At 32.0% G+C, this 72089-nt stretch overlaps 6 protein-coding genes and 2 long non-coding RNA genes across 13 annotated transcripts in view; 6 read left to right on the forward strand and 2 right to left on the reverse strand.

The window, feature by feature from the left end:
- Positions 1-435: 435 nt before the first annotated feature.
- LOC140864651 (protein XRI1-like) lies at positions 436-3982 on the reverse strand. Of its 3 annotated transcripts, none has more exons than XM_073268942.1 (9): positions 3855-3982; positions 2877-2932; positions 2659-2781; positions 1955-2088; positions 1800-1863; positions 1597-1651; positions 1482-1525; positions 1273-1356; positions 437-1040 (listed from the first exon to the last, which is right to left on the reverse strand). In XM_073268942.1, exons 1-9 carry the CDS (start codon positions 3872-3874, stop codon positions 766-768), a joined length of 855 nt encoding a protein of 284 aa, XP_073125043.1. In that variant the 5' UTR covers positions 3875-3982; the 3' UTR covers positions 437-765. The 3 variants fall into 3 exon arrangements, with proteins under 3 accessions (XP_073125044.1, XP_073125043.1, XP_073125042.1); XM_073268941.1 differs by having other exon boundaries at positions 439-1040; positions 1597-1699; XM_073268943.1 differs by lacking the exon at positions 3855-3982 and adding an exon at positions 3153-3828 and having other exon boundaries at positions 436-1040; positions 1597-1699; positions 1955-2781.
- A 17148-nt stretch (positions 3983-21130) lies between these two features.
- LOC140864975 (protein tesmin/TSO1-like CXC 2) lies at positions 21131-25480 on the forward strand. The gene is made up of 10 exons (XM_073269437.1): positions 21131-21680; positions 22062-22222; positions 22314-22929; positions 23207-23685; positions 23787-23861; positions 24155-24335; positions 24420-24515; positions 24593-24659; positions 24747-24882; positions 24958-25480. Exons 1-10 carry the CDS (start codon positions 21564-21566, stop codon positions 25313-25315), a joined length of 2286 nt encoding a protein of 761 aa, XP_073125538.1. The 5' UTR covers positions 21131-21563; the 3' UTR covers positions 25316-25480.
- A 2277-nt stretch (positions 25481-27757) lies between these two features.
- Positions 27758-30229, reverse strand: LOC140864040 (small ribosomal subunit protein eS1). The gene is made up of 7 exons (XM_073267930.1): positions 30123-30229; positions 29963-30010; positions 29781-29886; positions 28978-29115; positions 28711-28896; positions 28363-28563; positions 27758-28063 (listed from the first exon to the last, which is right to left on the reverse strand). Exons 1-7 carry the CDS (start codon positions 30131-30133, stop codon positions 27971-27973), a joined length of 783 nt encoding a protein of 260 aa, XP_073124031.1. The 5' UTR covers positions 30134-30229; the 3' UTR covers positions 27758-27970.
- Positions 30230-32722: 2493 nt separating this feature from the next.
- On the forward strand, positions 32723-34112 carry LOC140866808 (uncharacterized). The gene is made up of 2 exons (XR_012144977.1): positions 32723-32868; positions 33258-34112. It is a non-coding gene; the product is annotated as an uncharacterized lncRNA (long non-coding RNA).
- A 9474-nt stretch (positions 34113-43586) lies between these two features.
- On the forward strand, positions 43587-46001 carry LOC140865158 (uncharacterized). 2 transcript variants are annotated; one of them, XR_012144493.1, is made up of 3 exons: positions 43587-43791; positions 44287-45119; positions 45791-46001. It is a non-coding gene; the product is annotated as an uncharacterized lncRNA (long non-coding RNA). The 2 variants fall into 2 exon arrangements; XR_012144492.1 differs by having other exon boundaries at positions 43587-43787.
- Positions 46002-48218: 2217 nt separating this feature from the next.
- LOC140865757 (uncharacterized) lies at positions 48219-52828 on the forward strand. Its single transcript, XM_073270514.1, has 8 exons — positions 48219-48470; positions 49311-49404; positions 49481-49531; positions 49620-49793; positions 50710-50877; positions 51093-51212; positions 51886-52019; positions 52310-52828. The coding sequence occupies exons 1-8, from the start codon at positions 48328-48330 to the stop codon at positions 52365-52367; spliced, it is 942 nt and encodes a 313-aa protein (XP_073126615.1). The 5' UTR covers positions 48219-48327; the 3' UTR covers positions 52368-52828.
- Positions 52829-55138: 2310 nt separating this feature from the next.
- On the forward strand, positions 55139-57125 carry LOC140867304 (uncharacterized). Of its 2 annotated transcripts, none has more exons than XM_073272378.1 (6): positions 55139-55335; positions 55449-55619; positions 56050-56130; positions 56233-56358; positions 56472-56564; positions 56815-57125. In XM_073272378.1, the coding sequence occupies exons 1-6, from the start codon at positions 55248-55250 to the stop codon at positions 56901-56903; spliced, it is 648 nt and encodes a 215-aa protein (XP_073128479.1). In that variant the 5' UTR covers positions 55139-55247; the 3' UTR covers positions 56904-57125. The 2 variants fall into 2 exon arrangements, with proteins under 2 accessions (XP_073128479.1, XP_073128480.1); XM_073272379.1 differs by having other exon boundaries at positions 55458-55619.
- An 11885-nt stretch (positions 57126-69010) lies between these two features.
- LOC140864341 (VAN3-binding protein-like) overlaps positions 69011-72089 on the forward strand; it is a 4232-nt gene continuing 1153 nt past the window's right edge. Inside the window, exons 1-4 of one of the 2 annotated variants that reach the window (XM_073268474.1) lie at positions 69011-69383; positions 70123-70248; positions 71540-71960; positions 72044-72089. The exon at positions 72044-72089 is cut by the window's right edge and continues 179 nt beyond it. In XM_073268474.1, coding sequence (XP_073124575.1) covers positions 69078-69383; positions 70123-70248; positions 71540-71960; positions 72044-72089 — 899 coding nt within the window. In that variant the 5' untranslated portion in view covers positions 69011-69077. The remainder of the gene's footprint in view (positions 69384-70122; positions 70249-71539; positions 71961-72043) is intronic. The other variant, XM_073268475.1, reaches the window with a different exon arrangement.

The raw sequence follows: 72089 nt of genomic DNA on the forward strand, positions 1-72089 counted from the left end.
TTAGTCAAACACCCTCATAAAATGTATTACACATATGTGACATAATATCAGGGATTGCACTTTTTGCCACTGATTCTGAGTCACAGGAGAAAACTGAAACGGGACAAGTTCGGAAAGACTTTTAGCATGAATCAAACAGAATATATTTTAGATATTGTCTTGTAGGTTTCTCCCAATTTTTTTTATGGACGGTTTAAGGAATTTGAGCTTTAGAATAGCACACGATACAAAGGATGAATTTACTTGTTAGAATTTAGAGTTTACTCGGCTGAAAAACCGCACACGCACAACATTTACAATTAAACATCAAATATAGTATGTGTAACGCTGATAAATTGGGTGTATTTACATTCTTAACGGAAAAGAAATTGAAATATTTGATTGCCTATAATCTTTGGTCTCCAAAGATTGAGATACCAAGTTAAAAACTATTAAAGTAATTCGTTATACGACTCAACTCATGATGGTCTGTGCACATAAGATGGAAGCTCGATCGAGAAAATAGAAAATTAGAAGAGGGGTCCAAATTAAATGGACTAGTAAAGATCTCTAGTCCCACCACAAGTACAAAATCACATTGGCGAGGGATGCCTTTTAATCAACCAGGAACATCCCGCTAGACAATGATAATCATAGGACTAATGCTAGGTTTCAACCTTAAATACTGCTAAATCATTCTGAAATCAAGAAAATACTGGATATTTCATCCCGTGAACTCTGAGAATGATACCGACAATAAAGTTATGGGAAAAGTGCCACTCCTTTTTAGCCTTTGGTTCTCATAATGGTAATGCTCCCTTCCCCGCCTTCTGTTTGAATCTTCGTTTTTCCCACCACAGGTTTCCCTGAAAACGCTGATGTGGGAAAAGAAACAGACCGATCGTCTTCTTGGTCTTGCTTTGATTTTGGTGGAGCGTGTAACTTTTGGTTTATGTCCTCCAAAGTCATGTCTCCATGAGCACCACAGGGTTTGATGAAGGCAAATGGATAGACAACAGATGATGATGGTTTAGGTAGTGTACGCATGTACGATTTTCTACCTGAATTCCAGGGTAAAATTCAACATCCAAAATATGGCTTATTTAGTCTAAGGAACAAGATTGTCATATTGAAATCCAAATATAAAATAATATTAAGATGATATTCATAGGTTCATAACACCATAATTCTTACCACCAAATTAACAGAAGAAACCGGATACTCCACAGATCAAGCTTTGGCAAACTAAGTTTTCCAAAGTCACCGTGAAAATGAAGAGAGTGAACAAATTACCTTTGAAAGCACCACTTCGACGACTATTGATGGGGTGATTTGTTACTGCACTAGCATTATATTCTGGAGGCATTTTACAAAGCTCTGCAATATCAAGTCATGGATTAGGCAGTGGAGACATGGGAGGGAAACCAATGAAACAACAAAATAATGCTATAATTTAACAATAATTAACCACTGATAACCAACACTATATATTCATGAATGACCTGTAATGTTGATTTGAACATCGGATGCTCCAGATAGATCACAACTATTCAAACAAAAATCTGTTCAGAAACTTGTTTTCAATAAACTGATAATGCGAAGACTACACAAACATACATATCTTCAGCACTGCAATGTATCTCGGCTTCATTAAAGTAATCAGCGATCCACCCTTCAAACGATGGATCCAAGCACTCATTACTGGATGCCGATGCACCATCTAAGAAATTAAAAATATATATATATATATATCACTAAATACAATGTTTGTAGATTTGATGTTCATATATCTCACATAAATTTTTTGAGAGAAACAAAACCTGCAAATCCAGCAACCCACTCTGACATATCATGCATATTAGCTTCAAGCGAATCCTGTGTCTCCTAAACAAAGAACAGCAACAGATTATTGACTATCTAGGAGGTAGGAACCATCAGATGGTGCTGCAATTACTCTTTTACCGAAAAAATATACCTTAGACCTTAAAAATATGCCATCATTGTAAAGAGGTGCATTCAAAACTTCAGACTCAAACTGAAGCATCCTGCGCCTTTTTGCTTGAAAGGACGGCTCCCTGCATTGCTCTGACTCTTCTTTCCCTGTAACTTCTGCAGTAGTTAAACAAAATGCATTTACACAGTGACAGTACCAATATCCATTAATTGTTGTTTCCAGATACTGTTGCCAGATGGGCATCTGCGGGCATCTCTTCAGATTCGACAAAGTACAAGAAGCAAATTGTTGTGTGAAGGAATCAATATAGAAGACTAATTTGCAATCAAAAAGTGTGCATTTTTATGAGACGCGTAACCATATATGCAACTTCTCCATGCATTTGAAACATGTGGAATAATGAATAAACCATTCTGCTATATTTGTGCAATGCTTAGTTTCTTAAACCAAGAATGTTAAAAAAGAAGCATAATACGAATGAATGAATAATTGTGTCATCACTTTTTCCTCGCCCATCACATAAATTCATATTTTAATGCTAACATGGCTACCCGGATAGGGATACACCAGTACCTCTGTCTTTGCATTGTAAGTTCATCTAATAAGGATGATAGCTGATTTGATGAAAGTTGAATCGTTCAAAACAAAGAACACAAGCGCAATAGAAAAGGATAAGAAATAGTGATACTAGTATGAGTACAGGATGAGTAAGGCCCCATCCCCACCATTTTTTACTACATGGCAAGTTAAATCCCCACATTCCTTGACTGGAGTAGTTCCATCATCTAATGTAACAGAGAAATGGTCTTCATTTTGCTTCACTCCACCCAGATGCCATTTAGATATTTCTGATCATCGTAGAATACAAGCCAAAATCATCACCCAAGTTCAAATGAGCAGTTTACTTGAGGGTTGGGGGATTAAAAATGACAATTTGACTAACCTATGTCGGTAGCATCCTCAAAATCACACTCCTGACACTGCCAATCCCACGAGTCACTGTCATCAATTAAAAGAAAATTTTAAATCTCATACAGCAACATGAGATGCTAAAGATTAAGATAATAATGTAGCAAAGAAATCATGAAAAAATTAACCACGAAGATCACGATGTGGTAGAATCAAGAAAGTGAACCACAGGGTTTGAACTGATGAACAAAGTAGAATTGTAAGGGACATCTATGTACATTAATAATAACCAAAATGCTCAACATCTCACCACCCAGTTAGCCTATGGCATATCAGTACATATCTCGGAATTCCAGTTCATATGTAATGTAGTAACTTGGTCCGGGGTTTGAGTCTAGGTGAGCATGAGTAAAAAGATGCACCACATTCATCGATGCGACAAAGTTTCGAGTGGGGAATATAAGGAAGACAACAAAAGGCAGCTCCATATCCCTTATTCCTGACCTATAAATCCAACAACTGACGATGTTTCACTTAGGCATTTCCCTCGTCAAATCCTCCACAGACATTTCAAGCAGAATTATCAGCATGCTCTTTTAGATTTTATTTTTAAACAAAGAAATTAAAACTATACCCGCAAAATTCTATTGTATGAAACTAAAATTGTAAGAACCACCCCCACCCCCAAAAAAAAAAACAAAAAAAACAGAGAGAGAGGGAGATTAAGCCCCAAAAAAAAAAAAAAAAAAACATCGAAATCCACACCATCGTCACAATTTTCTCACATGTCTGAAGCAAAATAAAACCCAAACCCACCGAAGATCACACAGAATCAAACTTAACAAGTACCAAGAACAAGCATTTCCAATATTTTTAACAGCCCACAGAAAGGAGGCATTCGGAGAAATAATAATTAAAAAAAAATCGTCAAAAAAAGCAAAACCGAAACACAACCCGGTGATCTACAACAAAGGAAAAATCAGCTTGCAAACAAACAAACAAACGAACGCACTTTTCGTTAACATTGCTCATTAGGATGGATGGATGAACTTCTTTACAAGGGAGTTTAGGTCTCGTCCAATATAACTTTAAATATCTATGGCATGAAAAGAAACGAAAGTCAAATGGAGAATCCTTTTTTTAAATAAATTTGCCCAAATAATCTGGAGGGAGCAAAGTGGTTGCTACTTAAGTCACTTGTTTTGTTTTTGTTTTTGTTTTTTTTCCAAAAAAAAAATGTTCAATTTATCATCTAGTCTAATCTATTTTTATGTTGAACTAAGACGAAATCATGACATTAGACTATAGTTTTTCTCTCTTGTGCAAAAAAACAATAATAAAATACTCATCTTAAATATTTAATTTTGAAACGAGCAAACTATGCTAGTCAGTTAAACCGCAATATACAAGTCTTGTTCGACAGGGTAATCCAAAAAGATGTTGACAAAAGAAATCGATCTACAGACATCTGGCCTAACGTTCACATATTCCACCAATTTGGACACCCCCTTGAAGGCTAGGATACTATTTATTTGAGTTAGTTTTTGGTATGAAGTTATATTCAATTCCATAATCATAAGAACTTAAACTCACAGTTATGGGTTGAATTGCAGTTGATATCTTGTCAACTTTACGGTCCATCTGTTCTTTCCGAGTCTGTTAGAATAAGTTCTTGATAATTATATATATAACTTGTATAATCCTCTTCTTAAATTAGCTTTTAGAATGAAATTAGACTCAAATTCATTATCTTAACGAAGTAGAGACACAGTGGTCACATCCTTGAATAACTTTTAATGTTTTTTTTTCTGAAGCACGGGGCTTGTATTGGGTGCATCATTTGGTAGTTGGGCATTGAATTGTGCATTGTGTGTGGGCTGTTTCAATGGAAGAATTAATAAACGTTAATAAATTATAATCGACGCAAAACTAGAAGTCTAAAATATTTATGCTCAGTCCAGTAGTTATCACATTTAAAGAGTGATGGAGGCAAGATATCATCAAATTTTACGTGTATGTATAAATTCTATTATATATATGCTAGTGCAGTTTTATTTAAAATAATAATAATAAATTCATTGGATTAGCCTCACACTGTCTTGTCAAATGGAATTTACTTGACTAGTGTTGTTTGCAAGTCATTGCGTTAGTTCACAGACTTAGTAAGTATGCATCGAAAAATAATGGCTATGAATTCCCACATCGTAACAAATAAAAAAGGAAAAAATTATAATTTATAATTATATTGAAGTAATATTTTCCAGTTTACTTGTGTATTTGAACGTGAATTTTGTAATGTTCTTCTTTTCTTAAAAAAATTTCCACAAAAATAATTGAGTCGTATTGTATGATAACCGACTTGGTTCGTTAATATGATGTCAAACTAATTTATATTTACAACTCTCCTATTTGACTAAACTAATGCAAATATTAAAAATACGTAAATGAGGAAAACTAACAAACCATTGTATAAGTAAGGTTAGTCTATGCTATATCGGGAGTGTTTTTTCCTATATTTCAATACCATTAGATCATGTGAGACTCTCATATTTTTATGAAAATTGACATGTGTGTTGATGATCCAATGATTAACATTTAACCACATCATGGAGAAGAAGTATTTCAGGTGTAGCATAAAATAATCCGTATAAGTTTAAAAAATCATTTATCTAAATACCAATAATTATATATCACACTTGATGCATGTGCCAATCACCAACTATTCATCATTCACCCAACTCATGTACGTCCAGCTACTAGTGTAATCTAAAGCAACGAACAGTTAAATGAAAGCAGTTAAGTGCACTCAATGAAGTACACAATTAATAATATCGACCGATTTCAATGTACACTTGCTTTTGGTGGCATAAATTTATGGTGATTTTTTCAATAAAGGATGAAGTTGAGAATAATCACTCACTTTAATGGAACCCGAGAAAATTATCCAAACCCAAAACGAGTTCATCAGTGAGATATAAAAGCTCTTGTAAGATGGTCTTACCAATCAATTTTGTAAAATAATCTTCTATTTGAGTTATCTATTAAGAAATACTACTTGTTATGTCAAAACTCAAAAGTATTATTTTTTGTTGTAAATATAAATAGGATTGACCCATCTTATGAATAAAAATACGTGAGATCATTTCAGAAAAGATCTACTCGTTGTGAGAGTAGTGAATCTCAATTCCCAATGGTCGAACATTTTATAATTAACCAAAATAAATATCCTATATAATAAATACTAAAACCAGGGGCGGCCCTAAGGTAGCGCGGGCCGGCCGACCGCCCAGGGTTCCACCTTGAGAAGGGCCCTCGATTATTTAAAAAAAATTAATATTTAAATTAATATCTAAATAAATTTAATTAATAGATATAACAAAATAAAAAAAATCGTAGATAAGTTTTTGTAACAAAAATATTGCTCCAAATGAGTTAAATCACCACAAACTCTCATGGTTTACTAATTCTGTTCAACTTCTATCTCCTTTCCGCATGCGGCCCTCCAACCAATTTAATTCATGCACAAAAATTTCTCGCAGACCTCCGTTGTATTATAGGTAGACATACCGTCAAATTTTTATTTACTTATTATTCAATTAAATCATGTTGATTACTCAAATTGCATGTTATGAAATCGAATAATTTTACAAAAGGTATAAATTTTTTTTCATTTTTTTTCATTTACTAATGGATTGTTGCATCATTATTTTATTAATTTATAGCACACTAATTTATTATCTTTCTCATATATATATATATATATATATATATATATATATAGAGTTTCTTTCAAGTGCCCACCTACCATGCCCACCTATCATGCCCACAAATGATGTGGCACTATTCTATTGGATGTGATAAAGATATGATAAATTGTAGATCCAATAGAATAGTGTCACGTCATTGGTGGGCATGGTAGGTGGGCACTTGAAAAAAACTATATATATATATATATATATATATATTCTATTGGATGTGATAAAGATATGATAAATTGTAGATCCAATAGAATAGTGTCACGTCATTGGTGGGCATGGTAGGTGTATATATATATATATATATATATATATATATATATATATATATATATATATATATATATATATATTCTATTGGATGTGATAAAGATATGATAAATTGTAGATCCAATAGAATAGTGTCACGTCATTGGTGGGCATGGTAGGTGGGCACTTGAAAAAAACTATATATATATATATATATATATATATATATATATATATGTATATATATATGTATGTATATATATAGAGTTTTGCAATCCTGCCCACCTACCGTGCCCACCTAATGTGCCTACCATGAGGTGACACTCAACTATTGGACGCACAATTCATCACATCCAATAGTTGAGTGCCACCTCATGGTGGGCACATTAGGTGGGCACGGTGAGTGGGCAGGATAGCAAAATTGTATATATATATATATATATATATTGTTCGTATTTGACTTCATTATTTAGTATTATTTTACAATGTTTATGAATTTAGTTAAATAGTTTCATTCTTGCACAAATATTCATCATAAAATGTCAACAAATGATGACTTTGTTTTTTAAAATGCAATAAGAGTGAATTTTGTTGAAAAATATTATTATTATTAATATTATGTTGAATATTGAATGTTGAATGTTGAATATTGAGTTGTAAAATGTGGAAAATTAATGTGTGATGATGTAGATGATGATGTATTTATTTTTAGACTAATCTCAAATGTGGATCTATAAATAGGTCTTCATTTGTGATGAAAAATACAATTGAATTGAGAGAAAAATATTATAAAGTGTAGAGTTTGATATATTTTGAGTTTTGGAGTTTTTATTTTTTACCATAAATTTTTACTTTTTCACAACACGTTATCAGCACGATCGCTCGAAGGTTCTTTATATTTCCCGACGCTCCAAAATACAAGAAGAAGTCAAAAATATTCAACAAGTAAGAATTTTTATTTTACTGTTTATATATTTTTATTGTGTATATATTAATATATAATATCATGTTATGAAAAAAAATAAGTTTTTTTTCAAAACTTGTTATAAATCCTGGGAGGATGTTAAGACGACATCCCACACTCCCGGTAAGGGATACGACAAGTATAAAAGTCTCTAAGATTTTTAAACAATAACGTGATATATATTTATTATGTATATATATTAACTATATTAATATATAATTTCATGTTATTATATAAAAGGTTGTCTATGACACTGAACTTATAATAACGTGATATGATATATATTATTGTGTATTTATATACTAACCATATTTGTATAATCTCATGTTATTATATAAAAGGTTGTCTACGGCACCGATCTTATAATAATGTGATATGATATACTATACCTGACTTTATACTAACTATATTAGTATAATTTCACAATATTATATAAAAGGTTGTCTACGACACCGACCTTATAATAATGTGATATGATATACATAATTATTTAATTATGATTATCATTAATATGCATTGCATCATTATCACGAATTTTTATTCAACACATACTCGATTTTTTCTTACCCCCAACGGTCACAAACGGTCACAAACGGCTAGTTTTTGGCCTATAAATATGTTCACTCAAACTCATTTTCAATCACACCAAAATTCACTCTTTCTCTCAAAATATTTTCTCCTCGGTTTTTTCGAAGATGAAGATGATGACATTTCTAAGGCTATTTTTCATAACGATTATGATCATCATGCTCACGAGTCTTGTACTCACCAGCGATTTTCCACCACATACTTTTTCTCTATTTGTACACGTACTTGTACTCATCGTTTATCCATTATTTTGTATTGTCATATTAATGAAAATTAACTTATAAAATGCATTATTATTTTTCTAGTACCACCATGTCAAATTTGGCAAAGTTTAAATTCGTTGCTCTCGATATCACTAAAAAAGAGCAAAAAAATGTTAATGAGAAATCATCAATCCCGACTCAATGTATCTACGGCATTTCCAGAAGCAAATGTCGTAAGTAAAAAATGAAAACCAAAATCAAAGGCATAAACTAGATTTTGGTTGAGGTCGAGGATGTGGTCATGAACGTGGACGTAGAAATGATCGTGGTCGTGGTTATGGCCATGAATATGAAAATAATCGAGATAGTTACTTCAATAACTAATCTCAAAAGAACGTCACGAACCACCCAAAAAGGCAGCATGAAAATATGAGTGAAAATAAAAATCACTCAAAAAGATATGAGAGTGTTTGTTATAAATGTGGCACTCCAAGACATTGGTCATATACCCCTGAGCACTTATGTAAGCTCTTTAAAATATCGATAAAGGGGAAAGAAAAAGAGACCAATTTTGTTGAAAACAGTAACCATTTAAGTGGTTCAACATATTTCAATGCTGCCGATTTTTTCAAATGATTTCGAGAACATTGATTAATATATTGGTGGGACTGAAATGTAACATGCTATATTTTTCATGCATTCTTATGAAACATGCTATATTTTGCATATATATATTATCCTTGATTTTCTTTATTGCATTTTTTTGAAGTATGGAAAATGCTATGAGCAAATATGGAAATAATATCATGAAAATTTGCATACCAGATAGTGGTACAACACACATTATTCTGCGAGATGAAAGATATTTCTTGGAAATAAAACCAACAAAAACAATGGTGAATACCATATCAGGTCCTGTAGACTTGATTGAAGGTTGTGGAAAAGCACATTTTTTTGTTACCTAATGGCACAAAATTTATGATAAATGATGCTTTATATTCACCACAATCGAAAAGAAATTTGTTGAGTTTTAATGACATATACTCTCATGGGTATGATACTGAGACGATAACTGATGGAAATCAGAAATATATGTGTCTTACCACATATAAATCAGGAAAAAAATATGTGGTTGAAAAATTATCAATGCTCCCTACTGGATTGCATTATACACATATAAGGCCAATCGAATCAAATATGGTGGTTAATAGTTCTTCAATATTAACAAATTGGCATGATCGATTGGGACATCATGGTTCAATAATGATGCGAAAAATTATTGAAAATACGCATGATCATCCATTGAAAGACCAGAAGATCTTTCAGAATAATAAGTTTCAATGTAAAGCATGTTCTCTTGGAAAACTTATTATAAGACCATCGCCAGCTAAAATCCAAACTGAATCACCCATATTTCTTGAACATATTCAGGGTGATATTTGTGGGCCAATTCATCCACCATGTGGACCATTTCGATATTTTATGGTATTGATCGATGTCTCTAGCAGATGGTCACATGTATGCTTATTGTCAACTCGGAATGTGGCATTTTCAAGATTGATGACTCAAATAATAAAATTACGAAATCAATTTTCCGATTATACAATCAAAAAAAATAAGACTTGATAATGCTGGAGAATTTACATCCCAGACTTTCAATGATTATTGTATGTCAATGGGAATCACTGTTGAACATCCTGTAGCTCATGTTCATACGCAAAATGGATTAGCTGAATCATTGATTAAACGTCTACAACTGATTGCTAGACCAATGATTATGAAAACAAAACTCCCTATTTCTATATGGGGACATGTAATTTTACATGCTGCGGTATTAATTCGCATTAGACCAAGTGCATATCATAAATTCTCCCCATTGCAACTTGCATTTGGTAAAGAACCAAATATCTCTCATCTGAGAATTTTTGGATGTATGGTGTATGTGCCTATTGCACCACCTCAACGATCAAAAATGGGTCCACAAAGAAAAATTAGTATTTATATCGGTTATGATAGTCCATCAATCATTCGATATCTTGAGCCTCAGACAGGCGATGTGTTTACAGCATGCTTTGCTGATTGTCATTTTAATGAAGAAATCTTCCCAGTGTTAGGGGGAGAAAAGAAACACATCGAAAAATAAATCACATGGTATGTACCATCATTGTTACATTTGGATCCAAGGATCAAATAATGTGAGAAAGATGTACAGCAAATTGTGCACATGCAAAGAATTGCAAATCAAATGCCAGATGCATTTGCAGACACAAAAGGGGTAACAAAATCATATATACATGCTGTAAATGCCCCTGCTCGAATTGAAATTCCAAAGAAACAAATTGAAGACACTCATGATGTCATAAAACGCTTGAAGCGTGGAAGACCAGTCGGTTCCAAGGATAAAAATCCTCGGAAAAGAAAAGGCATAGAGAAACACGACGATCATAAAATAGAAAATGGTGTTCCATAAGAATCACCTGATGATGAAAATATTCTGTCAGAACCACAAACTGACGAGAATCGTGAAATCTCTATCAATTATATTAATACTGGAAAAATATGGAACCGAAAAGACATAGAAGATATTGATGAGATATTTTCTTATAATATGGCTTGTGACATCGTAAATGAAAATGAGGATCATGAACCAAAATCTTTAGGTGAATGTAAAACTTGTCATGATTGGGTCAAATGGAAAGATGCCATCCAGGTTGAATTGGATTCGCTGAATAAATGAAATGTTTTTGGACCTATAGTCCTCACACCTGAAGGTGTAAAACCTGTTGGATACAAATGGGTTTTTATTCGAAAGCGAAATGAGAAAAATGAAATAGTCAGATATAAAGCTAGACTTGTTGCACAAGGTTTTTCTCAAAGGCCTAGAATTGATTATGAAGAAACGTATTCTCCTGTTATGGATGCAATTACATTTCGATATTTGATTAGTTTGGCAGTGTCTGAAAATTTGGAAATGTGTCTTATGGATGTTGTTACAGCTTACTTATACGGATCACTTGATAGTGATATATACATGAAAATCCCTGAAGGATTTAAGATGCATGAAGCACAAAGTTCAAAACCCAGAGAATTTTATTCTGTAAAATTGCAAATATCATTATATGGGTTAAAGCAATCTGGCCGAATGTGGTATAATCGGCTAAGTAAGCACTTGATGAAAAAGGGATATATAAATGATCCAATATGCCCTTGTGTTTTCATCAAGAAAACAACATCCGGATGTGTAATTATTGTTGTATATGTTGATAATTTAAACATCATTGGAACGAATAAAGAAATTCAAGAAGTTATGATGTACTTGAAGGAAGAATTCGAAATGAAGGATCTTGGAAAAACCAAGTATTATCTGGGTTTGCAAATCGAACAAAAAGAATGTGGAATTTTTGTTCACCAGGCAAATTATACAGAAAAGATCCTTAAACGTTTTAATATGGATAAATCAAATCCATTAAGTACTCCAATGGTTGTAAGATCATTAAACATAGAAAAGGATCCATTCCGTCCATGTGGAGATGATGAAGTTATTCTTGGTCCAGAAGTACCATATCTAAGTGTCATTGGTGCCCTTATGTATCTTGCAAATTGCACTAGACCTGATATATCTTTTGCTGTAAATTTATTGGCAAGATTCTGTTCATATCCAACAAAGAGACACTGGAACGGAATTAAACATATATTTTGTTATCTACGAGGAACAACAGATTTGGAACTTTTGTATTCAAAAGACACCAATCAAAGTATCATTGGTTATGCTGATGCTGGATATTTATCTGATCCACATAAGGCACGTTCTCAAACCAGATATGTATTTACTCGTGGAGGCACCGTAATTTCTTGGCGTTCACAGAAACAAACACTCGTAACAACTTCATCAAATCACGCTGAGATTATTGCGCTACATGAAGCAAGTCGTGAATGTGTTTGGCTAAAATCAATGACACAACATATCCAAACTTCTTGTGGATTATCAGTAGACAAAAAGCCTGTGACGTTGTATAAAGACAATGCTGCATGTATTGCTCAAATGAAAGAAGGATACATCAAAATTGACAGAACAAAACATATACCCCCAAAGTTTTTTGCCTACACTCAAGAGCTTGAGAAGAATAAAGATATTGATATCTGTTATATTCAATCAAGTGAGAACTCATCAGATCTCTTCACAAAGGCACTTTCCACGACGATATTCAGAAAGCATATATACAACATTGGGATGCGCAATCTGCGGAATATGTGAAGAATCACTCATGTTAACATGAAGGGGAGTTTACGTGGCTGCACACTTTTTTTCTTACTATGGTTTTTATCCCACTGGGTTTTTTCTAGTAAGGTTTTTAACGAGGCAGTATAAAACACGTAATGAAGACAATCATCATATCACGATCATCATCACAAGGGGGAGTATTGAAAAATATTATTATTATTAATATTATGTTGAATATTGAATGTTGAATGTTGAATATTGAGTTGTAAAATGTGAAAAATTAGTGTGTGATGATGTAGATGATGATGTATTTATTTTTGGACTAATCTCAAATGTGGATCTATAAATAGGTCTTCATTTGTGATGAAAAATACAATTGAATTGAGAGAAAAATATTATAAAGTGTAGAGTTTGATATATTTTGAGTTTTGGAGTTTTTACTTTTTACCATAAATTTTTACTTTTTCACAATAAATTTTAAATAATATTGGTTGTTGAATAATTTATTTTGATAAATATATGTGTAAAATGCTTTCTAATGTGTTTGTTCTTAAATATTATATCTATATCTATATTATCTATAAATATGTGAGTTTGATTTGTGAATAGTCTTAATTGTCCTTGTTTAAATTATTGTTTCATTTGTAATATGAAAAGCCAAGGGGGTATTTTAAGTCATTTTCCACAATTTAATAAAGCTAATTTATGAGTAACACTCTTGTGAGACGGCGTCATCCGTGAAACGGGTCAATTCTACCCATATTTATAATAATAAGTAATACTTTTGACATAAATTATAATATTTTTTAATGGATAACTCATATAAAAGATCCGTTTCATAAATATAACCCTTGAGACCGTCTCATAGAATTTTTTGCCCTAATTTAATTGTTCATTGTTGCATTGATTATATTCTTACTATTACTATTATTACTTAAAAAATACACATTTTAAACCATATTATCGATCTACACTATATTAATAATAACTATTACTATTGGTTAACATATTATTATTACAATTTGTTAAATTGTATTTTTAAAATATTTTAATATTTAGAATTAATATTATTACGAAGAAACATGATTTGCATAAAATATAGATATTTTTTCTCGGATGAAGATTGTTTCAAATATATTTTTCTCTTATCTAAAAATGTCATCCCTAATTACAAAATATTTGTGTTAATCTATTAACTTCTTTTGTATTGTAATATATCTTCGATTAATTAATTTTTATATTGAGTAATTATATTAACTTAAAATTTTCACATAAAAAATTGAAGAGCGTTATTTTTCTCTTAAAAGTAAATTTTAAACACTTATTATTTTTTAGGAAATTGCATTTTTTATTCTATAATTATGTTATTTTTGTAAACACTTCACACCGTATAATTCTCACTTGATTTGATATGCTTGATGTGTGTGCTGGTGTTTTTCGGCTCCTGATAATCTTCAATGTGAGCTTTGAACTCTTATACTGAAATTGTATACTGTAAGTGTTTGCAAGTTCTTGATTTTGCCAGATTATTCTTTTTTTTGCAGCCAATGGTCTCTATTTATAGGAGTAAGACAATAGTTATGTTGATTCAAATATGTATCCGTTGGATTGTAGTCGTTGTCTTGTCTCTGACATGAAAGTACACTATAATGCAGTTTCTCAGTCCGAGTGTAGCATGGTTCGAAAGTCTTTTTCCAAAGGTTAAAGACTTCGACTGGTTACTTGGTGAGCAACTTTTGATCTCCTCTCTCTTCTGCTTCTGCTATTCTACTCTTGTCCTCACTTATATTTTTTGCTTTCTCTCTTGCTTCTGCTCTTGTTCTGCTACGCTGTTTCTACTCTTGTTCTGCTTTCCAATTTGTTGATATGCAAAGTTGTTTGTCAAACGCCGAAACTCATATATTTGATTTCCTAACAGCGTGCATCAAATGATTATTACGTGTCAGAGTAATTTTTTTTTTCAAGGAGAAATTACACTTATTTTATTGAACTTTCTCAATTATAAATTCTTTGAATATTATTGTCTACTCTCAGTTAATGCCTATCTACTTCATTTTATCACAATAGTTTTTTTAATATATTAATTAACCGATTTTGAATTGTCATTTAGATTCACTTAATTTTTGTGTCAAACACTTATATACATAATTTTGAAATTATTATCTACATTTATTTTAATTACATTATTTTTTCAAGTGTTTTAATTAAAATAAATTTTTTTGGCATTATCTACGTTATATAATTAAAATGGATCAAGAAATTTAGATTAGAGAGTACATTTTTTTAAAAAAAATTATTATTATCCTACATATTTATTATATTAGCATAATATATTTTAGGGGAAAGTGTTATTTTCCTGTAAGTTGGATTGTTTTGATTTTTTTATATAACTTGTTAAAGTTTGAATTTCATCCTATAAGTTGTTTTTTTTTTTTTTTTTTGTTACTTGAAATCATTAAAAACATTAGAGAATGTTTATTTGACACCGATGTTATCTTACATTTATAATGTGATAAAAATAAAGCTTATGTTTCACATTAAAAAATTTAGAGAAAAGTATAATTTTAGTCCTTATACTTTCACATCAAAACATTTTTGGTCCATAAAAATTTCAAAGCAACACTTTTAGTCTTTAAACTTTACAAATTGCAACACAATTAGTTCTTATATTTTTTTATGGTTAAATATATTTTTGGGGACTAATTTATTATATTTTTAAATTATAGAGACCTAAATAAATAAAAAAACATGAAAAATAAAGATCATAATATCTACAACACAAACATTTTTTTTGAGTAACATATTTATTCTTTTTTATGATGTTATTATATGTAAATAAAATTTATTACGATTTTTTTATTAAACATAAAATATCTACTTTAGAATATAGATTTTTTCATAAAAATAATCGAATATGTTTTTAAAATTAAATATCTTATAAATATTTTAAGGAAAAATTGCAAATTTCGTCCTTTATGTTTGTCACTTTGCGATTTTGGTCCTCTATGTTTTCACATTTCAGTTTTAGTCCTACATGTTCTGATTTTTGGCAATTTCGGTCCTTTTTATTCAAAAATGCTTACGTGACATTGTACACGTCAACTCCACATCAACAATGAATTGGTGCCACGTCAGCGCCACGTCGGAAAAAGGACTAAAATTGCCAAAAAAATAAAGATAGCGGATTAAAACTAAAATCTGAAAATATAAAGGACTAAAATCGCAAAGTGACAAACATACAAGACCAAAAACGCAATTTTTCCATATTTTAATAAGCACATTTCTTAATGTATTTTCTAATAATTTTTTAAAATAAAATTTATTTAATATCTTTGATACTAAATAACTGATTTGATATCAAATTTAATTAAGTATTTATTTTTATTTAATAATAAGATACGAACTAGATAAATTTTAATTTTCTTAAAATATCAAATATAAATATGTAATATATATAATTATGTTTGTAAATATTAAACATCAATAATAAATTAAAACGAATAAAAAATACATATCTTATACAAATTAATCTTGAAAGTTGAAACTCTAATTTTAAATTTAGTTTTTAATTTTTTTAAAATTTTAAAATAAAGATAAAACATTTATTTAAAAAAAATATAGTTTCATTTACTATTTTTATGTTTTTTTTTCTTTTCACAATATTTTATTATTAATTTTATTCATTTTTAGACCCTAAAATTTAATAAAATCATAAATTAGTCCTCACAAATATATTTAACTATAAAATAAATGGCAGGGACTAATTTTGTTACCATTTTTAAAGTTTAAGGACTAAATGTGTTGTGTTAAAATGTTTAGGGACCAAAAGTGTTTTGATATGAAAGTATAAGGACTAAAAATGTATTTTTTCCAAAAATTTACCTAAAGTTAATTAATTTTGTTACTTTGTGATTTTGGTCCTTCATATTTTCATATTTCAGTTTTATTTTAGTATGCTAAGATTTTTAGCTATTTTAATTCATTTTCGTTGAAATGATGTTACATTGTATATGTTAGCATGCAATTTTCCCAAACAAAAATAAGGAAAACAACAAACTTTTCCCTCTTATTTTGATGTTTTGAGGATAATTTTGCTTTATTTTTTTTTCTTTTTTAATTTTGATGAATTTTAATGTGTAATATAAAATTTATTTCAACACACGTGCTATTAAAAAACCACCGATTTCAAATAAATCATATTCTATTTATTTAGATGTTTCAGACAAAAAAAGACAAAAAATTAGAAGTTATTTGATAAAAATCATATTTTTACAAGCAACATAACTAAAAGTCAAAATTAGCTAATTTATAAAACTAGAATTGTAAATTTTTCTTATCTTTAGTGTTTGAGTTTATTTACCTTATGTTTAATTTTGAAACTTAAATCTATAATGAACATTATGATTTTTCACCTATTGATTTTATATCTTTTTGTTTAGTTTGAAAATAATGTCTATGACCAACATCAAAATTTATTGGATGTTAATTCATAATCATATATATAATTCTAAGTTTATCACGTGCATCGCACGTGCACATTTCTAGTATATATATATATATATATATATATATATATATATTAATAATGAAAGAAAGTCACATTTTTAACTTCACTCCGGACCACATTGTCTTCAGGACCACCTCTGAATAAAACATTAGATATTTAAAGTTATGCTTTAATTTTAACAAAAATATTTTTCAAAGCTGTCACTGCCAAATCGCAATGTGTGTTGGGAATACAAACCCCTCAATAGGTAGAAGTAGTGAGTCACGTACATCTCAAATAAATCATAAAATTAGAGGTGTCAAAAAAAGCTACCAGAACAAGCAGGTCCATAACTCGTTGCAACTCATAATTAGACGGAATAGGCTGACTCACCTTTTAAGCGAGTTGAAAAAATATCAACTCAACCCATTTATTTTAGATGGCGGAGTGGGCCAACAATGCGCACTCGTGTAATTTGACGGGCGTGGCGGGCCGGTCCACCTCTTAGTCGAGTTGAGAAATTATCAACCAAACCAACTTACTTTATATGACGGGATGGATTAATCCGACAAATTTAACTCATTTTAATACATATGCATAAAATTAATTATTTGTCTCACATTGTACTGGTACGCATGCTTGGACATTATCATAGCACATGAACTTCTTCCAGCGGAGATTGTGGGAATTTGGGAAAGCAAACACTTCCAAGAATTTGATGCTAAATAAATATATATGACAGATACATTGATAGTTGATGCGGATACAATAAATTTTATTTTTTTTAAAGCGTATATGAAAAATGATACTTCAAATCGTGCGTATATATATATAATTAAATAAAAAAAAATTATCTCCAAATGTAGCTCGATTCTTTATTAAAACAGTATGGGGGAGTCACGTGATGGAAGGATATTTTAACAAAGGACCACGAACAAAAGCGACCACACCGTTGTTCACCCACATAGAAAGGGGGACCCTATTATTAAAAATAATTTGGCAAAGTAAAAGGAAGAAATAAATAGAAAAAGAAAAAGAATCGATATTTATTTAAACTGTTGTTTGGTTACAATTATTAATTATTATTGTTATTATTATTATTATTAATATCATTTTACACGTTTTGTTTGTTTTTATAATAATTTTTGTTATTTTCAAATTAATGAATTCTAACATTATTTTTTATATTAAAAGTTATATAACGATTTAAAATGTATACGTATAATTTATAAATATAAATTTAAAAAGCATTTAAATAATTTAAAATACTTTGAAAAGTAGATAATGTTACACCAAGAAGTCAACAATAGTTACTTTAAGGCACCATTTGATTTGAGATATGATATAAGTAATATATAGAGAAGTAGTATAATGTAATAAAAAATAAATAAGAAATGATAGTTAAAATTGTATTGGATTTGATTGATATATTATGGTTTATTTGATTTGATTGATTAAATTTTATATAAAAATGTTAAATGACTATTTTGTTCTTTTAACAATAAATAAAATAAAAATTATATTATTTATAAGGGTATATAGTAATTTGAATTCAATGATTTGATTAATGTGAGATAAATAATTAATGATTTCATTGATATAAAATAAATAGTTAATATATAGATAAATAATATGATGAGAAGAACGTGAGATGAGATGAGATGAGTTATACATATATTAGTAATACCGTGAATAGAACGGTGCCTAAGGGTCTAATTTTATAAATAGTATAGTTATTATTATTTGTCTGGTCAATTGTGTTTTAAATTTTTTTTTAAAAAAAACATGATAAGTATATTGTAAGACAGTTTCATAGATCTATTATATATGTGTAAATGGTCAACCCGATATTTATCTGCGATGAAAAAAAATGTTTTGACATAAAATAATAAGAATATTTTTCGTTTTCGGGTCAGATCGAAGATCCATCTCACAAAAATGACACATAAAACTGAATTTTTGTGATAACATTTTCATAATTCTCGGAAAATTTTAAAATTAAATCAGTATAACTCAATAAGTATATCACAAATTACATCCAACGTTCTTCTGTACAAAATGACATACGTACCGTTTGATACATTAGATGAAAGTGAGATGATCCATATTTTTTACTCATTTAAGAGATCCTACAATAATAGACACAATAATCTTACAAATTAAAAACATACAAAACAGCATATTGTTCATATCTATGTATTGCTTATTCATATTTCATCATGTTTTTATCACAATTTTATTTATCTCTCATACATCTCATTTATAAAATCAAACGGTATAATAGGATTTAGATTAATTTATTCGAAATAAATAATTTAAAATATATAAGTTAAAAACTAAATCAAAAATATTTTTTGTTTAATTGTAGGAGTTCGATCACAAAAAAAATCAATAAGACTAAAAAACTTAGCCGTTTAATGAAAAATAAAATAAAATTAGGAAGGGCCCACGACAAGGAGAACATAAGTAATGCGGGCTTAGTCCATGGGACTGGCCCACTATTTTAAATTCAGCGGCGCGCCAAAAATGGAGTTTCTATCGGGTCATACGTCACGACTCACGCCGGGTCCTTCACTACATAATTTCATCCTACATTTTTAGACATTATTCCGATAATATATTTAAAAATGGATATATATTTAATAAGACACATATATATTAATAAATCTCAACTCTTAAATCTGCATTAAAATCGTACATGTATAAATGTTGAGTGTATTTTCGGTTTAGTTGGTTCGTCTGTGAGACCGTTTCAAAATATTATTACTTTAGCATTTTGAAATCATGAAATAAATAGAGTATTTCAACTATACTTTTATTCGTTCATGCATGTTACAATATTAGTGTGTTCAGATTTATCGTTAGTCCAAAAACCATCTTACTACTTTCCACGAAAAAACAAAAAATGTTAGTTGACCAGATTGAAGTGAACATTTTTGGACTGAATTGGTTCTAAACCGGACAATGAAAACGTACTATATTTATATTGGATCAAATGTGTAACTCAATTGGAAACTGAATTGAATCCGAGTAGAACTGATTCAAATCATTTTTTTCATTTTTTCATTCCCACCACTATGTACCTAACGAAGTAATTCATGAAACAAAATAATCATAACAAACAAAAAAATCTGTTCAAAAAAACAAACAAACAAATATATAATCGCACCAAATTCAACCGTATCGATTAATTAAATGGTTCCATTACAAAATTTTCCCATGAATCTTTGTAGAACTGGATGTTAATTAAGTGACCGCATAAAAATATTAGCCTATATATTTTATTTTATTTTATTTATGAAATTGTGGTATAAATAACTAATAAAATTTCTGGTGGAATGTTTATAGTATAATATATGTATATTCTTTATTATATTTGCAGGTTTTAATGTAGTCCTAAGTCCTAACATCACGCAAGTTTCCCAAGTTTTCTTCATAATTAGTACAATGTATTGTGAGTGAATTATAAAATGATGGTTATTCGATGACTCACCCACAACTAAAAACTAAAAATTAAAATATCATCATATCTTTCAATGAGATTTTCACCAAGAATTGTTTCATTATTACCCAATAAAAAATGTTTTAATGACATAATTAAAAGTAATTATTACTTATTATTATGATTACTACCAATAAAGGCATTATTAAACCAAAATTTACCAGTAGTCAAAATATCAACAAAAAAACCTACAAAATCGCACAACCGAAACGTAAAACCAAATCTGATTCATAGAAATACAAGGAATCTGGATTGAATTCTCTTTGACAGATTCAAATCCCACATTAAATAGCAGAATTGCCGTGTGGTGATTCATAAAATCAAATCCAAGAAATAAATGGGTTGTTAAAAGAATATATCTTTGAAACGGAGGGACAAATATTACATGAAAATGTGTATGTTTTCATTAAATTATGGCAATTTTTTCAAGTGGGAGGTTTTACTTTGCATTAATTACACATCAACAACAACAGCTGTGTGTGTAGGTTGTTTTTTCTTTGTCCAGAACCTAAGAAATCCATTATTTTTTTTGTTTGCCTTTCACTCTAACTACACTCTGTTTCCCGCTTCTTCTCCAATTTCATACGCTTTCACAGTTTCCCTTGAGCCCTTTTGTTTCTTTAACTTTCCGTAGGGGAAATAATTGTTTCGTTCGTTTGTTTGTTTGTGCGTGTAGGTGGGTTTGGGTTGGATGTGTAATGGGGAGATAACAGGATAGAATAGATAGATACAGATATACTTACAAACAGAGAATGGAAGAGGGGTGTGAGAGTTTTGTAAAATGTAACTGTGAAGGTGAAAATGCGGCGATGGATACACCGGAAAGGAGCAATAACAACCAGATCGCGACAACTGTTTGCAAATTTGAGGTTTGGTTTGGTTTTTCTTGGAAGAAAAGTTTGAAATTTTGTTGTTCTTGGTGGGTTTTACTGTGGTCGATTCTTTTCGGGGTCTGTATTTTTGTGGTTTTCGATTGATGCTTTCGTGTTTTTTGACTGCTGGAATGGTTTTGACAATTGGGTTACTTGAGTGATTTTGTTGAATTGATTGACATTGGAATTGTCGAATGTTCTTACACTTGTAGTAGGAGGAGTCTCTTGTGTTCTTGTCGTGCTGCGTGTGCTTTTGGTTGTTGATGTTTGTAGACTTCAAATTGCGGGGATTATCTGTTGTAGTTTGATGTTCATTTACGCTGTGATTGATCCGTGGCATTGTTATATGAAGTAGTTATTTTTTCTCTTTGTTTGCAGGATTCCCCTGTGTTTACTTTCCTGAACAGCCTTTCTCCTATTAAGCCAGTTAAATCAACACACATCACCCAGGCGATCCATCCTCTCGGCTTCGTGTCTCCCCCTTCTCTTTTCAGTTCACCCCATGTTGATTCTTCTGGAGGATCTAGAGTTCTTCGAAGGTAATTATCAGGCTTTTTGACAATTAATAATGTCCTCTGATTTACAACAGTTTGTTATATGAGCATATTTTAACTTATTTTCCCCACTCAGGCAGCAGTTTCAAGATCCCTCACAACCCGAGTTTTCTTCCTACGATGAAAACAATGTTGATAAGAGTAAGGATATCGATGCCACTAAGAAATTGGATGACCAACAAGACGATTTGGATCCTCGGAATTCTCACGGTGAAGCAACAGGTCGGATGTTCGATGAATCATCGAAAATTGTCGATGACAATGCTGAAAACTTTAATTTTGATCGTAGTAGTCCTAACTCCCCCTTAAAACCTAGCTGTGGCCATAAAGCAAAGTATGCCTCTGCTTCTTCAGTTCTTGTCTATGGTAGTGAAGTGAATCTGGACGGAGTAGGGCCAGTAGACGAAACTGATCAAAACAAAGAAGCGACCTCGTGTGATTGGGACAGTTTGATTGTGATTGCTTCTGATATGTTAGATACAGGGTCTTACATTGCATGTACTAGGAATGACGTGCAGAACATGCACTTAATTGGTGCAGCTTGTTCTGGCCAACAAGTTGGAGAAGGAAGTGGGCTAGAATGCCTGTCTACTCAACCTGGGGAAGGATGTGAGATGATAGAAAATGCCGAGACACATGGTGTGACTGCCGGTTCTGTAAGGGAAAATCCCAGTGAAAAGATGGATTATGAGGTAAATATTGCATTCCAGTTATATCGAGTAGGTGTTTGGATCAAAGAAACAAATTCTTATAACAAGAACTCATCCTTCCATCCATCTCAAAATCGAGTTCTCACAAGCTCCAATTTGAACAACTGAATTCCTAGAATCCAAACACGAAATTAGCATACTTTTCCTTTTTTGGCATTGTATACGTGACAACGAAGAACCTGCATAAATGTCATTTATGCACAGAAATATCTATTTCATTTTCTTGCTGCCATCTAATTTATGTTATTCGTTTTTGTAGCATCTTTCTGGTTCGTACCATGGTATGAGAAGACGTCTGGTTTTTGAGATGACAGGAGCCCTCGGAAACAATTTGGGCAAGAATTCAGATCCCAATTCTTCTGTTTTTAGGCAATATGATTGCCATACTTCTTCCAACGACCCCCAACTAGTTCCAACAAAGACAATAAATGAGTCTCCACGATGTATTGTACCTAGCATGGGCTTGCATTTAAATGCTCTGGGAGCAACTCCTAAGGACTACAATATTGTCAACCATGAAGCTTCAGCTTCTGGAAGACTTTTGATTGGACCAAGCTCGTCTTTCACTTTTTATCCTCCTACTGGTTCAGAATTGTTAAACAATACTTTGTCTGTTACTTCAGCTGAAAGAGAGAATGAAAACATCAAAGAATTTGTTATGCCTGAAGAAGATGCTTTCCAGCCACGTGGATATGTTGCACCTAAAGAAATCCATCCTAGTAGTCCAAAGAAGAAGAGGTGCACTTTTGATTGTCTTTTATTGGTCCATTTAAGTTAGAGATCTAGTTTTCTTTAATTTATTAGACCTTCTCAACTTAAATTTGAATATGTGTTGCCAGGCATAGATCGGAACAAGGTGGGGAAAGTGAAGCCTGTAAGCGGTGCAACTGCAAGAAATCAAAATGCTTAAAACTGTAAGCTCTTTATTTTTTATAGCTTCCGTGAACTTTGGCAGTGCAGCAATTGAACTGTGTTTTTCGGGCTTTCCTACAGATTAAAATATTCAAGTTTGCTATCAGCTGTACTATTGGAATATTGGCACACATTTAGTCCTACAATTTATATACCTTTTTCTATCGCCGTTCAACTCTTCCCTTAATCCTTGACTTCAATGCTTGAGGTGGTCGAACTCCACTGACAAATATGTATTTGGATGTACATTTTTTGATGAAGTAATGTTTATAATACAAGTACGTTATGAATGCAGCTACTGTGAATGTTTTGCTGCGGGTGTGTACTGTGTAGAGCCATGTGCCTGTATAGATTGCTTCAACAAACCTGTCCATGTAGAGACCGTTCTTGCAACCCGCAGACAGATTGAATCAAGAAATCCTCTTGCTTTCGCACCTAAAGTGATTAGGGGCTCCGATCCAATTATTGAAACTGGGGTTAGTGGTTGAACTTTGGGAGTGCATATTTGGTCTTTAGGTGATCATAGGCATTTATAATTTTCGTTTTATCATTCCTCACAGGATGACTCCAGCAACACTCCTGCTTCTGCTCGGCATAAAAGAGGATGTAACTGCAAGAAATCTGGTTGCTTGAAGAAGTATTGTGAATGCTACCAGGTTTCTTTCCCGCTTTTGTGTGTTATATGCTTTTTCTCTAAGCTTGGCAGCTGATATTAAATTTGGTTCTTTTGAAGGGTGGTGTTGGATGCTCTGTAAACTGCAGATGCGAAGGATGCAAAAATGCATTTGGTAGAAAGGATGGTGAGCTTACATTTCAGGTTTTTGGATAATTAGGCAGTTTTAAATTTTCATAGCGAGTCTGAATCTTGGGATTGGTTGTAATAACAGGAATGGAAGCTGAATATGAAGATGAAACAGGTGCAACAGAGAAGAGTATCCTGGAAAAAGATTTCCAAGAAACTGCACACCATAATGAGCAGAATATGGATTCTGCGCCTCTTGCAACACCTTTGCTGACTGGAAGGTAATGTAACCAACAAAAATTATTGCATTGTAACCATCAACATAACGTATCTAAATTCCGTGGTTGCTTTATTAGGCTACCGGTTAAACATCTGTTCTCGGATAAAAAGCCGCCAAGATGTTCCTTTCCCTCCATCAGTTCCTCCTCGAGTTGTTACGAGCCAAGGTTCTTTCAACTTCAACCAAAGTTAGATAGACATTTGGAAACTGTCGAAGAGGATGAAATCCCCAAGTCTCTCCGAGAAGGGTCTCCAATCAGTGGCATCAAGTCAACTTCTCCTAACAGTAAAAGAGTTTCACCACCTCATAATCCCGGGGCATCTTCTGGTTCAAGGACCAGTAGAAAACTGATACTTCGATCTATTCCCTCTCATCCTTCATTCGCTCCAAACTGTGAGTTTTCGAGGATCACAGGCCGAGATATTCAAGAGTAAAAGTTTGCCATATGGTCAGAGTTTTGTAGGTTGAGTTTGCCTTCGGTTTTGCTTTTTGAAGTGCTTGTATAATATAGTGTTTCTGTCTTCATAATAGAACCCTATTTTTTTTATTGTTTATTGTTAAGACTGTGCTGCACCGAATATATTCAGAAGGCCAGTTTATACTTGAATTCATACAATGTTCAATATCTTTCAAACGAAAAAAAATTAGTTTTTTTTTTTAAATTACTGAATTTCGATCACAATTGCATTCATAACTTTACATTTCGTTTTTGTCGGAACAGTGCGAGTGAAACTTTGATTCCTAGCCATCTCCTGGGACTGTGAGTGCGTTTGGATTTGGATTAAGAAGCTATGAAGAAAAAATGTTTATTTATTTTATTTTATTTTTTGGGTTAAAAGTGCTTTTAATGTTCATATGCATTTGGGTAGAGTTTGTAGTATTTTTGAAAGAAATTAACTAACTTAAAATAAGTGTTTTTTTAAAATCCATATTTATATTCTTTCAAGTGTTTTTCTAATATAATTTAAATTTTAAAAAGTGTTTTTCATATGTTTATTTAAACATAAAATTATTTTAATTTTGTCTGAAAGTCAATTTTGTTTTAAAAACATATTTTTTAAAACAAAATGTTTTTTTTTAAATCTAAACGAGCTCTAAATCTCGTTTGATTTCATTAGATATTTGAAAATTAAATTTAGAAAAAAATTAAATACTGAATGATATAAGTTCTTTTAATTTTTGTCTTTATTGGACAATTATCCTAATTAACGTGGATATTATTTTGTAAAGAAAAAAGGGAAAATCATTTTTAACCAAAGTTATGCATTAAAACAATTCAAAATCTTAAAAGTAAGTTTGAATATAACCAACCTTTTCAAATTTTATTTGTTTTTAACTTTTATATTTACTAATCATTTAAAATTAATTTGGAAAATATAAATAAAAAGAGAATAGTTTTTTTTCAATATGTTTGTCTTTTTGAGATTTCAGTCATTTATGTCATCAAATTGTAAAAAATAATTTCCCCCAATTTTAGTCATTTTCTAACTTGAGTTGACATGAAACCAATGTTGATGTGTATAGTACCATATCAGGTCCATGTCGCTCGCGCACATCCTTCGATTTAACTCCTGCATGAACCAATGAACATCTGACTCATGTGGAATGGCCGGATGGGGTCCCCTTCTGGGTCAAACCCTTTTAAGTAACAAAATTGCAGGACAATAAAATATAGTTTTATATAGTTTTCCCAAATAAAAATACGGTAAATTTTTTTACAAAATAATTAACTAAGTTCATTAAGTATAATTCATACAAATAAATGAGTAAAAATTATTTTAATACATGAACTATTTATTAAAAGTTAAATTGGTAAATGAACTATTGACAATTATTTAATTAGGATATGATCAAACTCAAAAGTCAATGTTTCCCACCTTTGAACTTCGCTGATCGGAAGTTCCAATCATCATCGGAAGTTATGATCATCATTTTGGACGTTTCGATCTTCCACGTGTCTATATACTCTTGACACATCAAATTTGCATGCTTAATTCTTGATCGGATGTTTCGATCTTTGTTCGGAAGCTCCAAAATGTTGTTTGGAAGCTCCAATATGTCCCTGTGCTTTCGATCACTTTACCACTCAGTTCGGTGCTTCCGAACTGTGAACTTTGCTTCCGAAGTTTCGAACTGTTCGAAGGATCCGATTCTTATTTTCTTGGTTCCAAACTGTTTAATCACTTGTTTACTTCATTAATGGACCAAAGACAACCAAATGCTAGCTGTTTTAACTTCTTACTTTAAAAAATCATTTTTAAAAGACAACTAAAAAAACACTTTTTAAAACAAGCAACGAATGAGAAGCCGCTGTTTTCAGTTTAGAATTGTTTTTATTTACACGCATTCCCCTTGCAATTTAAGATCAAGAGCTCTAAAAATATATCAGGATGTTTCGATTTATTAAATTTCATATACCAGAACGACTTATGATTGTACTAGGGACATAAATTATATAATATCCTTCGAGATGAATATAACTCGAGTTTCATGGTTAACTAGTATGCTGTCGTTGATACCAAGTGCAATAGCAGTGTCCTGGTTAATGTTAATATGAGATAAGAATTGATTAGAGCACAATAATCTATCCAAATCTCGATTTGACCTCCCCCAGCCTCGTTGACATCTCCTTTGCTTTGAGAATACGTTGTTTTGACATAATATAAATCCATGTTAAACGTGAGTGTTTATCTTCTTCCATAATAGACTCGGTAAATGCATGCTCAAAAATTAGATATAAATCCAAGTTGTATGATATATGTTGCTACTCAATACATCCAGAAATGCAACGGATTTTTGAACCGAGAATCTGAGATGGCAATAGATTAAAAGAAATCCAGAAAATTCAACACAAATAAATCGGAAAGGAAACCAGATTAAATCTAAGGATCAAAATTAACATAAAATGTCAAAAAGTCAGCATTAGGCCGAAGCTTTTAACCAACACCATCTCAAAAGGAACAAAACCATTTCCAAATTCACTTTAAAAATTAAACAAGCAGTACATTTGTGATCCCCACTCTCAGGATAACTATAACCCAGCTGCAAGAAGGTACAAAAACAAACCAAGGTGGAACGGAATTACAAACCTAAGCACCGACAACTTCGGTTACCTCGGCCGTTGGCTCCTCAGCAGGCCTTTCCAACTTCACACCGACATCTTCGCTGTAATCCCCGTGAACCTATACCACAATCGAAGCAAATAACACAAAATCACAAAAAGATAGGTATTTTAAGACACTAGAAAAACATAATAATGGTGAGGTACTAAGAACCAATAGTAAAATTTGTTAAATGAGTTATGCTTCCAAATTTTGCACAGAAGATGACCAGGAACCGTTTGAGCAGTGCAAGATTCTCTCTTCGTTTTTTCTAATCCAGTTACACTTACCACGTTGGTTAGAAAAAAAAAAACGAGGTACAAAAAGAACCCATAATTTACTGTACTATGTCTTATGGGGAGAGGAATAGTAAAGTTTACCTCCATCAGCTTGCCAAGGTCAAATTTGGGGGCTTTCAAAATCTTAACCTTCCGAATGTACACATTCTGTAGGGGATAAATGCTTGAAGTTGCTTTCTCGATCTCTTTGCCAATTGATTCGGGAATGAACTTCTGAACCAAATCCTTCAGATCACAAGATTGTGCCTGGTTAACCATGATCTCTCGCATCTTCCTTCGAATCTATCCAGAAAAAGGCATGACAGGGTAAGAGAAGAAGTAAAATCCAAAATAGAAGATTAGCATTATTTGGATTTCTTCTCAGGTATTTACTCCATAGCATTGTATATTATACGGTTTTGTTGAAAAATATCAAAAGAAAGTACTTACTTGACGAATCTGGCTGGACTGGGCATAACATGTCCTCTTCTGTTGATTAACCCGCTTCTTGGTGAAGCCAATGCAAAACATCCTCAAAGTATAACTGTCAGTAGTCTTGACATCAACATGAGCCTCAATCAGTGATTGCCATTTCTTTACAAGTGACCTTAATTTATCGGTAGTAAAATCCATACCCTGAAATTTCAAATAAAACATTAAAATTAGAGACGCACCAAGTGCATACTGATAAAATCTGTCTTTCCCCTTTCTTCATACCCAAAAATTTGTGAGAACATTCTTTCCTTGAACATCCTCGGCTCTCAAGCGGATCTTTCTGAATGAATGATCTTCATCACCTTGGAGATCAGCCAAGGAGGTCTCAAACACACGGTGCTTGAGTCCTTCAGATGCAATCTAAGAAAAATAAATAATGTTGGTCATGTTCAGAGACTTGGGTCACTTTTGAGCATCCAATGCACCATTAGGTACAACAAACTACAGCAGTGAAGTGTCAAAGCAATAGAAAATCAATATTTAACCAACATCAATCTCCATCCAGGTATTAAAATAAATTCATATTCAACCAACAACAATGATCTTTACTCAGGTACCAAATTCTAGGTAGGAACGGTAAGATAAAAGGAAAATTGGGGAAGATTAAATTTAGTATCTTTAAGGCCCAAAGAGGAAACAAGCCTAGAAAGTGACTTATAACAGATTAACAATTGATGTTTATCAATGCTTTCTAATTTTCGTCAATCGCGAAACAAGCAGAAATGTTCCTTTATCAACACAATTTCTTCAGATCTATTTCCCAGTAAAATTACTTAGCTCTAAAATACGACAAAGTGAAAACAAAAACTAAGAAAATCCAACGAGATACAAATTCTGAAATTACAATCCACAGTTGGACAACGTCATTAGACATCAAAATGTGAATGAAAGTAGAAAGTACATCAGCAAAAACCATGAGATCGCTAGATAATATTCAGCTCAACAGTACATAGAAGCAGTATACATAAAAAAAAATATCAATTTCAGACAAAATAAGTAAAACTGCAAAACTCCTGAAATTATACCTTAGTACCCTGAGTACGAGTGACAAGGGTTTTGCCAACATTCCTAGTATTGAAGATGGACGGTGCCTTAACATCGTACCAATCCTTCTTAGCAAACGGGTCAGCCCTGTAATCAATCAAAAGAATTAGCAAATCAATGCGTTGGCTTACACTAAAACGCAAATGATAACAAAAACACTCACGCTTTCTTCTTGCCTCCCTTCTTCCCCTTCGAAATCCTCTTGTTCTTACTGCAAGTGGAAATAATGATGAAAATCCAATTCAATACAAAGAATTGTATGATCTTGGTCGCACAATATGAATTGCAACCGCAATAATTACGATATAAGCGACAAGGTTTACCCGACGGCCATGGCTGCTGAGCTCTGGTGGATGGAGAGACGGCTCCGAGGTAAGGAAACTCCTGCGTATTAAGTGCTCAGCAGTAAAACCCTAGGTTTTGTTTGCATTTTATATATCTGTGGATACATAATGGGCTTTCGTTATTGGGCTGATTATTTGGATGTACAAATTTCATTAGGCTTTTATTTTGAGCTGGACTATCAACTACTGTGAGTTCATGTCTTAATTAGAATAGAACCCCAATTACCTACCTACTCATCCGTTAATACGATGAAGGACAAAAAATATTTTACTATTTTAATATTTCACATAATGAACTCCATGTTTTCAAAATTTTAAATTTCAATTCAATTGTCTACTCGATAAATTAGGACATGGTTTCGTTAGATATTTTGTTGTCTTATGTATGCTTGTCAGGATCGGTTGGGGGCTCTTCCTCTTGATTGAGGGCACATCTACTATCAAATATGTTTAATTTAGTTCAGTTGAGGTTGGTCAACTGAATCATTTTCTTCTTGTATGTCGATGTTAATTTGTAAATAAATATATTGTGCGGAATAATGTAAACTAACATGTTGAACTTGTACTCAATGGACTGATTAAGGAAGTTAGTGCGTGTGAGTGATAAACTGAAAGAAAAATGTCACATGAGTTGTTTATGGATATTTCTAATACTCTTACGTCGCCCCTTCTTCCACTTCGGAAGGAAAAGACCCACTCTAGAATAATTTGACTATTACAATTGACTTGCAACAGCTCACTCCAAGACTAGAACTTACACACAAATTCCAATCCCAAAACTCTTAAAAAAACTCAAGAACTCGGTTCACGACTGATTTTTGTTACTGTGAGGTTTGCAGTGCCTCAACTAATATATTACTAATACAACGTTTGTTATTACTCAACACTTAACACTGATTAATCCTCATTGATTTACTATGCTTGAATGCTCTTGCTTGTATTCTTCGACCCTTCGATGATAAATTTCGAGATGCTTTCTGCTGGTTTTCTCGATTGAGTGGGTTCAGTTTACCTATGATAACTTGAATGTGGATGCGAGAATTCGTAATGAGTCGGATGATCTTCAAGTGCCCCCAAATGTGTGTATAAAATGTGGACAATGTCTCTTTTGAATTCAAATTAATACTGTTAACTTGTCTCATCCGCATTCATTCCTTGATATCATGGTACACTGATATGTTCTGTAAATACGGCGTATTGTCTGTACAGAAAATTTTATCCAAATGAGTTGCGTTGATTCAATCTTGGTTGCTCAGTCTCTTGTTGAGTTGGACATTAGTTGAGCTTAGAAAAACTCATTCATTTTAGCTCCCTAACCAAAAATGAAGTTTGTCATATGAAGTCATTTATCGTGCTCGATGCTTTTTGATAGCTTGATGGTTTCAATTAGGCTTTGTTTAATTGTCGCAATAACTTGAGTGAGATTTATTCTATCTCAACTGAATGCAGTTCATCTCTTTTGCTATGGTCAAAAATCAACTCAGTTGTTGTCTTCAGTTTAGCTCGTCGGTTTATGTCTATGCTCTACTTTACTTGATGTCAGTTGAAGAGTGCATTTTAACGAATTCGACTGATTAGTTTCGCAATATCAAAACTATGTAACATTCCAACAATGCTATACATGAAAGCTTAAGACAATTGATTTGTTTTGTCAATATAATACCAACATCAAATTACATATTTGCCGTATAAAAATACCATTCATTTGATAAAGATGAAAGCTCAAAATCAAAATTACACACTCTCTACTATTTAATATTTGATAAAATTCAATATCCTCTCCAATTTAAAGAGCTCAAATCAAAATTATACATTCTCTTCAATATAATATTTGATAAAATCCAATGCACCCTTCAGTAATTTATGCATTCATCGTGTCTAGCTCAAGCCCGTCGGTACCGAATATGCATGCGTATAATGTCGTGTATGTTTTAAAATCACTTCACTTTTTAATTGTGTTGTACACATTCTTAATTTTTGTGTATAGGACTTAGTATAAACTAGTCGTTGTGGCACACACTGTACGTGTGTAAAACATGAAAATGAAGAAAATTAGACATTTAAAAGTATCTATATTTATAATTATATATGTATGTGATAAAATATAATTAAGTGAATAAGAGATGTATTGTTATTTAAAAAGTGAATAAATCAAGAGGTTGAAACTTATAACTACACAAAAGAGAAATACAAATAAATTGAAAAAAATATAGTGTAAAAAAATATATGGAGTTGTTGCAGGACCTAAGTAGTGGAGGGAAAGTTTGGAGAATGATGTTGGAATAAATATATGAAAATTCACCATGACACCATAAACAGTTGGTATAGGGTACTTAGACTTAATAATATAATTTAATAATAATAATAATAATAATAATAATAATAATAAATATTTAGTCAATGTTTTTAATCCGATCTCTATTTACACCAAAATAATTAATGTTTGTGACATGATATTTTTTAATGAATATGATTCCTAAACCCATCAACCCCACTCCTTTTACTCCTTAGCCAATTTAATAATAATAATAATAATAATAATAATAATAATAATAAGCGGAGTAGACAAGTGAAACAGCGAAAAGCAAAAACATCTCAGGAACCCTAATATAAAAACCAAAATCCCAAATTAAAGCACAAAACACACTTCGAAGAACCGAAGAAATTACTTAGATAGAGCGATAGGTTGCGAAGCAGGACGCCTCCAATTTTCACCATTCAGTGGGTATGTGCAAGCATTTTTTTTAATGCAAGTTGATTTACCTTGTAAATATTTTTTATTTATTTAGGTATTCAACTGAAAATTTGTCAACACTGTTGCTCAAGAATGTTGAAGCTAATTTATGAATTATGCTGAGGGGCGATGTATGTAATTATATTGGGCAAAGTTGCTACTCGGTGGTGTCTGTTATTTTCTGAATGTTTTCCTTATATCTTTGCTCTGGGGCGGAACCGGTGATCGACTATTGAATGAAAAATAAAATAAACTGTTACTTGAGGTTCTTGTAAATTGAATCTATTTGAATTGCAAATCAGTCACCCGTGGAACGAAATTTTGCCAAAGTTTTTGGTGTTTGCTTTATGTACTCTATATGAATGTGTTCCATTTCTCAGTATGTCGGCCAGTAACAAAAACCAGGGCAGGAACTAAATATACCATGGAGGATTTAGCGATTGATTTTATGAAATTAGACCCGCCGAAATTTTCTGGGACAGGATCTCCAGAAGAAGCTGAATCATGGTTGTTAAGTATGGATCAAGAGTTCGAAGCTCTAGAATGTTCCGATGACGACTCTAAACTAAAACTAGCTGTTTTCCAACTGAGTGAGTGGGCTGTTTATTGGTGGTCGGGGAGAAAGGCTGATCTAGAGCGTCAATATGGTACGTTGTCGTGGGACAGGTTTAAAGCAGCATTTCAAAAAAATTATTTCCCAAGGCTGAAGCGAGATAAAGCACGGGAATTCTGGAATCTGAATCAGGAGAATATGACTGTCGAAGAGTATTCAAGAAAATTTTCATCCTTGCTGATGTATGTGCCATACATTGCATCCGACAATGAGGAGAAGATTCAACACTTTTTGGAAGGCCTCAGGCCGGACATCAGTCTAAGAGTTGGAATTGGACTCAATGGAGCGAAATCATTTGAGGACGTGTTGAACACCGCATATTTAGTAGAGGGGTCGTTGGAGAGATTGAACCAAGCTCAATATTCGGATTGACCGAATGAAAGTTGTCTCCTAGTTGGTTAGAGCTGCACACATTGTGGAGGTAGGCATCCAAAGGAGAGATGCTTTAAGTTAACCAGGTACGACGGCTGGATGGAAATTACCCTGGCAGGGAGCGGTAGGGCAACCTTTGTAGTTATGTAGCCGATTTCGAACGTACACAAGTGTTGGATTGCCGTAGTTTCTAGCTTGTTTACCTTTCTGGATTATTGTTCTAAAATGAATGCTCGATATGTTTCTCTCTTGTAGGCTCGTTGTCCATGTTTTTTCCATACAGGGGCAATAATTTATTTCAAGTATTTTCAAGCTTGTAAGCTATTAAGGTAGTGTTTGAGGAAGTATTTTTCAGTTTTTTTTTACAAACCCTAAAAGTTTTGTAAAAGATAAAGTGAGAAGTGCATCATAAAAAGTTCTCCCAAATACTACATAAATAGTTTGATCTTTATCCGTATATACGAGAGACGGTTCAAACACACTCATATTTACAATAAAGAGTTATATTTTTAGCCTAAAAAAAGAATTATACTTTTAGCCTAAAAAGTAACTCATTATCAAGAGTGACTTAATTAAGGGATCCGCCTCACAAAATTTACTCGTGAGAGTGAGATAGTTTTTGTGATATGATATTATACCCATTTTCGGTTCAAAATTTGAAATTCGATTGGTAATCAATATTTTTTAATTTCAGTTAATCTTTTGTATCCATGTATATGTGAATATTTTTCATAAATGTTATATATGATAATATACCAATCTTCGGTTGAAAATTTGAAATTTGACAAGATTTTATCACTATTTTTTATTTTAGTTTTTTTTGTTCATGTGAAATTTTTTATAAATGCTATATATTATAATGTACCAATTTTGTGTTCAATTTTTGAAATTTGATATGATGTTATTTTTATTTTTTAATTTTAGTTTTTTTTAGGGAATTGTATTTAAATTCTGATACGATGTGCAACTTGTATAAAAATGTTGATCCACGACATGACGTGGATATCTCTGAATTCTTAAATCTAATAAGTTGTTTTGGAGTAACGAATCATGAGTTAATCTTGAGGTTGGAACTCCGGTTCTATTATTGTGGAATATATCATCATTATCTTGAATTATCACTATTTTTTATTTTAGTTTTTTGTGTCCACGTATATGTGAAGTTTTTCATAAATGTTATATATTATAATGTACTCATTTTGTGTTTAATTTTTTAAATTTGATAGGATGTTATCTTTATTTTTTAATTTCAGTTAATTTTTTTGAGGAAATGTTGTATTTAAATTATGATACGATGTGCAACTTGAATAAAAATGTTGATCTACGACATGACGTAGATATCTCTGAATTCTTAAATCTAATAAGAAGTTTTGGAATAACGAATCATTAGTTAATATTGAAAGTTGAGACTCCGGTTCTATTATTGTGGAATATATTGGTCATAAAATGCTTATTTCAAAAAAGTTATTGACCTCTTATGATCCAATAGTTTTTTTAAAATTATAGAGAAACAATAACTTTTAATTGTACAACATGTAATGACAATCAACATAAGCTATAACCGATCGTTATATCCTGTAGGACTTCTTTTGAATAACTATGTTTTTAATCATGGTCACTTATATGTCCATGTATATAGAGTTATGGTTATAATAAATTTATATTATTTGAATCTGGAAAAAATAAGTGATAAATTATCAATCATCATGTAGTTTGCTAATGTGATAAGATTAGCATAATGTCTTCAACAATATCACAAAGAATACCAAAATAAGAGTCGATAAGTGCGATGGGCGACTTGAGTTTGATTGGCTCCACAAAACAGTCCTCGCAAGTCTCTGCATTTTCCAATGCCCACTATACATCATTTATCGCATCTACCAAGGAACCTGATTCCAAATCTTCTATTGCGAACGCCCACTATACATCATTTATTGCATCTATCAAGGAACCTGATTCCAAATCTTCTATTGCGAACGGTCGACGCTACCATGTAGCTACGAACATGAAATAAAAGAAAAAAACAATTGTAATTAAAAGAAATATGGCTTCAGAAAGAAGATGATAGTAATCAGATCATTCTATCTGATTGATTTTTTTTTCGATAACCTTTTGCAAATTACAATATATATGACATTTTGCCAACTTTGAACATTGTGACGTACTTGGATATAAGATAATGTGTTAGAAGGTAAAAAAAACTTATAACGAGGCGGTGTACGTTAGGTAAGGAAAAAAGAGCAAATATACATAATGATTAAGGTACAAGCAATTGTCATATATGTATTTTACAAACTACAGTCTAAAAATCTCCATCGGTTTATACACATATTTTACAACAAAGTATTTCTTATACTACAAAAGAACTATTTTGTTATTTATTTACTGTGCATATTGATTTTGATGCATATTGTTGGCAGCTAGCTCTGTCTCAATACTACTTGCACAATCTAACAAAAGCGAAAACTTTGCTTTCATATTAAATACTCTTCGTAAGATGACGACCTATACTGGAGAAAATTCTTCGTATCAATTATTCGACTTTTTTTTGAAATAAATAGTTGTATTGACATTGTTCATAATTAATACAAGTACAATAAACATTGTTTTCCATTGTATTTGATATATAAACCGAACTTGTATATGAGAATTCTTTTAGCCTATTATAATTTATCTTATATGTACTTGTACAATTAGTTACTTTCAGATTAACACACTCACTATAAGTTCGGTTTATACATCAAATACAATGGAAAAAAATGTTTACTGTACTTGTACTGACTGCGGACAATGTCAATACAACTATTTATTTCAAAAAGAAGTCGAAGAACTGATACAAACATTTTACTTCATCCCAGTATAAGCCGTTATCTTACAAAGAGTGCTTAATATGGAAGCAAAGCTTTCGTTCCTGCTATATTATGCAAGTAATAGTGAGACAGAGTTAGTTACCAACAATATGCATCAAAATCAACATGTACAGTAAATAAACAACAAAATAGTTTTTTTGCAGTATAAGAAATGCTTGGTTGTAAAATACTAGTAAATATATAGAGATCTTTAGACTGTACTTGTAAAATACATATATGACAATTGCTTGTACCTTAATTATTATGTATATTTGCTCTTTCTTACTTGAGGTACGTCCACCGCCTCGTTATAAGTTTTTTCTACTTCTAGCCTATTATCTTATATCAAAGTACGTCATGAGGTTTAAAGTTGATAAAATGACTTCTATATATTGTAATTTGCAAAAAGTTATCGTTAAAATAAAATCAACCAAATAAAATGACCCGATTATTATCATTTTCTTTTTGAAGTCATATTTCTTTCAATTACAATTGTGTTTTTTTTCCTTTTATTTCATATTCGTAGCTATGTGATTATTAGTTCAGGTTGGATTTGCACCTAATAAGAATGACGAAAGTGAAAGAAGCTTATGGAGATAAAAATAGCAAAGAAAAAAAAGTGTTGAAGGAAAAAACCATGGTTTATTTGCTTGTTTATGAAATGCCAAAAAATGCATTTTAAAATTTAAATTTATTATGGTTTATATTTTATGCTCAATTTTAGTATACATGCGTATAAAAAATTATTGGAAAATTTATTTATTTTTAAAAAAATACATGAAAAAAACGAAATATACAAAATTTTCTCAATTAATTATAAGAAAAAAATTATCAACTCTATTCAATTTATATAAATGTTCATGAAAATTTTATTTTCACAAAAGAAAATATTTTTTGGTTAGTAATCATATCTCTTTCACAAGATATTATTATTAATATGGTATTGGCTACTAAGACAAAATACATACTAAATTTTTATCCTTGTAACAAAAATGCAGGTTTTGTTCCTTTTTTGGCTTTAATTTCTGAAACATTTTATATAGCCTCTGTGAAAAAAGGAAAAACTCAAAAACTCACAGACGTAGACAATCAAATCTAAACGAAAGAAAGACCAACAGCATTGCGGCAACCCCAAAAAACAGTACAATGTTCGACAGTCAATGACGCTAAAAAATGAAAGAGAGTCAACAACCACCACATCACAAGTGAGTGCAGCAAAGCACATAGAAGAATTTAGGCAGCATATATAAAGAAAAAATGAAACAGAGGAAGTGAATGTACCCACTCAAGCTTTCCAATCCCTTTCAGCGATCAAGAGGCCAATAAACTATGAACAACTGAAACCTAATATGTAGAGACAACACGACAGAGGGAAAAATCAAGCAAAATATTGGTTAATCGAAGGAGAGACATTCTAATCCAACTTTCACACTGTAACAAGTATAATGAACCGAAGCAACATGAGTCTAAGTGAAACTTAGACACACGCAACCTCTATTAAAAAATCTTACTATCGCTGGGACAAACAACAAAGAAATCAGCAAATTCACAGACAAAAATTTCCAGATCTATGCGAAGCCAAAAACACCTACAATTTTATACGGCACAAATATAAGTGCAACACAAAATACACAACCTCTATCAAAACAGGCTTACAGCCTCTCTCAAAAAGCATATGAATCAGCTCAGCAAACCCACAGGCGAGACATTCCAGATATATCCAAAACCAAGAAGAACAACGATTTACCAGAAACAAGACTCTAAGTAAAACCAATAAGTTTACAGCCGTTATAAAAAATCTTAAAACCTCTGTCAAAAAGAAGAAGGATATATAGAACAACTAACAATTTCAGACCCATTGGAAACCAAAAATAACAACGTTCCATAATTCCGTAAATCCCGTCCAATGCTCGGGAATCAGTAACGCTTGTAAATAAAAAAAATCTCAGTCAAAGAGAAAGCAGATATGAGAACATGGATAACGTTGCATAGCATGTAGAAAAAACCAGGACCCAAAAAACACGAGGACGACGAATTCACGCTCAGAAAACGAGAACATTTTTTCTTGAAGAAAAAACTGAGAACGCTTCGCTCTACCAAACACTACCTTAGCAATTGGTCATTTTGACACCAAATATTTCTTACCATCCCGTCTTGTTAATCTTCTAGTTTTAACGATTCAAACATTTTTTTTTTTTGTGACATGGAACCCGCAACCGTTACCTTCGGTGCGCACTGGGTAAACTCCCGAACTAACGCAATAGCCTGCAAACTACGTTAGCCAGGTAAACCACACTAGGCAAGCCATGTGTGACAAACTAGTCCAATAAGGTGTTGGTAGGGAGAATCGAACTCCTGACCTCTAACTTTATTTACTTTACTTTTTTTTTTGTGACGTGAGAACTCACAGCCGCTACATTTCAGAGTAATTAATTTGTTTCTTTGATAATTCTAAAAAATACATTTTTAGACTTGAACTCTTACAGCATATTTATGTTTTCATCATCATATTTCAGTACTATTTCAATTTTAAAAATTACTAATATTTCATCCGTATCGCACGGAGTGTATGTCGTATATAATATGATTAAACATTAGATGATACATCTTTAACAACAAATAAATGTCCCAATTAATTTGAGATTAGTCTAAACTTGTCTACAACCTTATTCGTGATGGTCCCAGGAATGCCTAGAATAAGACTTATATAGAAAGTTTAGATGAATATTTCTAATGTTTTAGTAAGAAAGCAACAACTCATTAACTTTACATCTCGATCATGAAACGCACACTCTATGCTAAAATTTCGTTATTTTTGGACTTAGGTTCAAACCAATGAACAAAACGAAGCTTCAAATCACAAAATTTCATGGATGGTGAAACCTCACGGATTGCACTAAACATGGGTGTCAATCTTCGAAATCTCAACTAGTTCATGGAAAAGAGAACATGTTTGTATTTTTTTGGTGTTACTGCTTGTGTTCATTGTTAAAAACAAATGTTTAGATTAATATTATCTCGTAATATCATCTAACGAGGGATTATATTGATTAAAAAAATTTAAAAATTTAACACTATCTCATAAAAAGATTCAACTGTTTTTAAGCTATGTTGTTATGTATTTTTTGGTCTTATTACGTAACAATTTTTTAAATATTCCGTCGAATATATCATCTAAAAAGGGATTGGATTATGTTATTTTTTTAAATATGTTGTTATATTTTTTTGGGTCTTAAAGTAACATTTTTTTTAAATCTGTTAAATATATCATCTAAAAAGGTATTATACTGCTTAAAATATTTAACTTTAACATTATCTAGTCATGATAAAAGAGATTCTGTTGTTTTTTAAATACGTTATATATTTTTTGACGTTATTTGGTAACATTTTTTTAAATCTGCTGTTGATTAATATATTATTAATCATCGCAAAAACTAAATTTAATATTATCTCATAATATAATCCGAAAATCAATCCTTTTTAAATCCAAAATTTGAATTTATTATCATCTCGTAACTCTTTTTCTTCTTTTTAGATAGCCAAAATTTGAATTTATCGTTATCTTCTAATATATTATGCATTAATGACTAATCATATTTTCCTCACTAGATTATGCATTTTTCTATTTTTAGTAATGAGTTTTAGGCTTATTAGTTCTTCGACTTCTTTTTGAAATAGATAATTGTATAAATATTGTCCGCAGTCGATACAAGTACAATAAAAATTGTTTTTCATCGGATTAGATTTACAAACTAAACCTTATATAAAGTAAACATTATGTCCACTTCAATACCAATAGATTAGTCATCAATCAATAGGTGTTCGATTATAATTTAATAGTTTAAAAGAAATCTTATTCACCACATTGCTTGTTTGAATTTCGTCACATGTAACTTTCTGTAAATGTTACTCATCACTCGTACGTTCATGGTCTGAGCATACATATACCTAATTACAAGTTTAGAAGTTTTGGGATAAATAGAACTTGATGCACAAGACAAAGAGAGCATATCCTTAACTAGTTAATTCGATAGAGTAGCTCGTAAAACCTGGACAACAGCAAGATTTCAACAATAGTAAAACTGTAAAACTAAGAAACTTGTGTTCACAATTTCAGTTTATATTCAGATCACTATCTAAATGGAAACTTGAGATAATAAAATACGTGGAGCTACGAAACCGAAGACATTCCGGTTCACTCAGCAAACTTATAAATGCATTCCAGCAAAATAACAGTAATAAAGAAACACTGAAATTTAAAGTGTGTGAGAATGGTGAAACAACCACGAATGAGATATTAATAATTAACACTAATCTTAAGAAATTCTAAGCAAATAACAAGGTTTGCTTATTCAGTGTAAAAATCTTTTTTTTTTAAACAAGGTTTACGTATCCTCAAATTATGATGAAACAGAAAAATTCTAAACAAGATAACAAGGTTTACTTATTGTGGAGAACTACTTCTAAATTGGGGTGACATATCGTACCGTACCAAAAAACGCATACCGTATACCGTATCGAAAATTATGATATAAGAAAATTTTATGTCGATACCGTACCGAAAATTTTGATATCTATAACTAGCATACCGATTATACCGAAATTTTATGGTATACCGAGATTTCAAAACCGTATCGGTATATACCGTTTTATGCCGAAAAGAAACATTATATTTTTAAAATTTAAAAGATTATTGTTTAAAAATATTTATATATTTTTAAATTTTTATATAATATTTCGGTATATTGATATACCAGTATATACCGAAATTTTCAAATTGCATACGTTACCGTACCGAAAAATCCGGTATCGTTACCGTACCGAAATTTTCGATATACCGAAAAATCCGCAAATTCGGTATTTTTCCCTAACCTAATTCTAAATGCTCCGACTAAGTTTAATACAATATTTCATATAGAAGAAATTAGTGATTTTCGAAACAAAATATTTTTTTTTTGGAAAAAAACAAAACAAAAATGCCAAAGTAGTAGTTTTCAAAACCAATTTCATTCCAAGGCATATCCCTTGGTAACTTGTAAAATAGTAATCCCCGACCATAGGTTAAATTTCTTTAGCTCAAATTTGTTTTACAGGGCTCCCCAACGTACAAAGATGATCTACGGTTTGAAGGGGGAATTCATATATATATGGATATATAGAGGAATTTTCAGCTGTCCAACCATGTTTTTCACTTGGTCCGCGACCATTAAAACCCGATAGTGGGTTTTAGTGATGAAAAAAAAAAACCACTTGACGAAGTGAAAAAACATGATTGTGCAGCTGAACATTCCTCTGTATATATATATGAATGAATATATATGTACATCTTAATCCAAAAAATTAACTGAGAAAGTTTATATAAAAAGTTGAAAGGTCTAAACTAAGTGCTTGACTTAACTACAGTCAACTAATAACACGAATAAACATAAGTTAAGCTCTAATAACCAAGGCCCAAGACAATAAAACAAAGTGTCAGGTTCATAGAGGAGTAGCCAAACATCTACAAGAACATGACAAATTTTATGAGCTAATAGACATTTGGAAAAAAAAAAAAAAAAACCGAGACAAAAACAAAAACAAGAGAAGACAAGTAAGTAACGCAGTCCATTCGGTCTATGAAACAGAAAGCCCATACAAAACACAAAAGAAGACGACCGAAAATGTCGAGAAAAAACCGAAACAGAGATAAAAACAACAGAAGACAACAAACCCATTCGGAGCTTTCCAATTCCAACACGAGGGAACAATGCATAGAAGAATCGAGGTCGAACGAGTCACAGGGGCGGGAAACAATGGAACGAAAAGTCAGGAAAAACCGAGACAAAAACTAACCCAGTCGAAAGCTTTCCGATCCCAAGAGGAAAGAAAAACGAGCAGACGTGTAATCAAGTTAAGAGAACGGAGAAGAGGCGAAGACGGCTGAAGAAACAATGTCTAATTTTGAAGTGTTTCTTTTTCGATTCCACGCGGTGGGGAGAGAAACCCATAACACACGTGCACTTCTTTTCCATGCGGTGGAGTGATGTGAGTTCTACTAGTTTGTATGCTATTGTGTTAGTTTGGGAGATTTATTGAGAGTGCATCGAAAAGTATAAAATTGACATGTGTGTTGATTACGGGTTTTCACATCACAAAAAAAATTATAATTATAATTTTAATATTATCTATACCGTTAATTAAGATAGAGGGCAGAATAATAACTAATTTTTAGTTAGGTTTTTTTTAATATGTCAATATTATTTTTAATTAGATTTTTTTTTGTTTTTTAAATTTTTATTTACTTTTTTTTACAAATTTTTTTATTTTATAATTTAATTACGAATATTTAGAAAAAAATAAAATTGTACGATTACAGAACACGTGCTTCGAGACGCTAGCATATATTATATGATCATTTATGTCTGTCACATAATAAATTTTCGATAGAAACAACGTATCAAAATGAAAAAAATTGCAAATTAGATGATCTAAAAGTGAAAATTCACCTTTAATATTACTAAAAAATTAAATTAAAACATATGGAATTTATAGGACAAAAAAATGCAAATTTACTGTTAGCATGACTAAAAATAAATAAAAAAAATAAAATGCAAGTTAAATGACTAAAAATGTAAATTCAATGTTAACAGGACTTAAAATGAAAAAAATGCAAATTACATGACTAAATGTGAATTTAGTGTTAACATGACTAAAAATAAAAAAAAAATGCAAGTTAAGGACCCAACATGCAAATTTACTTTTTAATGGGATAAAAAATAGAAAATATGAAAATTACGAAACCAAAAATGTAATTCTCCCGTTCGAATTGCACAGATTCATAGCGTGTTTGGTTCTTCAGAGTATTATATAAGCAAAACGCGACTATACCACGGCAGCCCGAAGGAATCTCAAAAGCGCTTTTTCGGAACAAAGTGGGTTGCGTGGTGGAGAGCTGGTGGCCGAAAAAGGGGCGAAAAACAAAGCCGTGAACCCCAACCAGAGTCTGTCGATTGCTGGGTGAGCCGGTGAGGAGAGAAAAGGAGCGGAAACAAAGGTAGATCAGCAGAAAAGGCCGCAATTACTTTATTCAAGAATCGGCAAGTAATTGGCAACCTTTTTTTTTTTTAAGCTGGGAATTATCTCGAGTTACTTATCGTGTCATTTGTTTAATGGGTTTTCTTAATGCGGACTCGTAGCGCGTCACGGATGGATTTTTGGCCGAATTAGTTTATGTTTTCTACCATATGTTTCGAGGGTGTTTTTTTTTAAAAAAAAATTTCTTCGAATTATGTTTTGCAAATTTATTAGGGTTTCCGCTGCAGGTTAGTGATGCTTACCTTGTTAAAATTGAAGTGCTTGTACTTTTTAACCTTCAAAATTTATGACTTTATTTTATTGAGGACTGTTATACGCTATGACTAGAAAGAATTTAACTCTTTTTTCTCCTTTGTCAGCGAACATGTTTTATGGGCAGTGTTTCATTTTTATGCTGCTGAGTGATCATTTGCAAATCCTTGTAACTATGCTAGTTGAATCTTTATTTTATATTTATAAAAAAAAAAATCTTAATTTTATATGAATTTGTACCATGATCAGTATGACAGTCAGAACAAGAAGTAATCCTGGTCCATCCTCCAAAACGGAAGATGAAAATAATGCGGAAGCTGAGAAGACCGACGAACAATGGAATTATCTGTCAAAAAATTTTTGAAATGGGATCCACCAGTGTTCTTTGGGACAGAAACTTCAGAAGAAGCTGAATACTGGTTATCAAGAATCGAGCTTTTAGTAAAAACGCTTGAATGTTCCGATAACAGTAAACTACGCTTAGCTGTACATCAGTTGAAAGGTGATGGGTATAAGTGGTGGTTGGGGGCTAAAATAGGACTAGAGAGCCAGCACGGTGCTGTATCATGGGACAAGTTTAAATCAGCATTTCTAGGATTTTACTTTCCAAATGCAAAACGAGATGCAAAATTTTCGGAACTCTTGAACCTAAGGCAAGAGAATCTTACAGTTCATGAATATGCGACGAAATTTGAGTCCTTGTTATTGTATGCACCAAGCATTCAAACCAGCGCAACGGCGAAGATTCATCACTTTCGGGGAGGGCTCAGGCCAGAAATCTATGACGGTGTTATAGTCCATCGAGCAGAATCATATGATGAACTCAGGAACATGGCTATATCCGTAGAGAATAGTTTGATGGCAGTAAACGAATCTTTATCTTCTGTTCGATCTGGTGGAACAAATAAAACCTTGTCAGTTGCACATAAATCTCATTTCAAGAAGCCGAGGTTGCCTATGAGCTGTCATACTATACAAACGGCCTGTTCGAGGCAAAGCACATTATCAAGAGCATGCTTTACATGTGGACAAACGGGACATATAGCAAGGAATTGTCCTCAGAGGGGCTGAGGATTCAGCAGGTGTGATATATATTTCCTTGAACACTAATTGTTGCGTCTTTTCAAAGAAGGATAAGGTTATTTGTGTTATGGACTTGATTCCCTGATTTACATATATAGCATATTTTGTTTCAGTATTGTTCTTCGATTCCATTTTATTTTTACAGTTTTATTTGTGCATTCATAACTTAGACACATGCAGTGTGCCTTGAGCTCTATAATCTATCTGATTAAGACGAAAGGCTGTATTGTTTTGGGAGCCAGCTCTTGATTATTTTCCATTCAAGAGTAAGAAAAGTGCTTTAGTATCAAATACTGGATGATCCAGATATTTTATATAATGGGCGAAACTTAAATCCGAGAGGCGAGAAGCTATGGAAGCAATATATATTTTTGCATATGTACGATATATATAGATATAAATGTTCATGGGAAGTTTTAATGTAGAGAGGGACGGCCGCGGCCTTTGGTACTGGTCTTTGAAGCTAGATCTTAATTTGATTGACAAAGTGCAACACAGTTGAAGTTCTTTGATTCCTTGCCCTGGTTTTTTCTCAGTTTTGATGTGTTTGTTCAATCCATACACGTTTCTTTGATGCGCGAACTTGATTTTATCCACTCGATGTTAGTTGTATGAATAGTAGTTGCATTCTGAGCTTTTGTAGCTCATGTGCTCCTTCTTGTTGTTTCAGGTGAAGATCAAGACTTTTAGTGTGTGCAGGAGATGGATAAAGTTTGAAGTTTAGTCAGGTTGCCAAACAATTTCTTATGTTTGTTGGAAATGATTTTGTGGTTGTGATGCTGCTATCACTTGTGCATCCTTTGAATCTTTTCGTATATTGCACAAAGCACATAGTTTGTGAGTTTGCGTAGCTATTCCGACAAATCTTTTTGAAATGAATACTTAACGTAAGATATTCAGTGGTCAAAATAATTTAAGAACCCAGTTTTCTATTGTTTCATTTACTCATAGAGATTAAGGTAGTGTTTGAGAGAGCCTCTTCCAAACAGTACTTAATTTCATTTGAAACTGATGAAATCCAATCTTGGTTGGGAGGTTTTATGCCTTAATTAAGTATTACCTGTTCGTTTGATATTAAATAAGGAAACAAAAAATTACAACGCAAGAGTGTGGAACTGGAATGCGAGTGGTGAAACTCGCGAATGCAGTCGATTGCATCTTGGGACTGCTTCCATCATGGATAATATAATATTGCACACTGATCATTTATAGAATTTTAGCCAAATAAAAATAAAGATGAGTAATCTATCAATATTTTATCATTCACATCTCACAGAGTATATCGAGAAATATTTTGTTTTAGCGGAAGCATTGGGCATCCGGGAAGCTCTTAGTTGATTAAAAGATTTGCATTATCAGAATATCTTAATAGACTCATATGCTAAACTTGTTATTGACGCTATTATCCTTCTAGTTTTGGGTTGTTAGTTGCTGAATGTAAATTCCTTGCACAAGGAATTCCTTTATGTTTGTTTTTTTTTTTCAAGCGATCAGCGAATCAAGTCGCTTATAGCCAGAGCAGATGGTTCTATGACTGGTTTAGAAAGTCGAGCTACTTCATCGTCTTCTTTTATTTCTAATGTAATTTCGATTGATTTAGCTTATGCATTCCCCCCTCTCACAAAAAAAATAATAACAAACAGAGACAAAGTCACAAAACTGGATATATATTATTGGTGAATTGGTGTTCAGTCCCTAAATCCAAAAGCAAATTAAGAATCAGTCCCTTGTCAGAAAAAATTCGTTTGCACTTCCTGGGCCCACATTATTTTACTTGGATAAAATTAAGTACAAAATATTGAAAATATGATACAAATACAATATATTTGAGCATTAATTGTTCGAAATCGAGTACAAAAAATATAATTTTGAGTATAAAATCTAAACATCTTTATTAATGTGAACTTGAAACATGTGTTTGAGTACTCAAAAATCATATATTTGTACCAGATATAACACATTCGGTACTCAAAAATCACATATGTGTACCATATTTTCAATATTTTGTATCGATTTTCATCCAAATAAGATAAATGTGTTATTAATATCAATATTTTTTAGTACTAAAAAATAATATATTTATACTAGATCTAACACATTTGATACTCAAATATCATATATTTATACCATATTTTTCATGTTTTGTACCGAATTTTATCCGAAATAAAACATGTGGGCCCAGAGAGTTTAAACAAAGTTTTTTTTCTGATAGGGACTGATCATTAATTTTTGTTTAGGTTTGGGAACTGAATTATAATTAACCGATATATTAGCCCTTCTCTTTTGTCGCATTATGTATTAGATTGTTTTTTCTCACTGTTCACTCTTCTCAATGAAGGTTTAAAAATTATATTTGGCATGTTGGTATATCATATTTCAAATTTAAAAACTATTAATTTTTGTTTTTCTCTTTGAGAACGTGAATATAATATTGCATCATGTATTTTGCTGACATGTTTATAAATATAACAAAATCGTATCATTTATTTTATATACACACATCGCGTGTATCACCGCCACTAGTTTTTTTTAAAAAAAGCCGTTCAAAAAATAAAAGGAAGACGATTTTTTTCAAGTTATTTGAGTAAAAAGCGCTTTTTAATTTTTATTTTTAAATTTATTTAGCTTAATGCATTCCTTTCCTCCCCCAAAAAAATAAAATAATAACAAACTGAGACAAAGTCACAAAATTGGATATATATTAGCCCTTCTCTTTTGTCGCATTATGTATTAGATTGTTTTTTTCTCACTGTTCACTCTTCTCAATGAAGGTTTAAAAACTGTATTTGGTATGTTGGTGTGTCATATTTCAAATTTAAAAACTATCAATTTTTGTTCTCTCTTTAAGAACGTGAATATAATATTGTATCATGAATTTTGATGATATGTTTATAAACATAACAAAATCGTATGAGTTATTTTATGTACACGCATCGCGTGTGTCACCGCGACTATTTTTTTTAAAAAAAAAGCCGTTCCAAAAATAAAAGGAAGACGATTTTTTTCAAGTTTTTTTGACGGAAAAAGCGTTTTTATTTTTTATTTTTTTTAAAGTAAAAAGCGCTTTTCTTCTCTGGTCTGAAAGGGCGATTGCAAGTGCATCATCAACTTTGCCACTCATAAAGGAACAAATACTTCTCAGGAACCCTAACTAAAACCAAATCCCAGATCCAGATAAAGTTATTTCAAAATAAAAAAGATCGAAAAATGTGTGAATCAGAAGAAGCGGTAGCAAAGATTTCATTGAAAGATCAGGGAAATGAATTTTTTAAAGCCGGGAATTATCTAAAAGCTGCTGCGCTCTATACTCAGGCTATCAAGCAGGACGCCTCAAATCCCGCTCTTTATAGGTGTTTTAACTTGTTCGAATGCAGATATCTTTCTCTCATAACTTTTATGGGGTTTTAAGTGTTGGTCTGTAGTTTCCACTTCGCGTCAAGATTGAGATATTGAATATATTATTGTTTTTTGCCTTCTCCACTCTTTTTCAAGAATATTTAGGATCAAATACACATTTAACTTTGCCGCAACTTTGCCATAGTTTACCTTTGAATTGCAGAGGTTCTAGTTTCAACCTTGCAGACTTTTTATATTTTGATGCCCTGTTTCTGTTTCTGTCTCTGTCAAGATTGGATTTTTTTGGTGTGTCATTAACACGAATAATGTTTTGGTCACCCACTTCTCATTAGATTTTCGTAAAAGTGTCTACGTATCTTCTTGTTTGCTTGTACTGAAGATGAGGCGATACGGATAGATCCACTGAGAATATTAGTTTACTGTAGGAAGTTGACAAAGTTATAATTTTATCTCGTTTGCTGAATAGAGAATGCATTTGATGCTTTTGGATGAGTAATTTAATTCGTTTGAACTGTACGTGGTTTAGTTGGACCCAGAGAGCTGAAAAAGCTAGAGTTAGCATATTGTGCTGCGCAGCTTCATATGAGCTATTTACACTGGAATATTTCTTAAAAAAGGAGATTAGGGAAATAATATTTGTGGTTCATTCTATTTCATGCATTGATTTTCGAGGAAACAACAGTAATCTTCTTGGTGATAGTGTAGTTATGAGTTTAACAATGCTCCTTGATTTGCCAAATTGAGGAGCTGCTCTGTAATATGCTATGTTTTAGTATTGTATTTAAAATTCTCTTCTTGCACTATTTTGACATTTTATATTTTTCTTTTCCCAGCAATCGCGCTGCAGCATTTCTGAATTTGGTAAAACTTAACAAAGCACTTGCTGATGCTGAGACAACAATCTCTTTAAAACCAGATTGGGAAAAGGTACACTTATTTGATTGAAAAGCATCTCTTATCCTTCATCCTTTGGCATTAAAAATGCTGCTGAATGTGCCTGCAGGGTTATTTCAGGAAAGGGTGTGTCTTGGAGGCTATGGAAAACTATGAGGATGTATGCCTTAATCCTTATTTTTTCTGGTTGTTTCAAAATCCAATTTTTAACAGCATTCATTGGTATCAATATTAGCTTTTTTTTTTAGGCCTTAGCTGCTTTCCAATTAGCCTTGAAGTACAACTCACAAAGTTCCGAGGTGTCTAGAAAAATCAAGAGACTTACACAATTGGCCAGGGATAAGAAGCGAGCTCAAGAAGTGGAAAATATGAGATCAAATGTTGATATGGCCAAACATTTGGATTCAGTCAAATCTGAATTGGTTAGTTTAGCCTGTCATGGAAATGAGTCATTATATTTGTGTTTGTTACTGCTCAACTAGTTTATGTCGCTATCATTGTTCTAAATGGTGACCGCCTAGGCGGGAGGCGGTCATTGACCACACCCCCTTTGCCTTAGGCGATAGAAGATGGGCAGGGGCAGGCGAGGCGGACGAGGCGGTCGAAGTCAACAAAATTAAGAAAACCCTAATCATTAATGCACTTTCTCTTCCAAAACATAATTGGCCCACTAGCTCAGTCATCCACAACCCCCGCCTCTTCCGCTTCAAACCGTTTACCATTGTTGCTGGAAACCACCCTCCACCGCCGAGTCATTTTTATCAATCATCTTGTTAGTTGCATTTATATATTTATTTGCAAAGTCATATCTATCAATCATCTTGTTAGTTGCATTTATATATTTATTTGCACCTTGTATAAGTTGTATTGTATTTTATGAAGCTTATTTAAGCATAAACATTACTTAATTAAATATATTACATTAAGAATGATGTATGTTTGTATTTGCATTACACGATTATATATAATTATGCAAAAAAATTAGTAAAAAAAATTCCGCGTAGGCAGCCGAGGCTTTAGGTGGTCACTGACCGCCCTGCCCCTGTCTACCACCATTTACGACACTGTGCACTGTCCTTTTCTGCTATTGTACTCTTGAGTTATTATGTCATGAATCGTAAGTCTGTTTGGAGGAATAAGTTGGAGTATTTCAATTCATTTTGGGATTGAATAATCAGTCCTGCGTAGTTACCTCATGCATATGAAAGAGCCAAAATAACATATATTTTTCCTGCTTTATGTGCTTTTTGTACACTATTTTCACTTTTATTTATATGATTATTTAAATATTATTTGGCTGCCACCTTTGAGTTTGAGTAATTATTTTTTGTATTTCAGACTGGAAAAGATTGTTCCGATGAGATATTTGCTTTCCTAGTTGAAACAATGGAGACAGCAATAAAATCTTGGCATGGAACTTCTACTGTACCTCCTAGAGTTTATTTCCTGCTTGACAAGGAAAAGGCAGACATTGAAAAATACGCGCCAGCTGTTAATATCGATAAGGTATTGAACTTTGGTATTTCAAATTTTTGCAATGATTTTGATTTACATAATTGTCTTTCGGACGTGGTTGTCTGAAACCTTTATTCTCTTTCATTTGATGGTCTGAAATTAGCATGCCCTCGATTGTGTTATTTTGTTATCAACTCGTGCATATCATCATTAACTGGATAATCATGACTGCATATTAACAACATTATTTTTCCCGCCAATGCCAGGCATTTGAATCTCCACATACACATGGCAGCTGTTTTTCATTCCTCAGGCAATATGCTGAAGATTCTTTCTCTCGAGCTGCTTGCTTAGTGGCACCCAAAAGCATAATTTCTTATCCTCAGGTAAATTCTTTGGGTTTTTTTTATATAATTTATTTCAAATTTTTTAGGTTGGTGATTGTGTTTGGCCTATTGCAATTTTGTTTTTCTTTTCTGATTAACCCCTCCTATTCCTCTTACATTATTCTGGGCAATAGAAATTGCTTGGATTATGATAAAAATGCCTCTGGTGAATGTACCTGACCTTTAAAAGAAGGGTAAGAGTGTAAGACTTGGGGACTTATCTATTATTTTGCAATTATCTTTATTGGGAAAGTATATGCAGCTGTTTGTTTCGTTATTGAAAATAATTTAAATGAATTTTCATTTGCGTTTGAAAGAGTTGTAGTTACATGGATTTTCAAAAACTAGAAAAATATATGGCCTGCCATGCCACACATCCCTTTCTAAATTCTATGATAGAACTGAAACACACTTTTATCTGCCCAAAATTGCTAGTCCAAGTAGCAAGCGAACTTTTTTTTATTCACCATGAACAAAAAAAATGTTTTTTTTTTTGGGTTGACGTCAACGCTAGCTAGTTTGAGCTGGATGCTATTGTCTGAAATAATGCTGTAAAATCAAATGGCCTTTCCTCTAAACTTTCATTTACAGTATGATTTCAGAAACCAATTATCAAAATCTAATCTCTTTTAATGAGAACCATCGAATTTGAGTTCTGATTATCTTTTTGTAGGTGTGGAAGGGTCAAGGATCAAGAAAATGGAAGCACGGACAGAATGATGGTTTCTTTTTTCAATTGGAATCACCTTCTCTGCGAAAAATATGGTTTGTTCCAAGTTCTAGTGAGAAGGGGCAAACCTTGTGCAGGTCTGTCACTCTCTCTTTCTGTGGCACACACTGACATTTTATGAGTTAAATAAGCCTATAGTTCTTGCAGTAATTGATTCCTTCATAGTTACTCACAAATAACGAAACTCATTCTTAATGCTGAGAAACTTGAGTGTGTATATGGCTTATGAAAACCCAGGACAATACAAACTAGAAAATGGCCGGACCGTGCAATGTTGCATCACTAACTGTGCACCCATGTATTAGTAGTGAAATATGATATGCGTTTTGATTACCAAAATATTGATGTACACCCTACATTCACTCAGGGATCCTGTTACATTAGACATCAGCGTACACGAAATTCTCCCTCGTTTATTCAAGTAATAATCTTGGAGGTGCACAAGCCATGCTCGTTATCCTGGATGATTATACTTCATTGCTGTTGGAGGCGATTACGGAGCCTGCAATTATAATTAGGACATCGCCTTGAATGTTGGCGATCTTTTTGGTATTATTTTACGCAGCCATTATATCCATAATGTTCACGCAGAATCTTCCAAATCTAGATGTTCATCCTCGGACTTGGTAAGATCTCTGGATCTGGGAGCAATTGCGATTCGAGAAGGATAAAAAAAATTAGAGCAGTAGTGTGTATTATGGATCGTGTGGCTTGAATTCAGCTTGTTTGTTTGGAAAACCATTTACTCGCATCTCAAATCGCTTCATCAATCTTTTGACTTTCGTTCCATTGTTCATCATTGGTCATAAGCTTGTGTTCATGTATAAAACTTTTATGGGGGTTTCCCTATGTTTTGGAATTAGTTATCGAAAGATCTCTTGAAATTTTAGTTGGCTGTAGGACATTTAAAATTGATGTGGTATTTTGTTTGAAGTTGATATTTAGACTTAATTTTTAGTTATTTATATTCTACTCCATATCTAAAAGTTATTCACTAATAGAGGGTAAATAAAAAAAATGAAATATAAATATCGATTCTTAAAATTAACATTTCATGTCATTGACTGTTTGTTTGTTATCCTACTTCATAATATATATCATTAATTCATATTTGGAGCAAAACTGAAATTCGCTTCCATTATTAAGATGATCATGGATGTTAACTCTCAGTTCGTAGTGCTGTTAGTGCGAAGGAAAACGAATGAAATAGCTCATGTTATAGTTAGGTATGCGTATTGTTGCTCTAGTGAGTCCTAGTTTAATTTCTATAATACAGATATATATATAATATGTCTATAATTTCTTTAATTTAGATTGACAAATCAAAATTATAATTAGTTTAAGAGTGATATAATCGGTCCGGTTTTGCGTTTATTAGCTCGTCGCGTACCCATCAACTAAATTAATTCATAAAAAATTTCCTACTTTTAATGTTCCAAATTTTCTCCACACTTACACACGCACGGACAGACACACACACACACACATATATATATATATATATAATAATAGTTAAGAGTCTACTATCTAACAATAGTTGAGATACTCTTAAAAACTGGTTTCAAGAGAACACCAACTTTTGTTTCGATTTTACCCTTTCCTCTCTTTCCTATCCATTATCCCACTAAACTTCACACCAACTCTACACACAAAAAAATACATATAAAAATAACATCTATTTTACACACGTATGAGTGTGTGTATTTGTTGCTAGTGTAATCTTTACTTCTTTACTATTTTATTAAGAGTGAGAGGCCTATACAAACCGTTTTTTGTTGGAACATTGTTGAATGAATTGTTGGAATAATGACATGAAATGACATGAAATGAGCTTGAATTACTTGTCCAAAAGGCTTGTATACTTGTCCAAAAAAAGCTTGTTCCAATTGATGCAAAAATTTGAATTTGGTGAAATAAATTGGAGGAAAAGTTGTCTCACATTGAAACATGTTCAATGTATTGTTCACCTTATAAAATCCAACTTTGGATTGTGGGACTGGGCCCTTAGGGCACCAGATGTTTTGTAAAAGAGCAAGACGTTAATCGAAACAACAAACACGCGTGCGCGCGGTCGGCCTGCTCGGCTCGACGAGGTCTTATGATCAATTATTTTTTTTGGATAAAATTTGGTTAAAGGAAAAAAAATAAAATAAATAAAATATTTTTTTTTAGTGCGCCCGATCGGTGGAAATTTACCGACCGAGTGCAGCCCTCACCTTGCGATACAGTGTGCTTCAGAAAAGTTGGGCGCTCGGTCGGCCAAATTATACCGACCGAGCGCACCCTTATTTTTCCGAGGCAGTGAGTGTGGCCAAAGTAGGGCGCTCGATCGGTTAAAAATTACCGACCGAGCGCGCCTTCTACAGTCCGAAAAGCTGCGCTTCTTTCTGAGCTTTTTCTGTCATGGGTTGCATTCTTACGCCATAAAACGTGTTTTTTTGGAGTCATAGTATATATATATATATAACTGTTATAACGCAGAGGTACGAGAGAAAAACATCTGATAACGTATACAGATTTCTGCAAAATCTCTCCCTCACTTTCTCAAAAGAAAAGTTGAAACTTATTTTCGTTCGCTGAAGTTTGTGATATTTGTAGTGCTGCTATATCACGATCGTTAGTCGTTGTATCTTAGAGACGATTGCCGTCAACGTTGAGCACTATTAACGGGCAATTTCGTCTTGCGGATAGAGAGATTATCTCGCCTCGACTTTGTTCATCATTTTTACTGCTGTTGTTGCTGTTGACATTCAAGTTTTTCAAAATTCGGAATACATCCTAATAACAATTTTTTGGTGTCATGGTGATTTTTCTTCAATTTATTCTTTTTATACCCATGCACTCTCTTTCCAACTCCATCTCTTACCCACTTCTCCCACTTTCTTCTCTTATCACTTCTTTTATCATTTCGCTTCCTATAAATATCTTCTGAAACTGAATTTCTACAACAACTAAACAAAAAATAAGAATAAACCAGTACTTTAATTTTTTTTAAAAAAAATTAAATATACAACACATAATATTTATATATTATGATTTATACACATAATACGTGTGCTCAATAACTAATATAAAGAAAGTACACGTGGTTTGAGATAAATGTAGGGGAGAAGACTTTTTTTTTTTTTTTTTTTTTAAGAGAGAAGACTTTATAAATAATGATAAATACTTAATGAACACCCAACGACCAGTTCTGACTTCTGAGTCATTCCCACGTTTGGTTTTTTCAACTGTATGCCAAATCTCCCTCTTCCTTAACCATTAAACACAATTAAAAATTCCACTTCAATATTTGTATCTTGATCATGCCTGCGGTTCGTTACGCTGCTGTTCTAGCAATTATTCTCGTTCTTCAATCTTGCTTCAGCACATCCAATTCCGCGCCTTTGTTTGGTTCGTCTCTTAATAACCCTTTTCGCTTCGAAATTTCAAAGCTCCATCTATCTCTTAGATTTAATAAGTTTTTTTTTTTTTTAATATGGGAGATGGCTGAATTTTGTGAGTAGTGCGCGCAGGGAATTTGTGCCAAGAAAGTAATGATCTGTGCGGGAAGGGAAATTGCTTAGCTTCGAACAAAAGCGCTTTTGGTTACACATGCGAATGCGATTCTGGGTGGAAACAAAGTGGTGATCCCGACGATCAATCTCTCAACTTCTTGCCTTGTGTCATTCCCAATTGTAAGTTCTTTTTCTTTCAAACAAAACTACCATTTATGAAAATTAATTTTTTTTTTTTTTTTTTCCGGTGATTAATCATTAATCAATTACAACGATATATATTTCAAGTGTACTCTTAATTAGTTTGCCCTTGAGCTTGGCTATATATGTCAAGTATTAAATGCTCTTTTGAATATTGCACATTCAAGATTAATAGGGGTTGGTCATTGACTAATTGGACAGAAGATAAAAATTTGGTACAAAAACTACTAAAACCGTGGTGGACAAAATTTTTTTAAGTAACTAATGAACTATATAGTTTATCCGACACAAAGATCCAAATATAAAACGAAATATCAAATTGTAACAAATTCTCCTCCCAACTCAAAAAAAAATCTATGTTTTAACATGTTTTTAAGCCAGATGAATATTGTTTTTGGTGACTCATCAGGTTCATTGTACAACAACTGCGCCATTAATGCCTCTGCACCGGCGCCTAACAATGACAAGCCAACTTCATCCTTCTTGGATCGTGCGTATCAACTTTTCTTTGACCCTTTGACATAATATTTAAATCCATTTATATATTTTTATCATGTGGATAATTTTGCTTAAATTCGGCACACGTACGCAGCATGCTTCTGGACCGATTGTGGAGGTGGAAAATGCGTGAAAACCTCTGCATTCAAGTCTACTTGCGTATGCCAAGACGGCTACTACAATTTGTTCAATGCCACTAATTTCCCATGCTACAAACAATGTAAGAATACGCACACGCACACACATATATATGTTCGAAACATACAATGACATGATGAATATAGTATGTTTCTTTCTTGGGTTGAAACCATGCTTAATGGATAAATGAATTAGGCGCATTCGGAGCGGATTGCACAAGTCTTGGAATCAACTTGGGCAACAGTACGTCAACTTCTTCTTCCACATCAACCCCTGATACTAGCTACGGTAAGATTACAGATTCTTGAGTAAAGTAGTGTATAGTGATTATCGATTTTTTTTTTTTCACATTGCAAACACTACTTAAATGTTACATATTTTTAATGGACATATAATTTGGAGATGTAGACCATTCATTGCGCATTTTTCGGAAAGAACTTTTGGCTAAAAATGTTGTAATCTTTTTGAATTTTTTAACGATATTGTTCCTAACATTGCATTTTGTTTTCTTGATGTATGAATGGATGTGCGGTATCAGGGGTGAGCTTGATCAAGAGGGCTGGAGCTGTTTCTTTGCGTAGCATGGTGGCAATTTTGGGCATGGTTGTATTTAATTTAAACATATAGCAATCATTGTGGTAAGCTTTACAATATATTGTAAAATTATAGGGTAAATGATTTTCATGGAAGCTAGTGAGATCTTGTATGTAGGTAATTGCGATTGCGACAGTGATTTTTACGATGTCACGTCAATTGTTGTCCATGTAGGTGTATGGGTGTTCATGATATCAAAACTATATATATCAAAATTATATATATATATATATATATATAATATTTGTAATGTAATTTTTAATAGAATTTTGCAAGTTTAAAAGATAAAATTGTATATGTTAGCACGTTGCATAGTTTTATTTGAAGGGAACGGTTCGACTATATAAGATTTATATAGTTTAGCACTTTGCATAGAAGACCAATTAAAAAGATATAAAATCTACCGAAATACCTACACAAACACACACACATTTATTTAATTGAAACAGGCAAAAAATCTCATTGATAAATAAGCAATTCCCAATTGGCCCAAATCAATTTGGGCCCATGAAAATAGGATTTGAACCATTGCCATATTTTGACTCAAAAATCTTATAAAAAAACCTACGCATTACAAAATGTTTTAAAAAAATGATTTTTTTGGGATATTGGTTAGGACTTAGGAGGTAGACGACAATTAAGGATATTTCATAGCTAAGATTAGTGTTGGAATAATTCATAGTACATGATCGAATAATAGTAACTTCTGTATTCAGGTTTGAGCTATAATTTCTTTAACGGATCATAGACTTGAGAAAAACAATTATTTTTAGCTTATGTTTTTAATTGGAATGGCGCTTGTTAGGAATTGTCAACCAAAATCCCACATTGGAAAATTAAAGGAAATATGTGGATTAATATATGGAATGATATCTTCATTGATATGAGGCTTTTTTGGTGGGTTCCCAAAATCAAAACCATGAGGGCTTGTGCCCAAAGTGGACAATATCATACCATTGTGGAGATATCCGGATTTCATTGACCTAACAAATGACGTCTTATGTGGGAACAAAGTCATGATCTGATAGAACCAATGTGGGTGAACGCATTGAAGGTGAGTAGGCTCGATTGGATTCCCTCCCGGTAATTCATGTAAGGCGTGTGCCACAACGCATTGAAGGTGACGGATTGAGGGGAGGCCTGGTGAGACTTCGTTTGAGGGGATAATTATTAGGAATGGTCAACCAAAGTCTCACATTGGAAAATTAAAGGAAAGATCATGGATTAATATATGGAATGATATCTCCATTGGTATGAGGCCTTTTGGGTGGGTTTCCAAAATCAAAATCATGAGGGCTTGTGCCCAAAGTGAACAATATTATACCATTGTGGAGATATCCGGATTTCATTGACCTAACAGCGCTAATATTGCCATATTGGTAATATAATCTCTCCCTGAAAGCCATAGATCATGGGCTTTAGCCCAGATAGGTAATCAGATCGAATTGAATAGTTGTAAAATTTTAAATTTCGAATTTGGTTCGAATTGAATATATATGAGTTTGAGCTCAACACGTAAATTGAAAATCGTAAATTGAAAAATTTTAATTTTTTGTCTCGAGTTCGGCTCGAAATGTTTTAACTCATTCGCGAGTTATTCAATCATTAAGGTTCAAGATGAAGGTCAATCAGAAACTAAAAATGCCCGAAAAACTCGAAATATATATATAATATCACAAAAAATTTTGTGCGCTGGTTTCACGGGTAAATTTTGTGAGACGGGTCTCTTAACTGAGTCATCAATGATATTGTATTATTTTTTTATGTTAAAAGTATAACTCTTTGTTATAAATATGGACGAGTTCGACACATCTCAAAAATAAAGATCCATGAAACCGTCTCATAAGAGACTAACTCATAATATATAATTATATTTTATATTATATTAATAAAATATTAAAGCTCACGAATTATCGAACAAAATAAATTTGACTGGAGTTCAACTCCAAAAAAAACTCCCAACATGATTGAGTTTGTTAACTTCTAATTCAAATCAAATATTTATAAAAGCCAACTCAAAAAACTAACGAACCGACTCAATTCGTATGTAGTGGTTCTCTAAGGGTGCCCGCATGGTACCGTTGCAGGACCCAGCGTCCAATTTTGGACGCAACAACAACTATTATATATTGATTTTTTTATAAATTTGGTGCAATTACAATTATATTAATCAAATAAAAAATAAAGATTAATTAATTAAAAAATATTAGAAATTAATTAATAAATTTATCTTACGTATTTTTGACAAATTGTTTTATATATTATAAAAAATTAAAAATAAAATATAAATAATAAATAAAAATTGTATAATGTGTATAAAATGATTAGCGAGACCCATAAAAAAGTTATTTTTTGGGTTTAAGATTGTGGAGAAAAATTATAAAAGTTGTATTTTTTTACAATGTTGAGGTGCAATAATGTGACATTGTAGGTCTCGTGATGAAATTGAATGTATAATATCAAGGTTGCGGGTACCCTAACCCTTGCAATACCAAATCCCCTACAAACATTAATTTCTTTAGGGTGCGTTTACTTGGCTTGATAATCATAAGATTAGTTTATTAATTCAATCTAATCCATTGTTTACTTACAAAAAATCATTTTTCTTCAAATCTCAAGGCCCGTAATTAATATACATTGATTTCATGGGATTTCTCATCCTTAATTACATGAAGTATAACATATCATTCACAATATTTATGGAAAAAATTCTATAGAAATCATAATATACTTTTCTTTAATTATTTTGTTTTCCTCCCAATTTCTCATATTTTTTATGACTCATTTTATCAATTTATCTATTTTTTAAAAAATACATAATTTTATACTCAATAATTTCGATAAGTAAAAATGACTCACATTTGAATTAATAATAATTTACAATATTCAACAATAATTCAATCCAAATTATATGAATACAAAATGAAACATAATATTATTTATCATAGGTGGAGGGTAAAACTGTAATTCGTCCATCAATAATTATTTCAATCCCAAAATTAATAACTCAAAGTAAACATATTGTGTATCCATCATTATTCAACATCCTTCAAAATCATTTTAATAGTCCAAATATAATTTATCCACATGTAATCAAATATCATAAAATAAACTCAGCCTTAAAATAAGGATAACCAAAAAAAAAAAAAAAAGCGTAATTTTTTTTTATTTGTTAAACTCAAGTGTCAATAATTTTTTGTCAATCTGGCCCGTGATTTCAGAACCAGTCCCCGGTAATAATTAATAATTATAAAGAACAAATGAAGGAGTTTCAGATGAAAGACAGCCCCCATTCTATTTTATTGTACACGGCTGTTTCCAGTTATAGGCGGCGCAAATGCAACATATCAGAGACCACAGACATGGAAAACTGAGATTGACAGCCTATAGCTCCTGACTGCATTGGGATTTTTTTATATGAAACTCGAGACTACGTCAAATCTTCCAATCACTCGTCCTCCTGCCAATTTCTTACTCGATCTTGATTTCTTTCTTTTTCTTTTTTAAAAAGATAAATAAAGTAGTTTCTTGAATTGAACAATTGGTTAATTGCATATATCACTTTTGTGAAATCATGAGTTTGTTAAATTTTTTTTTTGAAAAATGAAGGGTCTATAAATAAATTTCATGTGTTTTCAAATCTTGATCACATACATTCTAATGTTTTCAAAATTTTAGCATTCACCCCCCTTGTTCGTACGAGTTTTCAGGAGTGTTTGTGTTCAAAATTTGAAAACACAGAGTTAAATTAACAGTTATAGGAAATTTTCAGCAATCTCGTGATTTCACATGTTAATGTATACGATTAGCCCTTGAATAAATTAAGAAAAGTGTGAGACTGTCAGTCCTAGGCCTGCAAACATGGATCTTGTGAACCCTGAGAATATAGCAGTGAATCTAAAAAAATACCTATCGGGTTATGTATACGATTATTCATTTATTTAATCGGATCCAAAAAATATCACTCAATCGTTTTCCATTCGGGTTGGGTATAAGATTCTCTATCGGATTTGAAAGAAATTGACATCTTTACTCAAAATCAATTTCGGGAAAACATAAAATCACTCTTTTATTTTATTTTTGTTAGAAAGTAAAAACTCAAGTGTATGATCAAGAGCTAGATTGAATTTGTGTCGTTTCAGTAAAGGCCAGGCCCAAGAGCTCAGGTCATGCAAACAAAATAGTGGAGAAATTACGACAACGGCATTCAAAGCATATGTAGATGAGAAATAGTTTATGATTAAGTGATCCAAACCAGTTTCAGAACAAGCACAATCAATGGAAAATGGAGCACGTTTTGTGCATTCGATTTATTTTTTTAAAAAAATATTTTTTGTAAAAAAATTTGAATTTTTTTATTTTAGTAAGTTTTTGTTAATATTTGTTTACATGAATTTAACTTTTTATTAAAAAAAAACAGAGGGCCAAAAAAGGAAAGTAAAAAAAAGGGTACTTGATAGTTGATCTATTTTATCTCTAATATGACTCAACTATTATGAAACATTTTGAACACAGAAGTTGTAACTTAAAAAAAATATTTAAATACGTTCCGTTTTTTAAGTGCTTTTATTTTAAAAGTAGAAATTATTTTGATGTTTGGATAAATGTTTAAAAAAGACATTTATTTTAAATTTTTTTATATAGTTAGAAGCAAATGCCCAAAACATTAGAAATTATATCTTTTAATTTTTTTTAAACTTTTAAGTGTTTTTTTTTTAAATGACTTTTGTAACCCAATAAAAAACTTTTTAAGACAAGTTTTTTTTTAATTTAAAAAATATTTTTATTTTCATAACTTCTCAAATCAAATGGGCTCTATATAATATATATAGTATAGATGTTAAAACGCTACAGTAGGGCTGGTCAAATTATTAATTTGGCAATAGAAAGTTACCAGTCCAGCCAAGCTAATTTTGTTTTAAACCGCAACCGACAACTAGACGGGACAAAATATTAAATATCGATAGTCTAATCGACTTATTTCGTATGGTGAGATAGGTCTACGGGCGTAACTAACCAATTTTGATAACTAGTATAAAAATATCCAAAATTTTTTAATAGGATTGTTTTAATTTATTGAGTAATAACTACGTACCCAAAAAGACCAATTCTACCGTTCGATAGTGTTCGGAGACATTAGACATTGGTATTAAATGTTCCACTAAACGAGGGCCCGAGGAGGCTTAAAACACACGTGCGTGGGACGTGTGTGTGTTTGGCTTGATAATGGCTCTATGCAACTTGGATGTCCAATCAAAACGACTCATATATCATATTAGATATCACAATTCACAATTTAAAAATGAATATGCATTTGCAAATTATTTATTTTACTTGAAAATTATTTAAAATCCATCAGTTAATGCCATTTTTTGGTAGAATGTGCTAAATAGATAGACGCTCTTAAGAGGAGAACATATGTTTTTAAACAAATAAAAATAAAAATAGCCGTTGTTTTAGATACTTCTGCACATTTCTTGTGGAGTTGAACTTGAGACGTTTAAGGTTGACCATAAAGGCATTTGGTGTTGAAATGAAACAATCTTCAAATAGCAGGTTTGCAGGAATTCATCTGAATCAATATCAAACTGACATTATTATATTACTCATTAAATATTTTGGAAACCAAAGTTTTAAAATCAAAATAAAGTATCTATAGCATGTAATTTTGCATGCAAGAAACTTTAGGAATATTTGAGTTCAACCTGTCATTAAAGTATTATCTTTTTTTTGATAGTATTAAGTACTGTATATCTAACCATTCATGACATTGATTTTTATATCTGGGGGTTCATGATTTTTGTTTTATTTTTATTTTTTTTGGCTTTTTTATACATGTGAGAATGAATAAGCTGGATTATTGGAGTCATCAACGAAAGGAGCTATTTGCCTCTAACATGTAGACTTGATGGAATTGGACAAAAACTTGGAGTGTGGCTTTAATCAACGCTTCAAATGATTATAAATAGGAATTTTAAGGTTATAAGACATTACCTAAGATTAAATTGACTAGATAAAACAATTGGCCATCTTGTCTTCCACTAAATTAACAAGTTTTACAAAACTTGACAAATTTGGGCAAGCAAAATATAATGGGTGTGTATGTAGGTCTCCTACTCCTTGGAATCTGGTGATGCATTCAATATCTCATCAACTACATCGATTATTGAGTTTTAATTTTTTTAGTTTAGAGTTTTGTCACCATCTGTCTAAATTTCTACTCAAATCAATCGGACCCCTCCCCCACTGTAATTAATTAATCGGTAGAATTATTTTATTCCACATAAATCACAATCACATTCACATTAAATGTATATGTTTATGTGTTTCACAAACATTTATGCAAAGTGAAAAGTTAAAAAAAAAATCTTTCGAAATGACACGAGGTAGATATTTATTCGTGAGATAGATCAAATATGTTTATGTTTATGTTAAAAATATTATTTTTGGCATAAAAAATAATATTTTGTCACGAATAATTCAAAAAAATGATCAATTTTACAAAATTGATCCGTGAGACCGTCTCACATAAGCTTTTGTGTAAATATTATTATTACTAGATGATTATGGTAACGTAAACTTTTAATTATGCTGATTTTAACGTCTCACTATATCAAGATCAATCTTTTCAGCGTGCTTATGTCCTCACTCACACGCACCTTGTGAAAATTTTCTGGGAGTTACTCATCTTAAAATTGCTTCAAGTCAAGCACGCTTAGCTTTGAAGTTCTTATGTGATGAGCTGTCAAAAAGAAGATGCACCTTCTTGATATGAGTCGTACATATCAAATCTTTTGTACCTCTCATTCTAGTGTGAGATCGGTTCATTTATGTCACCCATCGCCCATTTTTTTTTTGGTGGGATTTCCATCTTTCAGATATTATAACCACCCATATTGCGGACCGCATGTGGTCACATATCCTAAAATTGCCCCAAGTCAAACACGCTTAACTTTGAAGTTCTTATGTGATGAGTTCCTGAAAAGAAAATGTATTTTCTTGATATGAGTTGTACATATCAAATATTTTGTACCTCTCATTCTGGTGTGAGATCGGTTCATTCATGTCACTCATTCTTTTTAGTGGAGTTTCCATCTTTCAGGTATTAACCACCCATATTACGGATCATATACCGTCCTAAGACTTTTTGGCTCCGTGTGTCACACTAATTATCTATTTTGTGGGATATTTTGAACTCTTTTTTAAAGCGGATGCACTAAGATGAAATCCAAAAAAAATTAATAGAGTAGTAATATATCTAATTTGATTGAGAGGGATAGGGTGGCTCCAAAGTGATCAGCACAGTATATATCTAAAACTAATGATGAGAAATGGATTCTACTTATTTGATTCCAATGTAATGAAAATCCTTTGATGACCCACTTCAAATTTCTTAATCACAAGCATATACGTTTTACTTCGAATTTTAGGATATGCTTTGCGACCCATTTTAGGTGGTGTAGCCAACTCCCCAATCACTTTTTGTTCTTTTTCGGGAATTTAATGAAAAGAATTATTTAAATTAAACATAGATTTTCATATAATATATCTATCAACACAATATTGGACCTAAAATAACTAACTTTGACGTGGTGATGAATTTTTAAAAGGACAAAAATACTCAAATCAAATTACAAAAGTACTTATTTTTATGGAAGACAAGAAATTTATATTAATTATTTGTCAAATAACGCTAGTATAGAACAAGAGTTTCCAGATATAGGAGATAATGAATATAAAATAGATTAGTAGTTTTTTTTTCGAGACAGTTTCACGAATTTATAACCATGAGAAAGGTTGATTTCACTCATATTTACAATAAAAAAATATTTTTTAATGGATGAGTTCAAATAAAAGATATGTTTCAAAGAATTGACATGTGTGGCTTTATCATAGGTGTTTTGTGAAAATAGAATAAGTTGAAAAACTATATCGATGACCAATTATAAGCTAAAACGAGAATTAAGCACATGAAACTCTACTTTCTGTCAACATCAGATGTGCGAATAAATCGAGCCGGCTCGAATAATATTTCCTACGAAATTATCGAATTTGAGTCGAAGTCAAGCTCAAAATATTCTATTTGGAAAATCATGATCATCTTCATTATTTTATTAAAATAATAATATTATATATATCAAATAAATGTATTCCTGAGTCTTTACTTGGAATAGCTGAAAAAAATGTTCAGATCAATATTTCGATCCACAAACTCGAGCCTTGTTCAAACAAAAAGTAGCAAAATTTTCGACTTTCGAGTCAAACTCAAATATAATCAATTCGAGCCCTAAATTTTTTTTCTTATTCGACTTAGATTCGATTTGTTTACATCCCAATCGACCGTGGAGTTGAAGTGATATTGCAAATTAACTGAATAAACAGTGGCAGGCGCATAATTAAGTTTGATCAACTTTTAAACAGTACTGGGAGTGGTGATAGATCAAGATGAAAAATAAAAAAAGATAGGAGTATGATATGATGATTTAGCCAGTAAATTGCCACCCACGCCCGTAGCATTGGGTTCAAAAATAACACAAGCCGCTTTAATTTATGCACAACTTCCGTAGTATAGTATTTGCAGATCAGATAATATAAAAAGCCATCATCATATATATATCCAAACGTTTGTGCGTGCGAATTGTGGGGGCACTATTATTTTGGTACCACCAACCTTTAATTATGCACATCACACTATATATTTAATATAAATTAATAAATTAATGAGACTTGTGTCACGAGACACTTCATTCTTCATTATATACTACATCCATCATTTAATAATACAAACACAAATTTTTTTAAATGGAAAATATATCTAACATAAATTTATGGTGAAAATCTGAACAGATCAGCTAATCCAACGTAGAATTTGCTACGTACGATGGAAAATAATGATGGTGAAAAGTGAAAACTAATATATTTACATGATATAAAATGAGGGTGAATTTGGTGACTCGAAAATGAATGATTGTCGGTCGGGGGGGCCTGTGATGTTTAGTTATACCGCAGGCACAGCTGTTATAAAAACGAAGTTACCTCCCCTGTTGTCCGAACATTAATAGATATGGGTAATGGTACATATATACAAAGCCTTACACGTTGGGTTACACATACACTTAAAATTACATGATTATCGTATATGTATTTTTTAAAAAATTTTCCAAATCAAGTGGAGGGATAATCATGTGATTTTAAATATTATGTGTAACCCAACGTGTAAGAATTCGTGTACATATAGCATTATCCGAATTTTTATTTTTATTGGGCACATTTTTTATTTGGGGAAATAAATAATTTGGATTTGGGAGACCCACAATGGCGACACCAACTTACACGAGCTAGTACTCACTCACTTCTAAGCATGCATTTGCATTACATGCGGAGGTTATAAATCTCAATCATCCACCATCATCTTCACGGCGTTAGGTCAGACTTCTTAAGCATTTGCATGTGTGCGTATGTGCAGGGACGGAACCATGAAATTCAATCGATGAAGTATATTCATAAAAAAAATACGATTAATTACAGCAATTGACATGTTAATTAAGTATATAATAGTTATTATTGTATTATGTTCATATCACTTTTCTCTAATTTGTATCTTGAGTTGAAATAAAAAGAAAAGAGCGGCGTGGATAAATAATATAGCTAAAGATTGTTATTGTAAATTTGAAAGGTAACATACTAGATTTCGGATAAAATTGAGCGGGGACGAGTACAACCACCGACACATCCTTGACTTCATCCCAGTGTGTATGTGTGTGTTGGATGTTGCTTATTTAAGCGATGGACGAGTATATTCGAACACAAGTTAGCGAGTGAATTGATTGGTCGTGCAATTAACATTGATGGTTCATCTGTTAAGGCCTTCAATGGACACCACATGGTCCCTATACTTGATAATTAATCTCTAGCCTAGATTTTGGGGTGGTTGATTCACGGGTTTTAAGTGTGTCCATATATACTATACTCTCTCTAGATGAACAATCACAAGAAAAATAATGAATATGATATGTGTCGTATATACATCACGATACAGATATCAAACCATCAATTAGTAGCGAGCTGGTGTTGAGGAAATATCTTTCCAAACCAATGTTAAAATTGATTTTCGTAGATGTAACATCTTGAATACAACATCATAAATATTTAGTTTTTTGATATAATAAAACCTAACATAACTAAACATCTCACGATCAGATTTGAACCTTGAATCACTAAGCATGAGAAAATATTTTAGTATTTTGATCCGAAAGTTCAAACCAATTCATACAAATGGATGCATGCATCCATAAAACTTGTACGGTTGAAAATATAGTAGATAAAATTATTTTGAAAGAAATGACGGATCCTCGTTGGGATAAAATTTTGTCAAATACTCAAAAACAGAGCATGGATTGAATTGATTTCTTAAGGTTTTTTTATATATATATATATATTTTTTAACGTTTAGGAAGTAGACAAAGCACACTTTTAAGTATTGTGTAATGTCATTTTTTTTTTTGGGAGAGAGAGTGTAATGTCATATTTAAATATCCTATAATTTAATACATTACAATTCATTCGATTTTAAGTCTCTAGATATCACCAACAAATTCCTCGGATGGGCAGCGAAAACGTTAATTTATAGAATTTTGCGAATTGACCCGTACGTGAACAAGTCCAGTCCCTGCAAAATAAAATGCGAACACGTTTTAAATCACTCTCAAACTAATCCGCTACACATGCATCAAATTAAATAAATTTTTACACGTAATAAATAATTTTTATGTAATTTCATTGTCTGAGTGATTTTTTTAGTTATTTAATTATGAATTTTTATTTTCATTTTTCATAAAGTAAAGGAGTACACCGTAATTTGATTACAAGAACATACTATACTTTTTACAATAATTTTTAACGATTTTATTGGTAAATTTTGTGAGATAGTCGACATATATTATAAAAGAGTAAAATGTATTTAGATACACGAACTATTGGTAAAATGTTATATTGGTACACGAACTATTGAAAATGGCTTAATTGGTACATGATCTAAATAAAAGGTCAATTTTACCCTTAATATGAATTAATATTATATTAATTAGTTTTAAAATATCATATTTATTAAAAATTAATATATATATATATATATTAATAAAACCACAAACTCAATAAATAAATCATATGTATGTAGGACTAAAAATACTCATTAATAAATTATTTATATTTTAAAATTTAAATAATTTATTAATGAAAAAATATTTATTAATAATTATTTATATTTTTAAAATATAAATAATATATAATGAAATGATATTTTTTCTATCAATGTAAATAATTATCCATTTAAAAAAATTTATATAAATTATATATTAATAAAACCACAAAGTCAATAAATAAATCATATGCATGTAGGACTAAAATATATTTAATAACGATAAAATATAATTAAATAAATATTTATTTATTAATATTTAATTCAAGTGCGAGTAAAAGTATAAATTTATAAATTATTAAATCAAGTGGAAAAAATTTGGGTTATTATAATTACGAGACAATGAGTGAAATTTTTTCTTTGAGATTTGTTTTTTAATGATCTAGTCTTTAATGTTGAAATTTTTTGTATCAAATATTGAAAAACTAAAATGGTGAATATGTTTGTTTCAATCTTTTAAATACAAGATCAACAGATTCTGATGATCTATATTTTTATCATAACAATATATTACAATATTTGTTGTATAATTTGACTTGACAATTGTTTATCATTATATATATATATATATATATATATATATATATATATTATTTTTTAATAAATATGATATTTTAAAATTAATCAATATAATATTAATTTAATTTAAGGGTAAAATTGACCTTTTATTTGGATCATATACCAATTAAGCCATTTTCAATAGTTCGTGTACCAATATGACATTTTATCAATAGTTCATATACCAAAATACATTTTACTCTCTTATAAAATCTCATACATTTTTTATTTTATTTTTTTGAAAAGGAAAATCTCATACATATAATCTATGGTAGAGTCTCACAAAGACATTACTCAATATTTTTTAAATTGAAATAAATAAAACATCATAGCATTTACAATTCTATATAAAAACATGACCACCCTATTTACGTTTCCCATTAACTTACTTTTGAACTCCTGCAATATTTTCTCGCCATCTCCACTAAACATATTTCCCACCATTTCTTCTTATGGAGAAGCCTCGACTTCAGCCAATTTTCAGGCCCCCGGAGACTCCAACTGAGCCAATGGAGTTTCTGGCCCGTTCTTGGAGCGTTTCAGCTCTTGAAATCTCTAAAGTTTTAGCCACGCCACCACCCAAGCTTCTACCTAAGAATAACCCACCAGACGGTGTCGTCAGAGGTGGCGGTGGAGCCATCCAAGAAGATGTCTCCGCCGAGCTGGAGGCTGCTTCAGCCACTGTTTCTGGGAACCCTTTTTCTTTTGCTTCTTCGGAGACGTCTCAGCTTGTCATGGAGCGGATCATGTCTCATTCTGTAAGTAAAGATGCAAGCTTTGGCCTTTTTGTGCATGTGGGCTGATTTCTGGAATCTGTCTTTATTTGCAGAAATTTGTGGTTTTATATGAATTGCTTGATGTTGATGATATATGCCATTTTTGGGTAAATGGAGTTTCAGATATTTGAGTTTTTTAACTTGTTCCAAAAATACTCAATTTTTTGGTCCATATTCTACCTGGTGTTGACTGGATGTTAAATCTAATTTTTATCTAATTAATCGATTGTTTTTTCTAGATGACTTTCACAACTGGTATTGTTGGAAGTTTGCGGTCCCTTTTGTTGGTTCTTCTATGATTTTTGAGAATTTTGGTTACTCTCAACTCTTTTGGATTATTGCTGTTCTTTTGTTTGTGTTCGAGTAGGGTTATTTTTCTTGGAGCCTTTTTGTGTAAGATGACAAGTTTAATACAAAGAAAGATTTGTTGGAAGGTGTTTTTATGGGAAACAGAGTTTCTTGGAACTTCAAGCTATTTAGAAAATTTTATTAATTAGGCTGCAGCATTGCATTTATTTGAGAAAACTTGATCAACACAATGCCCTTGATTTCTGTGTTTTGGTTTGAGTTTACATTTCAAGATTCCTTTTTTTCTTGTCTGATAAATTTCTTCCCAGAGGTATCCCAATTTTTTTATATATTTTGATCCTGAAGGGTTTTTCTTTTGAATGTGAGCCTGAACTATTTTTGTTGGAATATGATGCGTGTGCTATATCTGCAGCAGGAGGTATCACCGCGCACTTCAGGAAGGCTATCCCACAGCAGTGGCCCTCTCAATGGAGGCCAGAGCTGTGGCTCTCTAACTGACAGTCCCCCTGTCTCCCCCTCTGAAATTGATGAATCCAAGGTCTTAAAAATTCTCTCATATTTTTTCATCTGTTTCTTCATTATAAAGTCATGGTTTGCATTTATTTACTCATCCCGTTGTAGTTTCTCTCTGTTTTCTGTTGGAGTTGAGATTCTTTTCCTTAAAAAGAAAAACAAAATTGTTTATTTTGTGGTATGGTCACAAAACACAAGTTTCTGATGCTTCTGAGACAAAGGGACAGCATATTTCAGCTTTCTCTTTTATCAAAAAACATACTCCGAATATGTGAAAAGAGCAACTCGTTCCAATATTTTCCTTATTATATACTCACCAAGAGTCCAAGACAGAAGAAGATTTTGCCATTTTGGGTCGCCTGTTTGGTAATTTGTGATCTCCTTGGATTTTTTGTTTCGTGTATTGTAAAAATATCGTTGAATTAACTGCAGATTAAAGGGTATTTCGGGGAAAAAATCTTCATTTGGAAAATATTTTTAGGTGTCATGTTACCCAACTTAATTTTTTACTGTCTATTTGATTATCATGATAAGAAAATAAAGCGTGTATATTCTTCTTAAATGGTTCTCCAAATGATGATGTCGGAATCTTCGCACAGCAACCATTAGGTACAGAATAATTGCAGAATTATGGTACATCGATGCCCTTTTTCTTTGATTGTTAGGAGTTGGCATAAAATTTAATAATTCCAACATATGATTTATCTAGCAATAAATGAAGGTTTATTGTGGAATTTATTGTGAGGGGGCAACAACTATTTCGGCTTGTGGTTCGATTTGATTTCAGAGTATGGACCATACTGTCAGGCAAGAGAACTGGTCCAGCTTTGGTGGGGTTGCTCTAATGTTTTCGTTTATTGAATGTAGTGTATTCTACCACCCTAAAAACATTTTGTAATGTACTCACAATATTATTTAATACGACATGAATGGGAGTGAACAAGTCAAGTTCGAGTCAAGCCCTTGAAATTTCGCGTGCTCGAGTTTGACTAAAAAGATTGAGTATAGAAGCTCAAGCTCAACGATGAAAACGTTAAGGTCAATTGCGATCAGCTCGATCTGGTTGGACACGTTCGTGAGTCATTTGCCGGTTCATCGACCTCACGTTACGCCCCTTTGTGCATATACACTAAATGAACCTAGAATAGAATCTTGGAAAACTGAATCATGCATTGGATCCTTTAGCTTGCCACAAGTCTAGGCGTTTTTTTTTTTAAATTTGGTGTGGATTCCACGTCATAACGTGGGATCACGATTTTTGAATATGAGATCAATTTCTTTGATAATTTGTGGTGATATGGATAATGTGCATGCAGTACTCTCAGTTAAGCACTATCACGAGCAACCAGTACAAGGCTGGTGCTGTCAATGGCACTGGCCTTGGTGGTGGAGGGAAAACTGTGGGGAGGTGGTTGAAGGATCGAAGGGAGAAGAAGAAAGAGGAGGCGAGGGCTCACAACGCTCAGCTCCATGCTTCCATTTCAGTGGCAGGGGTAGCGGCTGCTATTGCTGCAATTGCAGCTGCCACTGCTGCATCATCTGCAGCAGGAAAAGATGAACAGATGGCGAAAACCGACATGGCTGTTGCATCGGCTGCCACATTGGTGGCCGCACAGTGCGTCGAAGCCGCCGAGGTTATGGGGGCTGAGCGAGAAATCTTGGCATCAGTAGTGAGTTCAGCCGTCAATGTTCGGTCAGCAGGTGATATCATGACTTTGACAGCAGCTGCAGCTACGGGTATTCCCATATTAGTCTTTCATGGTCAAATTATTCTGAATCTTGTAACTTAGAATTTAGGCTCGTTTGATATTGTTTTTTAGCTTTGCGTGGTGCTGCAACCTTGAAGGCAAGGGCATTGAAGGACGT

Source organism: Henckelia pumila, chromosome 4 (assembly GCF_033568475.1).
Source record: "Henckelia pumila isolate YLH828 chromosome 4, ASM3356847v2, whole genome shotgun sequence".
In the NCBI taxonomy this organism is placed as follows: Eukaryota; Viridiplantae; Streptophyta; class Magnoliopsida; order Lamiales; family Gesneriaceae; genus Henckelia; species Henckelia pumila.

Bases quoted from the DNA above. Each gene is read 5' to 3' on its own strand.
- LOC140864040 (XM_073267930.1), bottom strand. The intron at 28,897-28,977 runs GTATGAAGAAAG...TTGAAATTTCAG, and splicing joins ATGTTCTCACAAATTTTTGG to GGTATGGATTTTACTACCGA. The intron at 28,064-28,362 runs GTAAACTTTACT...ATTGTGGTATAG, and splicing joins ACCTTGGCAAGCTGATGGAG to GTTCACGGGGATTACAGCGA.
- LOC140864975 (XM_073269437.1), top strand. From the start codon at position 21,564: ATGGAAGAGGGGTGTGAGAGTTTTGTAAAATGTAACTGTGAAGGTGAA. The intron at 24,336-24,419 runs GTTAGTGGTTGA...CATTCCTCACAG, and splicing joins ATCCAATTATTGAAACTGGG to GATGACTCCAGCAACACTCC. The intron at 24,516-24,592 runs GTTTCTTTCCCG...GTTCTTTTGAAG, and splicing joins AGTATTGTGAATGCTACCAG to GGTGGTGTTGGATGCTCTGT.
- LOC140864651 (XM_073268941.1), bottom strand. From the start codon at position 3,874: ATGAGCAATGTTAACGAAAA. The intron at 1,526-1,596 runs GTATGTTTGTGT...TTGTTTGAATAG, and splicing joins CATTGCAGTGCTGAAGATAT to TTGTGATCTATCTGGAGCAT. The intron at 1,041-1,272 runs GTAATTTGTTCA...CCTGGAATTCAG, and splicing joins TCGAAGTGGTGCTTTCAAAG to GTAGAAAATCGTACATGCGT.
- LOC140867304 (XM_073272378.1), top strand. From the start codon at position 55,248: ATGCCTGCGGTTCGTTACGCTGCTGTTCTAGCAATTATTCTCGTTCTT. The intron at 55,620-56,049 runs GTAAGTTCTTTT...GTGACTCATCAG, and splicing joins GCCTTGTGTCATTCCCAATT to GTTCATTGTACAACAACTGC. The intron at 56,565-56,814 runs GTAAGATTACAG...GTGCGGTATCAG, and splicing joins AACCCCTGATACTAGCTACG to GGGTGAGCTTGATCAAGAGG.
- LOC140865757 (XM_073270514.1), top strand. From the start codon at position 48,328: ATGTGTGAATCAGAAGAAGCGGTAGCAAAGATTTCATTGAAAGATCAG. The intron at 48,471-49,310 runs GTGTTTTAACTT...TTCTTTTCCCAG, and splicing joins TCAAATCCCGCTCTTTATAG to CAATCGCGCTGCAGCATTTC. The intron at 49,405-49,480 runs GTACACTTATTT...ATGTGCCTGCAG, and splicing joins TAAAACCAGATTGGGAAAAG to GGTTATTTCAGGAAAGGGTG.